Consider the following 72,089-nt stretch of genomic DNA (forward strand, 5'->3'; position numbering starts at 1 on the left):
AGTAAGGAAAGACTCCTTTCTGAAATTGAAGGACTTAATTAGCCTGTCGTATATAACAGAGAATGAGTCTCAAAGAGAGTTTCCAATGGGTTACATCAAGTTCCATTCCCAGTATGCGAAATCAGTAAACACGAATATCTGTATATCAGAAACTTATATTCCAATCCACAATCGATCCAACAAGGCAATTGTCGTCAACTAGATCAATCAGGAATAAGCAATATGTCGTACCTTATCTGTCATATTTTCTTTTCGGTAAAGGGTACACACGACTTTATTTTTACTTATTCAATTCTCTGTCTTGCTAAACACAAATCCTTCTTTTCTTGTATAGACGAAATAAAAATGAGAACTAAGTAGGTTTCGACCCATTAAAGGAGTCAATGGCACGCACACAAAGCAGGAGGAAATCGGTACCCCGCGAGGCTGGCGAAGTCGGCACAAGAAGTAGGCGGAGTAGAGGCAGCAGTTGCGGGCTCAGGTGCGGCTAAATCGCAATCAATATTCCCGTCTGGGGTTGGTGGAGTTGGTAGAAAGCACGGTTGGCGATAAGCTGGTACTAGTTTCATTCTTTCTATTCCAAAATCCAATACCCGGAACTGGTAAATCAAACAATGTAGGCACACGTTGGCACAGTTCTGTAAATAAGAGATGTCTCATCCGGTTGAGCTGTCGCAATCAGTCTTTCTCTTCCTTTCTTAGTAGCAGATCCAACATGACTGTATTAAACCTTAAGCAATCAGGGTTAAGCTAGCTCATTGCCTGAAAGTGGAGCTCGTATTATACACCTTGACCCCCACCTTTTATGAATCCTTCCTCCATATATATTGTTATATAAGATCAGTCCCATAACTGCCTCATTCAGATCGATTCCAGTCGCCGCTACGGTCACATCAATCGTTATGGCTCGGACCCTCTTAGCAGCTGGATCCTTCGGGAAGCCATAGTAGGGATTACGTCAGTACATTCTTAGGCGAGCAGTGGGTTATATCACCCCTATTTTGTTTTTGACCTTCTTTCTTTTTTAGGCATGGGACCAAACCAAGGTTGATCGAAGTTGAACATTCCTATGGAACTCCCCTTCAGACGACTTCTCTGCGCTTGCCCAGCACCTTTCGTTTTATGGACCAGGACCAATTTCACCTCAGACCATGGTCAAGTCATAACTAACTGGATAACGTTCTCTTAAGGACCTGCAAAACTCTCTAATGCGGATGATCAAATGTTGCTTCAGATGTGTATGAGAAGGAAGTGTCTCACAGGACTCTTAGATAGAAACCAGCATAGTCTATGAATTAGCATGAACAATTTATTGAACTTGGTTGCACTCGTAAAGCGAGCGTGAAGAGAGCTGTGAAAGAAGCCCACGGAACGGAGCGGTTATTTTTCCTAACTAGCAAGTGGACAGGCTCAGATGGCGTAGCTGATGTGTCATGCTAGGTATCTTTTATTGGCCAAGTCGGGTGGGATAATCAAGTAAGAAAATAGACCATAAGCCATCCTTTATCTTTTTTTCTAGGAAAGGAACAATAAATAGCTCATAGTTTCCTTGCAACTGCCCTAAGAGTTGTTCTTCTATCATCAGCGAGAGTTTACTTTGTTGTCGATGCAGGCAATAGTAGATAGATTTCTGTACATAGTTGGGCCCAGGCTAAGAAATAAATAATAAATGGATTCCTCCCCCTTTAGCATATGCTTATGTAGCACTCCTATTTTTAATAAGCTTATGGGAAAATACTATAATATGCTTTTCTCCATTCGGAGATTTATATTATGTCTCCTTATTTTTGAAAATAAGTTTTTAAGCAAGTGAGCAAGCCATACCATTCATCCTCCACCTCCTTGTCCATGAAGTCCGTTGACTTTCTTTTTCCGATAAAGGCAGCATATGCCCTAAGAGCCTATTTTTCCACATCAAGAGGAAAGTCCCACACACAACCCCAAAAGAATAAACTGGATGGACCCCTATTCGCGCGCCTATGGACCGATGGTTCCCAACCAGTAACTAGTGCCCCCCTATGGACCACTCCTATGTAACTCCAACAGAAAAGGGAGACAGAATATAAATGGAATATTATGGGCTTGCTCACCCTAAGCAACCGAAGGAAACTCGTATAGAAATACAGGTTTTGCTTCCGCATAAGAAAGGTCGCTACAAAGCTGGCTCACAGCAGTTCTCTCCTCTAGACTGTAAAATCATGGATGGAGCTTGATGCAGCAGCCACTAGATTCCTACCTTTAGTGCTTGCCAATGGATGGTCCTTCTTTCCCTTCCGATACAAAAAACGATTTATTGGCCTTCTCACTAGTGGTCTCAATCCTTGACTCCAGTATGTATCTCATATCAGGTGCCCTACTCCTTTTTATAGATAGATGCGTCTGGAGACTGATAACGCTTGTGATCTCTTTCTTTTTCTATTGGTTAAGGAATGCTAATAATGAAATAACTGATAGAGCTGCTAATGGATTTCATGTCCCTCTTGATCTCCATTCTCATTGGACGTTTTGACTTAGTAGCTATGTGGATTTTCACTCCGATACACATACTTTATTTCTTCTTTCACTACTTCCTTTCGTCTCTCTTCTTCGGGCCTTGTATTGGGAACCATTCTTTTCCCGGTTCCCGTTAGAATAGCATTCCTTCCATTCTGCCAACCAACCATATCTCTTATCCCTAGCTCGGCTCTTTTAGAACCAATTTCCATCTTTCCACTGACAGCTGCGAAGAGCTCCCCTTCACTAGGTATGGTTGTTTTTGGTTCATAATGGTGGTCTAGGAGAACCCGAAACTAGAGCACACACGGGATATGCATTTTTTTCTATGGTTTGTGATTGTTGCAACCACCTGTCTCTTTTTTTTACTTTATCAGATATTTCATAAAACAAACTCTCTATGGATCCCCACCATAGAAGGGCAACAAGATCTAATGGACTCAGTTAGGGCAACAGATGATAATGATTCATCAGGTTTGAACTGACAATATTTATATACTAAGACCTATATTCCATCAAGGAGTCGCAAAACTTCTGTTAGGTTCTTATCTGAGATTCCGTCTATACGGAGCATATGTTGGTTTAGAATTGCTCAGGAATTCATTGATAGTGACTTTTGAAGTTCTAGTTTTTCTAGTCTACTCCTCTTTTTTCTCGATCGAGCCGCTTTCCCTCATTCTACTCGTCCATCCCTCTTCACGAATTTGTACAATCAATGCCACAAAGATAGCAAACTCGATTATCGAATATATAAGGAAAGGGGCGACGGTTTGGCACCAGATATCCGGGGGTGTGAAAAGAGCAGCTGTGAAAAGTGGAAAAACCATCAAAAACGACGATTGCTCGTGAAGGTTTCCACAGAAAGACCCCTTGGTTCTGGCAAACAGATCACAATTACAGGTACCTGGGAGCATACTGATGGAATGAACAAAATACGAACAGTTAACATAATATAGTCATATATCTTAGGTTGTAACTTGATCGTGAGCGAATTTGTTGATGTTGCACCCATGAAGTATGGAAAGTGCCAAACATTGGGAACTACCCGGGGAGGAGTTAGGAGCAGGAACAAGGAGAAGAGAGAACCACTTAAATGGAGGATTCTATTGTATTTCTGCCTTTGTTCCCCATAGCAACTGGGGATCGAAAAGCACCAAATTTGATGACTTATTAAGGGAAAGACGAAGTAAGAGCATGCTATTGAAGACGTTGCAACATATGTTGGGGGGGCTCCGTTGATTATGTACAAACAAAATACGAGTCCAAAGGTAGCGTAATAAAGGGTTTAGCTAATGGAGAAATTGACTCTTCTGGGAACCAGTAACGCGTAAACCATGTCAAACCAAGATCGATCAATATCTGAACGGAACGGATTCGAACTTCTCCTAGAAAAGTTTTCGGTGCGAAATTCAAAAAAATGAGTAATTCAAAGGAAAATGAATTTGAGGCATGCGCCGGACTGAAGATACTAATTCCTTTCTCCGGGACCATTTCTTTGTTTGCGTTAGAGAATCCCGCACCCTGTTTGCAATCAATGCAAATTAACATTTCTCAAGACCCCGAGAAGGCCCTAATAGAAGTGGGACCGTCTCTTCTGAGCTTTGAAGTCCCTTTTCCATTTCCGTAATTCCTTTATGACAAAATCCCCTGCTAATCCCCCAGCATGCAGTTGTCCAACCTGGGTTTTTAGATAGTGGTTGATTGCCCTGGATTCGTAACTACTACCCTCGCCCCCCCCAACATCTTTTTATTACGATTCGCTCATTTTGAAGGTTCGTTCTGCTTTTCGTCTTCAACAAATTCAGAATAATTCTGAATTCCCGTTTTTGCGCTGGGTCAAGCGTGTCCCCCTCCAGAAATACGTAATGGGATTGTCCTGAGCAGGCGGGGCGTCCTGAGCAGGTGGGGGTCCAGAATCAATTCCAAAGTCCAGTGCCAACTTCATGATCAAAATCAACTATCACCTTCTCGGGACTCGACCTGGAACTTCTTGCACTTTAATATGCCTCGTTCAATGAGAAAGCATCTGATCGAAGAGCAGCACTAAAGAAGCACGCTAGACTTCCTACTTTTTGGGTTTTTAAGGTGACCAATGCCTTTCAAAAGTGTGCTTTGGGCCCATCCTTAGTACTTGACGCAGAATGGAGCTAGTTATCCATTTTAAAAAGCGGATTCGGTGGTTAAAGAAGTAGAATTATGCTTAGACTGCTGAAAGAAAGACGAATAAAGACGAATGGAAAGGCCTGTGGACATGACCAAAACAAGGGCTAGTAGCACTTTTCTCAGGAATTGCCCCTGCAGACGGAGGACAAAGGGTTTTCATCTCGCGAAGAATCAGCAGTTGTGTTGTATATTGACTAAGCTAAATACCATTTTCACTACTTTTGGCCACAGGCGAGATAGAGTTTTTTCTTGAAATTGAGTTCAGACCGATTACTCATAGAAAAAGACTACAAAGCAAGGACAAAGCATGGAGAATTCAATACTGACAAGAAGGTATTAGTTAGTGGGTGCAAACGAGCTTTTCCAACCAAGCTAGCGTGTGATTGTGATGAAATACTTTTGGGCGGGGCATTACCGATACTAAGATGAAATTCGAAATGAGAAAGGGCTTCGAGCCTCATGCTTTCCTATTTTATTTGGTTGGGAAATGCAGATAGAAGTCATTGCATCTCTGCTGGAACCTCAATAGAAGCGAGATAAACTCCCTTGACTACAAGTACAGCACATGACATAGATTCCCTCACATCTTAAAAAATCACTAGGGTTGGAAATAACAACACATAGATATTCTCTCTTCTTTCTCAATTCAGGGAGGGCACTATCTTAATTCTTGTGAAAAGGCAGAAGAAAGTGAAAGGGCAGCAGTATTATATGAGTTCTAAAAAGAAGGGAGAAAAAAAGTCATGTATGATAGTGGTAAAAAGCCTTCAATAGAAGGGAATAGCAACCTGACTATAAATTCATAGCTGACTAGCGTACGAACGAGTTGGTCAGGCTATGAATTGATACGTCTCCAACGTATCTATAATTTTTGATTGCTCCATGCTATATTATCTACTGTTTTGGACTATATTGGGCTTTATTTTCCACTTTTATATTATTTTTGGGACTAACCTATTAATCGGAGGCCCAGCCCAGAATTGCTGTTTTTTGCCTATTTCAGTGTTTCAAAGAAACAGAATATCAAACGGAGTCCAAACGGAATGAAACCTTCGGAAACGTGATTTTCTCACCGAACGTGATCCAGGAGACTTGGACCCTACGCCAAGGCATCAGAGAGGCAGTCACGAGGGTGGGGGCACCCCCCCCCCCCAGGGCGCGCCCCCTGCCTCATGGGCCCCTCGGAGCTCCACCGATGTACTCCTTCCTCCTATATATACCTACGTACCCCCAAACGATCAGAATAGGAGCCAAAAACCTAATTCCACCGCCGCAACTTTCTGTATCCACGAGATCCCACCTTGGGGCCTGTTCCGGAGCTCCACCGGAGAGGGCCGTCATCACGGAGGGCTTCTACATCATCATAGCCCCTCCGATGAAGTGTGAGTAGTTTACCTCAGACCTTCAGGTCCATAGTTAGTAGCTAGATGGCTTCTTCTCTCTTTTTGGATCTCAATACAAAGTTCTCCCCCTCTCTTGTGGAGATCTATTCGATGTAATCTTCTTTTTTGCAGTGTGTTTGTTGAGACCGATGAATTGTGGGTTTATGATCAAGTCTATCTATGAATAATATTTGAATCTTCTCTGAATTCTTTTATGTATGATTGGTTATCTTTGCAAGTCTATTCGAATTATCCGTTTGGTTTGGCCAACTAGATTGGTAGTTCTTGCCATGGGAGAAGTGCTTACCTTTGGGTTCGATCTTGCGGTGTCCTTTCCCAGTGACAGAAGGGGCAGCAAGGCACGTATTGTATCGTTGCCATCGAGGATAACAAGATGGGGTTTATTTCATATTGCATGAATTTATCTCTCTACATCATGTCATCTTGCTTAAGGCGTTACTCTATTTTTAGCTTAATACTCTAGATGCATGCTGGATAGCGGTCGATGAGTGGAGTAATAGTAGTAGATGCAGAATCATTTCGGTCTACTTGTCATGGACGTGATGCCTATATACATGATCATGCCTAGATATTCTCATAACTATGCTCAATTCTGTCAATTGCTCAACAGTAATTTGTTCACCCACCGTAGAATATTTATGCTGTTGAGAGAAGCCACTAGTGAAACCTATGGCCCCCGGGTCTATTCTCATCATATCAATCTCCATCACTTTAATCTTGCTTTGCTTTTTTACTTTGCCTTTACTTTTTACTTTGCATCTTTATACCAAAAATACCAAAAATATTATATGTATCAGATCTCACTCTCGTAAGTGACCGTGAAGGGATTGACAACCCCTAATCGTGTTGGTTGCGAGTAGCTATCATTTTGTGCAGGTATGAGGGACTTGAGCATGGCCTCCTACTGGATTGATACCTTGGTTCTCAAAAATTGAGGGAAATACTTACGCTACTCTGCTGCATCATCCCTTCCTCTTCGGGGAAAACCAACGCAAGCTCAAGAGGTAGCATGAATGAAGGCTACTACTCTTCAGGAAGAAGGTACTAATAGCTCGCTCAGAGGTTCAGTCAAGCTCCTCACTCTTGGTCTGGCGGGGCATATTAGATATAGTAGTGGTGTTTTGAAAGCTTCTTATTTTTTTCTAATACTATAGTAGGAGTAGGTTAGGTACAGCTTCTTATACTAGGGATGCTTTTTTGAATCATTGAAAAATCTTTCAATAGTCTTAGTAAGTTTTAGAAAGGAGAATACCAAGGTTGAATCAAAGATAAAAGTCAAGTAGGTCACACCGCCGATGAGTTGTGTAGGAAGGATTGCTTGTCTAGCTCTTGCGGAATTTGGACTTATTATTTTGACTTATGGCTCTGATAAAAACCCTTTTCTAGATTAGGCTTTTAGATCTACGAATTACGAGAGAGATCTCCGAAAGTATAAGCGAGATGCTCTTACACCAGAAAGATAGTATAAGCTAGTTCTCACTAGCTGAGCCCTTACTCCTACTACTCACCAGTCGAGCCCTTACTCCCATCTACTACTTCTTATTAAAGCTGCAAGTGCAGAGGGTAATTTCGCAAGGTAGGAGGAATAGAAAATCCTAACTAAGAAACAATCAATTAGTCCACTAAGTCTGTTAAGTAAGCGTTATACGAAATACTCTGATTCAATGTACGAGTGACTCAATCCCAAAGGTCAATCCAGCCAGCCGATTTTCAACAACAAAGGAGTTCACCATGGAAAGATAAAGTCTAATGACAGACACTGGTAATTCTCTCACTGGGCCAGCCACTAGAATCAGTCAATGAAAAAGCAAGCAAGGAGATATCCTCACTGGACATTTATCCTATTTGTGAAATCCTTTCTATGTTTCTGAGACCCGAAAACCTGTCAAGTAAGTAGGGATTTATTTCTCCCCATCCATGGTTTCTTTTACTTTTTTAAGGCATCCGGCGCATGCATACAACCATTCCTTGTTCTCCTCGGAACGTCAGGTCGGTTGGAAAGAAAGCACGGTGTAGCTGGCATCAGCATCTCTTGTCAGGTTCGCGCGCACAAGGGTGGTGGGTAGGTCTCTTTACGTGTCCCACGAGGCTTTGATCCTTCCATGTATTGGTGCATAGAGATTTGACTGAGCAGTTGTATTTCTTTTATGCACATTTACTTATGTTGATAGAGGGAGTGGGATGAAAAACACATAGTAGGAGATTGCCTACCTACCACGTCTCCTAGGAGACCCAAACCTCGCATACGGGTGGACCGAGTCGGGTGAGTAGGCTGGATTGCTAAGTTCTACCTCCGTTTGATCCTCTACTGGCTCTAGTGGTCATATAAAGGAACACAAGCGGGTAACCACTTAGGGAACTAGGACCCGGTATCTGTTGATTCCACTGGAGTGACTTACTCTCGGAGGGAGCACCGGTTCTTGAATCCGTTAGTAGTACACGTAGGCGCGCGAGCACTACGATATCAGAACTTACCTTTTTATTCCATTTTCATGCTTAAACAACGATTCACCCGTGGGATGATCAGTGGGGTTGATGCCCTGTAATCATACATGGTTGGACTTGTGCGTGCCTTGCTTCTACAATCAGAAGCTGCAGGAGGAACCTTCCATGGAGGACATGCGGTGAGCTCTAGATCCTAGGACTCTGACACAATGCAACACTTCCCATTTTAGGCGGAGCCTGCTTTGGGGCTATGGATACATGACCTTTTTGAGGACAATGTTGCCTTGGAGAATACTCGCTCTTTAACTCAGAGTCGTAGAAGCTAGTGTTGTCTTGCTTGCTCGAAACGTGCTTGAGGAGTGATGTGTCTCGTATCCAAGCGACGTTGCTTCGGAGAGCGACCACCAAGGAGCATCTTGAAGTGGAGTACGACGACTTCTGCTCCAAGGGAGAAAGGTTTGCGCTTGTGAGGCGGCTTTTGCTTGCAGAGTTGCTTTTGAATATGATCCACCCCATTTTCTCAGAAGAGAAGTCAGAACATGTGTTTTTCACGACCCGGGCGATAGAGAGCACTTTCCAATAAGCATTACAGACTCATCACATGGTACTCTCTCTATGCCCAATGGACCTTCCTCTACTGCGCCGGGAAGAAAAGCTGGATCGATGTGTTATAAGCCATCACCGTAGCAGAGAGAAGCTAGATCAATGCTAGTTGTCAGCATAGGTAGTATTTTGGTACCAACATGCCAAGCTAGCAGAATTCTTCACAGGGAAACAACATCTTGAACTTGGAAATGATCGTTTCAACGAAAATTGTGTATTTATGAGAAATGCTATGTTATGTTTTTTCCGCCCGGTAAGTAGATATGAATCGAGGTATTGATCTATTTTGCTACTAGGAGGGGGGTTCGGGTACACACCAGCTCTTTCTCATATAGCTAAAAACAAGTGATTTTGTCTTGTCAAAGTAAAATACTCGGGGCAATCTACTCATATCAAGCGGGATTTAGCGGAGTCCAATTTATCAAAGTTTCATTGTGACCTTTATTCTGGTTAGGGGAAAGCAAGAAAGGGCGAATACGGGAGTTTTATTTTCTTTCTGGGCAACTTTCCCAAGTCGTTCCACAAGAGATAAAAAGGATATAATGGTGATGAAGACAAAGCGCATAGAGCGCATACAGTTACCTTTTCATTTAATGAATTTCGTATAGAGAAGCAAGTTCTCATATCGGATCTGGAGATGCTTTCCTGTTGGTTAGTGGTCCTACCCGTATCGATCCTTCTATTGAGAAGCACCATCCGGAAAATGAATTACCCGCAGCTCGAGCAGAACTACTCCGAAAGTCATCTTAAGTAACTTAGGTCACCTAAAGTCACACTAGTGCCTCCATCCCAAGGAATCTATAAAAGATACCAGAAAGCCCCAAGAAGATATGGATGCGATAAACTCTCTGAGCCAAGAGGTGAAAGTTCCGGTGGTGATGGTGGGCGGGCCAGTCGATCCATACCGATGCTTACGTTCGGCTTTGCTCCTACCTTAGCAATCCGAACTTACTATTCAAGATGGCCTCCTAGCAGGCTGGAGCCACCTACTCAATTTGATCTTCTGAATGGAATGTATCAAGAGCGTTCTTCCTTTGGTCACTCGGGTTAAGGAAACTATTCCTACTGTACTCGAGTCGAAAGCTGTTAGCTCTGCATGCGCAAGGTTCCCGTTCACTTCGTATTACTTCCGGGCTGGCCAAGCTGACCGAACGGAGAAAACACCCGATCCGATAGTGGAAGAAGAGAAACTCAATGCAGCTGCCTGGTCATAGATCTTACCCTATGTATCTCCTGGGAACTTCACACCCACACAATAAAGATATTGGGAATGGAGACTTCGAAGACGAAAGTGATAGTAGCAAGCAGGCTTATCGGCGGGCTAGGGGTCTTTAACTAACACAAGCCTGAGAAGGAAGCGTTCGTGAATATCAATCATTAAGAAAGTTGTCCTTGTTTGTGCGTTGGGTATTACAAAGGATGGAAAGAGAAGGAAGAAGCGTTGGTTAGGGTATAACATGGGTCCCTACCAGGAAGGCCAAATTATGCTGTCTATAATTACATCGGTAGGACTTTTCCCAAAACCTATAACTGGGTGTTATAGCTGAGTGTGTTTGCTTCAACGCTTGGATTTATCCATAGCTGAGGCGAGCAAAACTCCCCTCTTTGTTGTCTCTGGCCATCTCGGGTTAGGTATGCGTTAGACACCAGAAATGGGTTGTATATGAATATGAATTTGGACGCGTGCGGAAACACGTTCGCTCTACTTCAGCCTGGAACCGAGGGGCCGACACAAGACCTATTTCGTTTCGGGGTGGACGTATGGTTCAAACAGTTGAGGGGAAGCCAAGAGAAGATGCTATTGGCAATTAATCAAAGGGTTTTGTTTGATGCGAGTAAGTAAACTTATCGTGAAGATCTGGCCAAGCTATTGTCGGGTGGGACTTTCCTTCAGATGGCCCCATTAAAGTATATTGTCAATAGATCGGCTTATAACTCTTACGACTTGTCGGCGGCGACTGACAGGATGCCCCTGCGAGTGCTATTCCATGTGCTGGAAAACCTCTTTGGCACATCTTTCGTGATCTAGTTAACAACACTTTAGTGACACATATCTTCCATGGCTTAAACCTGCTTATTATACTAGAAACAATGGAATACCTAAAGTTGGATATAGGTGAGGTGGGACTTAAGAATGCCTTGTCTGGAACATCTCTTCAAAGCAAGAATTAGCGTATAGAAAGGAAGCAGCATTTCCTTTCAGCTGCTTTTAAAAAGTCCCCGGGGATATAGCCCACTTCTCATTTCTCAACACCTGCTTCTCTTCTCTTTTCTATCGTAAGTAGTAGAGGGATAGGTACTTATTCCCGGGCAGCGGTATCATTGCTGCTCCCCGCCTAATGCGGATCATTGTGCAATGCTTATGTGAAATCTCAATCCAAAACTGATTCATTTGGTTGGAAAAACCAACGCCGACGTCAAGATCAGTCTCCTTTCCTTTCAAAAGTGAGCGAGCAGAGCTGAAAAAGATGGAGTTACCTGGAGATGAACAAATTTGATTTAATAACACAAATAGTACAAAGTGTCTCTCACGTCCATTCTTTTATTTTTGATTTTTCCCAACCTGCGTTGGATCCGCAGCTTGTGAACCGGCTTTTGGAAGGGGTGGAGGCACCTACCTTGAGAGATAGGGACCTCCTTTTCAAAATGTATGGAATTGCGCCCGAAAATAAACAGGCTTTGCTTTTTGAAATCACAAAAATGGTAGAATCATACATGCAGCGGGCAAAATTGGTTTTGCCACTTGCATACGATGTTACCTGGTTTTGTAACCAGTTTCTGGACGTGGATACTGCCTCGAGTCTAAGGGATACTATCATAGATTTACATTTCAAGGGGCGCGAAAGCTTCACTTGGAACAAGGGCTTTGTTAATTTTTTCACAAAATATGGAGGGCCGAAGACTCCCCGCCGGGTAGTCCTTTAAGTGCTCCGAATCAGCTTTTTTTGGAAAACCCATTGGATCAATTTGCCATTTACGCAATAATTGATCTTCATGTGGGCAACTTTTATTTTACATTTACAAATGCAGTCTTGTATATGCTGCTCACTGTCGTTTTGGCCGTTTTTCTATTTTTTTGTTGTTACAAAAAAGGGAGATGGAAAGTCAGTGCCAAATGCATGGCAATCCTTGGTCGAGCTTATTTATGATTTCGTGCTGAACCTGGTAAACGAACAAATAGGTGGTCTTTCCGGAAATGTGAAACAAAAGTTTTTCCCTCGCATCTCGGTCACTTTTACTTTTGAGTTATTTCGTAATCCCCAGGGTATGATACCCTTTAGCTTCACAGTGACAAGTAATTTTCTCATTACTTTGGCTCTTTCATTTTCCATTTTTATAGGCATTACGATCATTGGATTTCAAAGACATGGGCTTCATTTTTTTAGCTTCTTATTACCTGCAGGAGTCCCACTGCCGTTAGCACCTTTCTTAGTATTCCTTGAGCTAATCTCTTATTGTTTTCGTGCATTAAGCTTAGGAATACGTTTATTTGCTAATATGATGGCCGGTCATAGTTTAGTAAAGATTTTAAGTGGGTTTGCTTGGACTATGCTATTTCTGAATAATATTTTCTATTTCATAGGAGATCTTGGTCCCTTATTTATAGTTCTAGCATTAACCGGTCTGGAATTAGGTGTAGCTATATCACAAGCTCATGTTTCTACGATCTCAATTTGTATTTACTTGAATGATGCTACAAATCTCCATCAAAATGAGTCATTTCATAATTGAATAAAAACGAGGAGCCGAAGATTCTAGGGGGGCTATAGTTGTGCTTTTGCAGCACTGAACATGGTTCCGGGTACTCAAGATATTGCGTTTGTGTTTGGAGAGGTGTAGATTGTAGATTCCAGCCGAGAAGACCAGGAAAAGATAAGGATAAAGAATGTCATATATCTCAGGAGCGAGATAACTTCCCGATGAACAAGTCAGAATTGCCTCAACAAAAATGGATGGAATTGGACCGAAAAAAGCCATTCAGCTTCGTTATCGATTAGGTATCAGTGGGAACATCAAGATGAATGAGTTAACTAAGTATCAGATCGACCAAATTGAACAAATGATAGCTCAAGATCATGTTGTTCATTGGGAATTGAAGAGGGGAGAACGAGCAGACATCGAACGATTAATTTCTATTTCTCGTTATCGTGGAATTCGTCATCAAGATGGATCGCCCTTACGCGGTCAACGAACTCATACTAATGCAAGGACTGCTTGCAAGCAAATTCGGAAATGAAAGAAGGCTACCGAAAGAACAAGCAACGGATTTCGCGGTCATCCCTTGCTAAAGTGCATACGTTTTCTTGCTCCTTGGTACTTGTCTGATCAATCACACTATTTATTAGTTCACTTGATTTTTCGTTCGATGTCTTGAACCGCTTACTAATCACGTATACGTATAGTAGGCCCCCTTCGCCACTCCACGTCTGGCCCGTCTTGGTCTCGCTCACTTCGCCCGCCTATCGTATCAGCTCGGCTTCGTCCGTCAAGCGATAGCTTCTGCCTCTGACGGCTTCACTATCGTTCATGACTAGTAGTAGTTGTCTCTATGTAGTAGTCGGCCATTGTTAAGCTTCGCCAGAAGCGACTAGTCACTTCCCGAATGCCTCTTTCTTGTACTAATTAATGTGTATGGTCTAGTCTTTCCAATGCCTCCTTCCTTGCCGCCAACGCACGCTAGATGGAGAGTAAGCAAGCTACCTTGCTTGCATTGCATTCGTTAAACGGTAGCTTCCGCGCCCTTCCTGCCTGCTTCAATTGATGTGAATGATCGTGTCTTCGACATCAATTTCAGTCTGATTAGATATGTCATTGAAACAAATCTGTTTTGTCTCTGTTTTCTTTTCAGATGATGAGGATGAGCCAGCCGATCCTAACATAATTTTGGAGGAGCCGGACGATGAAGCCTCAAAATCAGATAAAGATGTCTCCGACACGACCAGACTTCTACTAGATTTGTATAGGGGTCAGGAGGGAAAAGATATGTTGTTTTCTATCAGTCCCAAGCGGATACTCCCCAGCTTCCACGGTCCGCTTACCGAGGAAGAGATGCGGGAGGACCCAGGGCCAGAGGAAGTTGGGTTGGGGTATAGAGCCGTAAGCGCGGTGGGGGTGACAGAGGATGTGCTCGTACGGTTCATAGTTGGGTATGATATTCTCGTGGATTGTTGGGAACGTCCTCTATATTCGAAATATGCCTTTCTAGGAGCATTACGATCTGCAGCTCAAATGGTCCCTTATGAAGTCTCTATTGGTCTTATTCTTATTGTGCGCCTTGTGAGCACATTTGGATCCGCGAAGGCAATCGCTCGGATCTTCCCCTAACCCAACCCGGGAACGGACCGGAGGGAACCGCAGCATGAGGAATGTCCGTGTCTCGTCGCAAGGCTCATTTTGAGTTTTGGGTCATAGGGCAGGCAATGCAGTCCGGGGCACAAGGGTCCTGGTACTACCCAGGTGCGAAGAAACCCGGAGGCGACTGCAATGAGCAAAAATGTAACTCACCGGCCTAAACGACGAGCAAACACTCGAACGTGAGAGCAAGGGATCACCCAACGAATGGACGAGCTCCAAGGAGGGAGGAGAGAGGGAGGCAAGAACCATTCTTTCAGAGAAGTGGTGGTCTGAATCCACTCTGACAAAAGAAAATAACAGACTAAGTCGTGTCGTAAGAGGGGCATTCTCAACACGGGACGGGGCCAAGGCCTTCATGTATGGGTGACAGATCGGCCATAGGAGTACTCTGGGATATACACCAGGGCAACTAATGTCGAGCATATGATGATGCCGCCCGTTTTCATTTGGTGAAAGTCCCCGGCAGAGGAAAGGGCTATAGGTGATGGCGCGTTCTGCTTCTTAGGGCAATGAAATCATTCCTATGGGATCATGTGTGGCAGCTGGTATAGATGATGATGAAAGGCGGTCCGCTTGAACCGGGGCCTATTCTCATAATAGGCAGCAAGCAAAGCTAAATAGGAAAGGGGGCGACTGATGACTGCCTTTTTCGTCAGAAATCAAAAAGGATGGAATGTGGAGCTAATATGGCTGGCTACAAGTATAGCCAAAGAAATATGAGACGAGACGAACTGTGAGAGGACGCAGCGGGACTACCAGGGGAAAGCCCGCCCCCGCTAGCTAATAATAGATATCTATTCTCGGTGCGCATATTCGAGATTTAGAATCTCTTTCCGACCAGGCCAGGCCGAATCGGGCCACCACTTGGGATGGGAATGGCTCAGCCCACATGCATCATTTGATGAAAGCACTCCAGTCCAGTCGCCTTCGATCAGTGGCTTGTCAACCACCGGACCGTAGCTCCTCACCAAATTCCCCTGCGTTGGGGCAACACAACACATGACTAGTTCGCTCAAGGACCACACTCTCTCGAGAGCAGGATGCTGACCGAGATGGAGCGCCAACCTAGACTTTCCATGGGCTTGCCTTGCCCCAACATCTAAATAAAGGGCGGGCGCCGAAAAGGAAGCAGTGACGCCTTTTTGACGAAAGCTTAGCTTGATAGGCGCAGCTTACTCACCCTACTCCCTTAGACAATGCAATGCTCTGAACACGAAAGTTTGCAGTTCAGCCCTCTTCTCCCATGCAGAGTCGCAGGCAGCGCCTCGGATAAAAGCACGGACGAGCCACATGCAGGGAAACTTGCACGTGTGGTTCTGGCCGGGGACCCCGGTATACTGTACTAATATGTGTAGGTCCCTGTAATTCGAGTGAGATTGTCATGGCGCAAAAGCAGATATGGTCCGGTATTCCCTTGTTCCCCGTATTGGTTATGTTCCTTATTCCTCGTCTAGCAGAAACTAATCGAGCTCCGTCTGATCTCCCAGAAGCGGAAGCTGAATTAGTTGCAGGCTATAATGTAGAATATGCGCGGGATGCGATCCTTAATAGTTCACTGTTGGCGGAAGCCAATGTCTCGGGGACTCATTCTGACTTAAACAAGGGGTGGGTCTTTACCAACTTCCAAATCCAAGATTTAGGGAAAAAAAAGAGGGGCAGGGCACTCTTCATTCTTCATTCGAAACTCATGAATGTCGGGTCGGAGGTTTTTGCCTTGTTATCAAAAAGGGGAAGTTGGGTAAAGCAAACTCCCTCCTTGGACGAGCACGGGGCTTATTCAAGTAGAACCGGGTTACGCTGCTTGATGCTTCGATCGAAAACAAATCAGTGGGGCCATGCCGGTATGACAGAATATGCATTAGAAAGGTCAATCCCTCCCCCCCTTTTTGATTTTTTTAATGAAAAACTGGGCCAAACTTCTAAAAAGCAGCCTACCCGCTTCCATAGAACAATATCACGGCAACGTAGACCTAAGTGGATTTATTGGATCCTGGGGAACCATCACAAGTACGGCCGGCCTATAGAACGAGAATGTCGTGTCGTCCAGCGGAGCTTAGAAGAAGGTGACTCGGAGCCTAAGGAAGGTGAATCGCGCAGACAGCTGACTCCTTTTCAATAGAAAGGAATAGACAAACCTACCCAGCTAGCTGGTCAATCTCAGTGATCTTATCGGCCGGCAAAGCGGAGACGGACGACCACGGTCCCGACCTTATCAGCACCATAGGTTTACTAATCAATGAAGCTCCTCAACCTACTATCTTTTCTTACAAACTCAACCAAGCCTAACCAAACCCCATGCTCACGACATGTTCTTGATATTGATTGAGTTGGAGGGAGTCAGAGACTACCACGGAATCCTTCCATAGTCACCTCGGTGACATTCGTCACCAAAGCATCACGACAGTTTCCAAGACCCCTCATATAATCTCCAGTGGGGATCAGTTGGAGCACGTAGGAATGCCGACCACTACATAAGCCACGTCTGGCTGAGGCGAGCAGCAAGCGGGGGAGAGTATTTTGAAGTACAAGAACATTGGGGTGGGACACTAGTACTTAAACTAGGGTTGCTTCTTAGCACTAATCTTGCGTTTTTCAGCAGTTAGTTGTAGCGCACCTTCCCTCATTCTCGATTTGGCAGTATTTTCTTATGATGACCTGGTCGACAGAGTATGAAACATCGGTGTAAAAGATTGAGTGGGATGGTTCTAGTAAGGGGCGAACCAAGTGCTTGCGCAAAGAAGTGAATCAATCAGAATGGAGACAGGGAAAGGAATCGAGGCCCGTCCCGGTAGCGATGCCTCTCACACGGATGGGAGTTACTTTTCTTTATCACCGTAAGCGTTACGAAATGGACCCGCATTCCCCTTTGCTTTTCTTTTGCAACTAAGCTTAAAACAAACATAGTAGTCTTTCAAGCCATTAGAAAACTCATTAGTGCTCTGTTGAGTGAATGCCTGTTGAGAAGCTTAGGTCATACATTTCCAGCTAATTAGAATACAACCATGAAGGTGGGGTTCGAATGCCATACAACTATTTATTCTGGTAAGTAGGATTGGAATGTAGTCCCTTTTTATTGGATCCGCCGCTCCGTTAAGTTAAATTCAAAGTAGGTGTGGGTCTAGGTAGAGGAAGTCATAAATCAAGTATCAAGTATTGTTATAAATATCATATATAGTAGTTGCCAAACTCACAAGCATCACACACTTCGATCTACTTTATTGAATAACTTAGCTAGATAGAATCGAGTCAAGCTTTTAAATGAAAGAAGCAATAATGGCATAATTTCTGTCTCAAGACCTCTTGCAGCTACAGCCAATGCAGCACCTCCTTGATCAACATACCACACAGCCCATTACGCCTTGCTCTAGTCGCGGTATAAAGAGAGACTAGAACCTACCGGGGAGCCCTCGGCAGAGTCCCTATCATTGTTGCAACAATTACACACAGAGTTCTGGAATTTCACATTTGTGAGAAGAAAGGGTATGTGTGTTTGAAAGGAGTGGTGCAAGAACATATTCTGAGCCTTAGTCAACACAACTTGTTTCACCTTTTTCCAAGCAGCATTCTTATCAGGACCCTCCTTTATATAAACCACTCGTCGATATATACCTGCCTGTGGCCTCAGATGAATACATCGATAGATAAGAAGGGAAATGCATCATCTAGAAAGGCTTACTGAGGTTTAGGGATGTTTGTGTGATGGATCGTACTCTTACTCACGATGACTTGGCTATTCAATAAAGGACGGAGTCAACGTGAGCCTTAGGGTCCAAAAATATTCCATTGGTGTCAGCTATTAGCGATTATTCAAAGTCGTAATGGTATAAATTATTAGTCAATTCCACTGATTCTTATTTCCCATTCCTTCACTGGCTATAGCGCCTTACCTCTTCTGTGACTTGTCCTGAGATGAGAAGTATCAAAAGTGTCGGGGTTTGGGTTTATGTCATGCTAGACTCACATTTCTCGTTCTTACGCCGGGTCCGCGACCTTACAAGGATACACAAGCTGGTGAAGGTTTCGGAGAAGCAGCAAGCTGTTCGGATTCAAGTTAGCTTTGAGCAGGCCTCGGGCAAGGAAATGCTTTGGATGTGCCAGGAGATAGTCGGCTCAGGGGCTTTTGGGCGGAGCCAAAGTGGTCCACATACGTACCATTTCCATCATCACAAGATCCCCCTTTTCTGTGTGCATAGAGATAAAATGTGATCTTATATTTAGATAAGAGAGATATTTTTCTCAGCGCTTCCCCTTATCGGCTTGATCTTCTTCTGCCCCTCGGTAGAGTGAGTCTACTTAGCGAACTGGCAGGATGCAGAGATTGATTGATCAATATGCATATCGAGCATCTATAGTTATTCTCTCTTCCCAAAAGATATCTCAAGTCGCTTCCAACGTTTTGATGAGTAAGGGAGGGTATTTTCAACAAGATAACTATGGATGACCATCTTCCAATTTCAAATCTATATCTTTCATTGGGTAAGTAAGGGGAATAAGCAAGAACGGTGGAAAGCTTAAGAAAGTGCTCGTTCCTTTGCTGCGAATGGGTGGAATTGGTATCCCCAAAAGGTTGTTCTCTTAAAACATCTGGCAAGGGGGTGTGGAAGAGTTCAAGTCTATCCCTTTGGTTAAGCTACTGTTGTTATACATCTCTACTATTATGGGCCACCACTTACTTAAAGGAAGTCGAGTACACATCTCCTTCAACCTGAAGGGCGAGGACCTGCAACGACGTAACGTTTGAAAGAAAAGTAACCAGCATAGGAGAGTGATCAGAAAGCATACGACTCGAGGGAGGGTTGGCTAATCAAATTAGAATAAAGATTCCGCTCTATATGATAAACGTTTGGTTGACTTTGATATGAAGTGTTGATTGTGTTTTCTATTCGTTTAGACCCCGATAGTGCTTATCGTTGTGACTGAAGGAAGGTTCATTCTATGCAAGATATATGCTAGTTTACAAGCATGAGACCCTCCTTTCGGGCCGGTAGACAGAGGCCTCAGTTCCAACGAAATGGGGAGCAAAAAGAGGTCGTGTCATACCATACAGATGAAATGAATGAAATATATTCCTGTTGTTTCTGTGCCTATTAGTACTTCGCTCTGACCACATCAAGAGGAGTAGTTTGTTTTTCTTTTGTAAAGTGGGCCCAAGGAAATATATAGGAGAACATAGCTTGTTTTGTAGTAAGTAAATTCAAAGGCTCAAATCGTCTATATCAATGCAAGTCTAGCTGGATGGAGTGACTCATGCTTTCAAACCATAAACTAATGCCGCCTCTCGGGAGCGCGTGTTACTATTCCATTCTCTGGAGCACAATCCAACGGAAAAAAAGTATGTTTCCAACCTACACCTTTAGTTGTTCCAGCTCGTGAGGAAGACGACTATGGAATTCAGATTTCCTTTCTCTCGAAGCAAGCCAGTCCTTAATTAATGATAAGGAAGGAAGGAATTGCTCTTAGGCTTGTGAGTCTTTTATCATATGGATGGGTTGTACAACCCTTACATGGTCTCTTGGCATGAAATTGGGTACTTTTTCGTCTATGCCGAGACGGAAGTTATCTGCAAAGAATGCCAACTTACGACCGTCAAAGTGGAAATCGTATCAACCCACTGAAACCGCTCTTTGGAATGGAATGCATAGTATTGTGCATTGGAATGGAAAAGTCGAATAATCAAGACATGGATCTAGTATCAACATGACCCAACTTCCATTCTCATGACCCAACTTATTCAATCACTTCCATTATATTTCTATTGCTACAAATAGACAACAAGAAACATCCCTCGGAATTCCTGTTCAATAGGAAAAAATAGCTCTTCAACCAGAAATAGCAAGCAACATGTTTTTCTTCTCTCTTCTAAGCACACACCCTATCGGGTGATGCCACTGACAAACACCCTAAAGGGGAATGCAACACTTCCTATAACAGAAAAACAATATCTGAAATCTTTAAGCAACTAAAAAGACGTATACTAAAAGATATGTGTTGAAAAGGGATGGTCAATAACAAGATGAACCCAATGCCCAATCTTCCCAATAGTATTCCTTAACTCTTGAATTGATACACTTGTTCATGGCATCTATTCTCTATCTTCACTTTTCACCTTCTCATCCTTAACCTCAGTGATCTGTTACTCCTAGACATCCTTCTGCATACAAAAACAGAAGAAAAAGCATGGGCATAAATCAATAGAATAGTTTAGTTTCAGAAGTCTTTTTTCATTGGTATATCAATCATGGTTTATAGGGAAATAGTTAGAATAGGAAAGCTCTGTTAGTTACTAATGTTTGGGTTTTTGTTTACGGCAATAGTAGGTTTCTTGCTTGTCATATTTAGAATATAAGCATCAGTTACATTTGACGTCAAGCCTTTTATAGAAGAGAAAGGAAGGTTAAGGGAAAGGGCGTAGCATAATATATAAGAAAAACTTGATCTTTTAGGGGAAATTTTTCCAACTAGACCGATAAATGAGAAAAAGTACCAGTCGTACCAAGAACCAAAGGTGCCAGCTTTCATTGATATATATACCGTATCTTTTAGCTGAAAAATCTATGGATAAGAACCGGCTCTGGGAGGAGGGGTGGCACGACAGAGCAATGAAAAGATGGGATCTTTCCTTATCTTCGGTCATGACGCCTTTTCCTTTTGCATGAGAAAGCGCTACAAAACATCCTTCTCGCGGGTTATCTTCTACTCAAGCAAGCTCTCTCCTATTCTTCATCCACCAACTAGCAGGAATGTAGGAGCATAAGAGGGTCATCATCTTCTGAAACGATTGTCTTTCGATCTGCTTTCCAAGAGGTGGTTTCTGACATGACCAGAAAGAGTGGAATTCTAGTTAGGATTGGCATGTCAAGTTGCTTTCTCGGACCCTAACATAAACCACCTTATCCTCACTCAGATTGTTCTTTTGGACCGAGCAGAAGCACGACCTCTATCTGACATTTTCTCTATCCCTTCTAATCTCTCAATGGCATTTCCATCTCTCGATTCAATCAATCAAGTAAGTCTGGATGACGCTTGTCTTTATTTAGTGTTTCCCTGGCTATTCAGCCATTACTTGCATCTCAGGTTCTTTGTAACCTTTTTTAGTGCCATGCACAATGAGGTTTCTGGCATGACCGAATCTTTTGAGAATATCGCTTATTGCGTTAATTTCTTCATCTTGATGTACTCAATCCATTCAAATTCCATAATTCCAATGCTATAATCCCTATATTAAGATGAAATAAGTAAGCATGAGTCCTCTTATTTTTTGTCTTCTATGAAAGAATGTAGCTCACTCTTTCAACCCAGGGCCCCCTCTGGGGAACTGTTTGAGTTTTAGCATCGACCCCATTTCCTTTTGGTATTACGCTTGAATCGCTGCAAAACATTTCGCTTTCTGCGCCACGCTCGTACGTGGTTTACAATCCTAGCCTTTCATCTGACTTTGCCATCGGGCAATTGTTTGTTTTCAACTGGATTGGATTCCGAACCAAGAAAGATAGGCAACTTTCACTTGAAAGAAAGGAGCTTCAGAACTCTTGTATTCCACCGAATAAGAATAAGAATAAGAGCAAGAAGGGGCTATCTTTGTGAAGGGACCGGCACCAGAAAGTAGATCATATGGCCTTTCTTTCGCCAAAATCAAGTAAAGCCCCGGCCCAAGAAATGCAGCAAAGCAAGTCATCTTTGGTTTGGAGCTAAATTCCCGGATGTATAGGCTTGATCGAGTGCCTTACCTGAAATCGGCGATATAAAGTGGGCTCTTTAGCTTGCTCCGATAGAGGTCTCCTTCTCCCTTAGCAGTGAGACCAGTCCCTACCTATTTTCAATCAATCTTTCATACCGTATGCCTTTTCTACGCCTAAAACAAGTTCATGTCTCTCCTCTTTGAAGTCGTACCTTATTGAAAAGTAGTACGCTTTCTTTCATGGTGTTCAGGATCCCATGCTTTGTAGCTCACGCATGGCTTTCTCTAACGAAGCTAATGCCGAAAATTAAAGACCTTAAACGGAAAGACACGGGAGGTGGCGAAAAACGAAAAAAGAGAAAGAGCTTACAAACTTCTCTGAACCCGGTAGCCAGCAGAGCCCTTATTCATGGGTTAGGAACTAGCATTGAACAAAGTTGGTGACAGCCGAAGAAAAAGTGAAAGGGCAAGTAAATAATCTAAACATGCGGGTAAGCAGCAAAAAAAGAATAAAAGTAACGCGCCCTACCTGTTAGTAAAGTAAGGCCTTCAAGAGCCTATCTAACACAGACATACACGCAGATGAGGACACAGAAATAAATGGACGTCGATCCGGTACTGAAATTGCATAGCAAAAAATGCAATATGTTCATACTTAATGAAATGCACATCATCCAATTCATGATTTAAGAACAAGAGAACGAGATATTGACTTTTTTTACATCTGTAACTACATTCTCACATTTCTTTTTTGATCTCATGACTTTTTATGCGATCGGAAAACGAATGAGATCAGAAAGATAGGCGGACGACTTGACCATAAGGTCGGATGTTTTCGTGAGTAGTAAGCAGCGGATCTCCCCTTTTTGGGGGAAAGCTGGTTAAACAAAACTAGGGATAGCTAGCAGGTATTTTCTAAAGGTTCAAAAAGAAGGTATTTCAAAAGGGCTTTGGCAAAGGAGGTTCACCTTGCCTGCTTTCCTTGTCCTCCGTTCATCGATATCCTATACTGGATACCTTTGCCTTTTCCGAGTGGAGGCAGTAGGCTATTCTCGTTCTTAGCTTTATACACCGAAACATGCCATTGCGTAGGCTCGTAGGCGTAATTCATATTCGTATTTGTTATTGGCGTACGTAATTTCCTTACTACGTCTATCGCTCGTAGGAATATCTCTAAATAGGAATCGTAGTCCTCGTATGTACATATTTCGTATTGTGATAAAGCACCTATGCCGCTAGAAATAGTAGTGCCTTAAATAAGGCGTTCCAGGTTCTTTTTCCCCTGGTTTGTATCAGAGCTGGCCACTGATAATAGGAAAAATGAAACATTTGGTGTGTTTTAATTCATTCTCAATCTTGTTTCCCCTTGCGCTCCGAGGGAAATAAAGGGGAAATCACTGATTCGTTTGGAGCTATTTTCTAACTGACTCATTGACATGAGAGATTGGATGCGATGCGCCAGTCACTCGTACTACAGCGGACAAAGGTCACCGGCAAACGACCGTTGCACAATGGAACCTGGTACTACTGTTTGCCCTAAGGGTCGACCCACCTTTTCAGAGAAACAGACACATGACATCACTATATTACACATTTTCGGGATAAGAAAGTGGAGAATGCACTCTTCCCTTTTTTACATTTTAAACTCATGTTCATGGTTTGTTTTATTCCCAATTGTTGCCCGTGTGAAAAGAAAGAAGAGAAGTTGGGCCATGTTTCCCGAGAGAGACTACCTTCTCTCAGGCCAGCAGTCTTATACTTATAGTCGACTTCTCTATGATGATCTGACCTCTTTCCTAGGCTCTGCTTGCTCGTCTACGCTCCGACCAATTCAGTCAAAATCGAAAAAACAATGTTTCCTTGAAAAAGTCTAAGAAGTAGTAGTAGTAGTAGTAGTAGTAGTAGTAGTAGTAGTAGTAGTAGTAGTAGTAGTAGTAGTAGTAGTAGTAGTAGTAGTAGTCAAAAGGTGCACTTTTGCATATATTTCGATTTATAGGGCCCCCTATCTTTGTCTCTATCCACAGAGATACCTATCTATATAGCGAGAGATTTTTCTCAAAATTGATCTAGACTATCCTCTATCCGGATAGATATGTCCCTATGAGCGACTAGGCTGATCTTTTTTATATGTTTTGGCCACGTCCGTTTCTGCTCCGAACAGGAAGGTTTGGATTTTTCAATCTTATGTCGTGAGGGATGTGACCTATGTTAGGTCCATAAGATACCACAGCTTTTAGTGTTCTATGATTCACCTCCAAATAATTAGTAGGTAGTTCGATCCTTTTGATTCTTATCTTCCTAGTAAACGGGGATCCGGAGCAATAGGTCGAATTACTATATAAAGAAGACTTTTCTACAAAAGGACTTATTGTTCGAGTAGGAAGATTTTGGTTTTTCTCCTTCCCTCTTTTCAATAAGAAGAAGTATTTGAAATGAAACAAATTCCTCTTCATTATGTTGTGCTCAACGAAGGAACTGCCTAAGCATACTTTTGCGGATCCAAACTTCTTTGTTCTTTCAAAGTCTTCTTCTTGCATATACGAACGCAACTTTTGCAATTCCTTGGATTTGAGTAGTAAGTGGCATCCCCTCTGAGTTGTGAGTAAGCGGAACCATTCTTTTTTTGTTCTTCTCTAGATTCTGGACGGTAGGAATTTGCCTCTTCTTTTTCCAACTGATATGGCCGATAGGAATTTGCCTATGATTTTTCCAACTGATATGTCGATATAGAAAGATCTCCTTATTTCAAAACCGCGGTTTCTCGCGTCATTTTCTTTAAAAGATATTAGATCACCGTGGGAAACTTTCAAATGAGTAATGGTTACCAGTCCATTATTCAAACAAATCCTTCGATGACTTATCGGCTGCCTTGCTTGAGGAAGAGTGTCACTAAAATGGAGACGAACCGGAATCACGTCCGATCTTGTTCCTTGATTGAGTAAAAAAGGGATATATGAAGTTCTTTCTCTTCCTCTGTGCATCTCCCTTATGGGTAAATCCCCATAATAAAGAGACAACTTTCATGTAGTTTGTGATTTGATGTTACTGTTTAGATTTTCTCTCCGAGAAAGATTTCTTTTAATGGATCTCCTCTTGTTCCTCAATCTTCGAAGAATACGGCGTTGGATTAGAGAAAGTTCTATGTTCCAAACATTTCCTGGAAGTAGACGACACGTTTTAAATCTTAATGCTGGCATGGCATATTTTGTTGAATCGGTTTTTTTTGCCACATCGCGTATAAAGGGAATCGAGCCCAACTCTTCCACGAACCCCCCACGAATGGCCCTCCCTTGATTCAATGAACTATGAGAATTCCTTTTTTCATTTTTTTCTTTTCAGTTCTCATAAGTCCTTGATATACTAGCAGAAACTCAATACTTGACCGATTGCGTCACAGTGCTTAGGTAAAGTGGCAGTGGTTGAAAGCGAGCAGAAACGTCAGTGTTTTCTGTGTGTTACGATAGTAGTGGTGAAATAAAATCCAATTCAAATATCTCAACGTAAAAAGAAAATCGTTTCACTTTGAAAGGAAAGCTAGCTATATGAGATCGAACTTCTTCCATCACTCTATCTACGATATTCATTGCACAGGCCTACGCATCTTATTTCAGGTATTTTTTTTCTTGGTTGAAGGCTCGCCATCACTGAACATACGAACAATCAACCTTTCGTCATTACTCCTTCGTATCTCCCTTTTCTGTTCGCCGGAAGGGAAGAAGGCGCACCTCCACTAAAGCTTTATCATAGTTCCTTCTCTCACCCGTATTTCTGTCTTTTTGGTGGATCTTGCTAGTTACTCTCTTGAAGGTGAAACTAGGCCCACTACGGAAGGACTTAGTTCGCTAGGAATAGGAAACAGAGGCGTTGTTGCTTGTTCTACTAACGCTAGTGCTACTTATCGCTAGGATAGGATACAACTAGATAATTCGTACGTGCATAGGATGCCGAGGGCTGGATAAAGATGAACTCTTGGCCAATGCCTGCTTCCTTGGTATGATACCAGTATTGAGGGAAAGGATATCGATCGGCCGTCGTTCCGTTATTGGATTCGATTAAGAACCATAGCCGTAGTCATAGCCATTAGCAGGGAAGCGAAGTAGGTATTTTAAGCAAGTATTGTCATACCATAATACAATATTTCATGAACTAATGAGGTCGCTACACATGCCATAGTGTAGAACCCAAAGTAGTAGTGTATCACTCTTTCCAAGCCTTTGCAAAAAGTCAAACAGTCGATTTCTATTATAGGGAAGAGTGTTGTTATCTTTCTTTGTATGGCAACAGTTCGTTAAACATCCCACATCAGACGCCTACATTGTTAAAGTCAACTTGCCAGATAATCCTTTTCTATCATTCTAATTAGATATGCGTAACACTTTCAAGGGTGAAGCCAAGACAAATAGGAAGATGATCTAATGATTGCTAGCAGTGAGAATCTAAAAATAGAAGAAGATAGCATTTTTTCCTCCAATAGAAAGAGGGCTAGCTGCGCTTATTTCGACAAGGCTGAACATGAGTTGCTCTCAAAGGACTTGACTTCTGAAATCTCTATTCTACGTTTTTCAACTAATCCACACGATAAAATCCTATCTTTCTCTCACTAACTTCGCCAATTGTCCTTCGCTCTAGATGGTCAATGTCTTCAAACTAGCCATTTGTCCTTGGCTTCTGTTTCAGAGCTGCCTACCTCTTCAGATCAAGGTGAAAAGACAATTCGGGAGCTCAAAGTTATTGTCGCACACATCCATCTATTCTAGGAGATGCATGTCTGCGCTATCCCTTGGATTTAAATTATTATTGATGTATCAGAGGCATTTCAAAGGAACAGAGGGTCCATCTTTGAAGCGAGAAGCCAATAGATAGTATTAGATTTCAATCAAGAATTGCGTACAGTAGAGAGTCTCCCTTTGTTGTGTGGGTGGTTTCAATTCCTTAGGCTTTGTGAGCCATTCTTTCTATCCAGTTATTTCCCTCATCTTGTAAGCCACTGGTCCAATGCAAGTGGACTGGGCACTGAAGCGTAGAGGAGTGGCTATGGTGGTTTCCAGGAGTCGGGGCTGACGGCTTGATGGCCTTCAATGTTTGTTGGGCTGCATGCAGTTGCAAATGCAGGATTGGATCAAGGAGATCTGGATTCCCATGTTTCTGTCTCTACGAGAAAACGGGCGTGTTTTAGCGAGAAAACAAACAGCTTCCTTAAGAAGACATTCCTATATCCGGTGTCCCAAAATAGAGGAAATGCTTATTTCAATAAAAATCAAAGTGCAAGTATATAGGATCTCCTTGCCGAATACCTCGTGTTTACCAACACCCTTCTTCACCAGAACAATAGGGTAGCGAGTATAGAGAAAGCTATCTCAGTAAAAGATAGAAAGCAAAATATCTCCTTCGCCAAGTCCCACTTGTAAAATAGAACAAGAAGGTTTACCAACATCTATATAGAAGGAGAGTAGCAACAAAGTCTCACTGCAGATCAAACAAGAACTTGATGCAAAGCAAAAAATGATTCCAAATCCGAAGCATAAGACCTACCAATGGGCGATGAAAGTCTCCGGTTCAAGCTAGAACCAACTATGCGAAGAAAGTGACTACAGTTTACCGGTCCTGTACAAATTCAAGCTGGGTTGCTTTTGAAAACATTGGCCAGGATACGTAAGGATAAGGCACATAGATATGATCATTATGTTTACAAGTCAGTCACATCTGCAATGCAACAACCTAATTTTCTTGATCAAGGCTAATGTGGTAGGCGCATCAGCTCATAACCTTCTTGTATGGTCTCTAGAGGAGCCTCTATCGCGCTTTAGGTTAGGTACCTTTCGCGTATTTTTCAAGAGCCCTTGCAAACCGTGCTTCAAACGCTTCGTTAAGAACAAGTGGGGACTTTGGATTTGCTCAGTGAAGAGCCGGGACGAAGGGAGGATAAATACTATTACTCACTTGATACTTTCACCTGCTTCCGGTGACAACTATCACTCTCTTATGAATGGGAGGGTGGAGTACCAAGCAAGACATAGGGATTAGCCAGCGAAGTAGGTTTATTTAGTACGAAATATGGGTATTTAGAATTCTTTTCAGTCAGGACAGCCCTATTTAGTAAGTGATGGAGAAGAAGGTAGTGTTGATAGCAGTTCAGAAATAATATCAATCATTTGTGGGGAAACCAAGCCCTATAGCTGTTTTGGTAATCTATTCATTGTAATACCGGACTGATTGCTATGGTTATTCTTGCTGGCTGCCCTCGGTTTTACCGCTAAAGTATGCTATGAGGTTTGGGAGAAGGCTCGGCAAGAACATCTCAATATGATCAATCATCCGAATGTGCTAAAGCAGCACATAAAGTATCTTCTGAAGAGAAAACGTATAGATATCTTGTATAGGATGACTGCTTATTCCCCCTCCCCTTTTAGCATGGATTGGATCAGGCTTCCTTTAGTAAGAAACAACATTCCACAATGGTCCCTTACTAGCTATAAACGGTATAACTCTCCTTTCTTTCTCGAATTTCTCACTTCAATAGGAGTGAAGTGCGTAGATAAGTTCGAAATACCAACCAACTCTCCCCACCAACGAGTGTTGGTTCAGCTTACCACCAGGGCTTATGATCATCGCTTGCGTCGCTATGTCCATGGGTTATTCCATATCCTTGTTTATTCAGGCATAGGCCTCGTGATTTGGTATAAGTTTCTACCTGTCGACGGTACTTTATGGATGACTCCTATCGAAGTATTCATGGATCCATATGCTGTTGTTGAGGGGTACAAGAAAATAAATATTGTTTGGACACTATAGGATATCACCTCAGAAGTGAGAAACTACTATAGGAATGAACATCCCTTCAAGGGAATCTTTTCGTACGAGGCATTAAGTACAGATAATGTCGTGAGTCGAACACGCCTTGCATCCATTGGTATCAGCATCATGATTCGATTCAATACGCTTTCTGGTAATTCCAGGATATTCTATTTGGAATAGATTATCTTCTCGAATATAGAAGTCTGCTCTTTGAGAATATTAGTTAGTAATTTATGTTTTTCTAATGGAGTAATACCCCTTTCCTGCCAATAAGAATTCTATAGTATATCAATTTCTTTCATAAGCATAACTTTATCACAAACTTTTTCCTCCGATATGGGTGTGAATAATCTGTTATAGTATTTATTAACAGCATTATGAAAAATATTTTGTAGATATTTAGTAGTAGGAGAAGATGTAGTAGAGTTGTTCGAATATCTAATCATTTTGGCTTTCTCTTTCCAATTAGTGAGTGAAGCTACCGATTTTTCCATTTCAATCAGGATTGAGAGAGAAATCGGCTTACGTTTGGAAGTGCAAATGGCTACGGATGAGAGGCGCAGAAGAAGGGCTTTATTCGGTGCGCTCTGCTTACTGGGGCTAGGTGCCAAAGCGCTTGCTCTGGATTCCAAATAATAAGAAGAACACAACTCCCTAGTATTGACGAAGATGATGCCAGTGACTCCACCTCTCTCCTACTCCCAAGGAGCCGACAGACTAATAAAGTAGAACTGCTTGCTGATACCGGTAAATCAGGCAGGGAGACCCCATCTCTCCATATCTTTTTTTGCTATGTACTCAAAGGACTTGCTTGTCTTTTGACTCGGGCAAAAACCGCAGGAGTGAATTGACTCGTAATTATACAAACAAATGACCCAGCTAGCCTTCTCCTATCCGGGGAATCATCGGGACATGCTTCACTTAAAGTGATTATACCACATAGTTTAGGAAGCGAAACCATAGTTCGGGTTAGTTCACGCTAGATTATCGAAGCTTGTGACACCTGTTAGAACACATTAGGAAAGCACAAAAGATTTCTATTTGGAGTTCGCTCATTTAGTTGCTCGATCGCTGCCATCCGCATTGGGCTAATTCAAATCCTATGTTCCATGCTCTTGCGGGTTTGCTCCATTTGAACTTGTCCACACTGGCATAATCAGTATCTCCCCGGAACTAAGAGGCATGGATACCCATCTTTATCGATTCAAAGAATGAATAAGTATCAGCGAGGCGGGGAATACGGGCCCGGTAGAGATAGGGATGATCGGCAAGCACTACGAGCGGGGCCGATGTTTCGTGTTGTGGGTGGCCATCGGATTGTTCAGCGTGCCCATGCGGATCCCTACCAATGTCCTAGACTGCAAGTTCGACAAACTTCCGGCTTGGGTCAGGATACAAAGTTACCCGGGATGGGCTTGCCCTCTGGATCACGCTGGGTCCTTGCTTGTTCCAACGCCATGCTAGGAATGTATCACGTGCCCATGCAAACCAAAGGAAAGCAGATACAACTATTACAGATCCTAGTCCTATTTCCCATCAGAACATAAGGGAGTGGGCTTCCTTTGTAACAGCTCTGTTCTGGTCGTCGCTCACCTCACTGGACCAAAGCTTCTGGTCGGAAGCTGGTCGATCGCCTGGTCGGCAACCGGCACAACACCTTTGCCAGTGGGATTTCTGTTGGTTTTCGTACTATGCGCAATGAAAGTTTCCAAAAAAGGAGAGCTCTAAAAACAGTGTTCTACGGGGAGAATGTGATTTTTGTATACTTTGACCCCATACTGGCATGAAATTGATCGGAAAAAGGACCTCAAAAACACCCATTTATTAGGGTAATGTGAAAATTGATGGTTTTCGCCCATACTAGCATGAAACTTTCTCTTTTATTGAGCTCAAAAACAGGCAGAGGGAGATCAGAAAAAGTGTCAAATCCAATAGAACAGAGAACGATGGCCCAAACAGAACAACTTACTTCCTCTATCCGAGTTGGCAATCAATATCAAGATCAGAGCCCGAGAGCAATGAAACAACAAGTCCACCGTCCCTTCACCAGCCAAAGAAAGAGAAGACTAAGCAGCTCAATAGGGTCTCGAGTACGACTATAGTACCAAAGCTTGGTGCTTCTACCAGTCAAGCAATTACCACGGGTGGATATTTAATAGAAAGCCTACTTGAGTAGGTCAAACAGCGGGGATCTCTCAGTTCCAATGGCTGGATCTCAGAATCGCGTAGATGGGTAGAACTAATGGGCAAACGCACCTAAGTTAGAGATTTCAACTACTATGGTAGTGATGGGGTGCCTGTTTACCTAAGTAGGCCTAGTTCTTTCTAAAATGAGCATTCGCATCCGGGGACTTTGATCCAACTTCAGCCGATGGGGAAACGTTAAGGGATGCACCGGTATCTGGACACGTGATGGACCCAGTAGTAAATATTCCTTTGTGGAAGGCTTTGGTTATACCTGGGTGGCAAAGCGAAGTTTCTGGTGGGTAGGTGTCTAAAACAACCCTCTGCAAGGAAGCACACCCGTATCAATTCTTTAATCAGAGACTAGACTAGCATTAGGAAGGACAAAGGAGACAGACAGAATTTACATCAGAAAAAAGGACTTTTTGAAGTTTGAGTGAGGATAATTGTCTTAAATTTCGGAGAATCGGCTAAAAAATGCGGAATTGTCTTCGCCTTTGTAAGTGAAAATGTCCAGTAAAGCCTATCTCGCTTTTAGCCTTCATGGTGAATGGCCGAGCCTTTCTTTGAACCTTGTCAATGATCGAACGAACTTACAGATATGAACTGAGTGCCATTTGATGAGTAAGATCGAACAAGGGAGAGGGATATGGAAATGATGAAGTAATGAAAGAGGAAGTCATTGCTAGTAGTAACGACTTGTCACGATCCATTGGTTCGTATAGAATCCATGTCCTAGGTCTATCAAAAAACATTCTTTTTGCTAAGCGTATATAATAAAATAGAGTGAAAGGGTCCACCCCGAAACCAAGGGGGTACTAACTAACAGCTGAGTCCTCTCCGAACCGCAGGAGATAGTTGCCCATCATACGGCTCACCGAACTTCACTTGCCTGTAAGGGGGGCTCGCTCCGGGCAGGTTCAGATCACTTACTATACACGGCCCTACTGAGGGGTTAGGAGCGTTTTCAAGATGATTCTTTCTTTGTCGAGACGAAAAAGGAACCCATATTTTCGATTGAAAAATGTGAGTCTGTTTTGCCCACTTTATCCACCCCCCCCCCCCCCTCTATCAAATGATCAAAAAGGCATTTCAAATGCTTCTTATTCTCGTGTGTGATCTTATCCATCTCTGCCCCGCTCCATGTGGGCAGAGACCCCTGTAGAGAATGAAGAGGAGCCAAGGATCTTACTCTCAAGAGTGCTTCGATAGGCTCCACTCTCTCCCCTGAATAAGTCAGGCTCCGTTATCCTCGGCTGAGATGGGGATAATGAGTCGACGATTGAAGCCCCCAACGTTCTGCCAGACACGACATGGGTAAGCTCTATAAATGTGTAGAGCCAAGTGTAGTGTGGTGTAGTAGTAGGCACTTCTAGGCCCCTTCCCGGCTACTGGATCACTCCAGTGCTTCGGGTACTACGGACCCTCTGCCATCCATTGCAGCAGAGCCGTTTCATGAGCGGGGGGGCTAAGCGCAGTTCTTTGAATCAAAGGTTTTCATGAAATCGAAATCGATTCTTTTTTAGATATCTGGATAGATGGATGGATCTATCTTTCTATTCAGATATCTTTTGCAATCAGCCCCAAATCCTTGATTTGGCCAGGAAACAAAGCACTGCTTTGGGCCCAGGAAGCGAAGGGAATGAGCTCGGCTGCTTCTCCCCCACACTTCTTTATTTCTCCGTGCCCCTTCCGCATGCGCTTCGCGCGCCATTGGCGCTTTGCTCTCCTCTTATTTCTTCATTGGAGGGTTCGGATGGACTTCGCCGTTCTTTCCCAACGAAAATGGAAAGGGCTGTATCACATCGAGATGTCGATTCGTTTTCCGCCCCAAATGAGATGGGGAATTAGTCACCTCTGTCCCTTCATCTTTTTGAAAAGGAATCGAGGCCCGGCCCGGCTCGCGTCATTCCAACAACCGACGGGGAGCACCTCAGTATACGATCGCCACGCAGTAACTGGGAGTCCTATTACACCTAAGGCCAACTTCCATTCACCAAACCCAGGTTCATCTCGTGTAGTGATTGTGGACTCGTACAAGGATATGGAGTCGCGGTTGATGTTAACAGACTCACCCTGTCTTTCATAGCATGCATTTCCCATCTGTGTTGCAAACTGGTTCGGTAAGCTACGTGTCCGGTGCACGGAAAACTGCCTTCGGTCTTCCAACCTTACTCATGGAAACCTTGGCCGCGCCCAACGACCTATAACGCTAGTCACTACTCCCACTGGAGCTAGGAAGTTAGCCCCACAACCCAAAGCGGCGAAGACCAAATAGAATTTGCTACAAAAGCCGGCTAACGGGGGTATTCCTGCGTATGAGAACATTGTAATGGAGAAGGTCATAGCGAAATAGGATTCGTTTTGGCTAGAGCGCCCAAATCCGCTATATATTTGACACGGGTTTGCGTAATGCTGGAACTATGGCGAATGCATCTATCGTCATTGATGCATAAATAAATATACCAATTAGTAGTGATTGAATTCCTTCTATGGTTCCACATGAGAAACCAGTACGAATATAACCTACATGTCCAATCGAACTATGAGCTAGAGGTCTTTTGACTTTCATTTGGGCCATGGCGGCCAGTGCTCCTAAGATCATAGAAGCAATGCTGCAGAAAAAGAAGATTTGTTGTAATGTACCCCCATAGGAAGCAACAATAGAAACAAGTGAAATATTTGCAGAAATAGAGATTTTAGGCGCAATAGAAAGGAATGCTGTCACCGGGGTGGGGTGAACCCTCATAGATATCAGGTGCCCACATATATAGAGTCAAAAGAGAGATTGAGTCCGAGGGAGAGGGGGGTTTCTTGGGGCTCGAGAGATTGAATAGATAGGGCCCCACAAGTTGTTAATTCGCCTCTGGGGAATTCACACAAAAGGGAAGGACTTATTCTCAACGAAAAAAGTGCTCTCTGAACCGAACGTGAAAGTTGTTTTCCATCAGACGGCTGTTCACGTAACTCCACTCTCGGCTTGGATTATATATCCATTTGGTCCGCTCTCGGCCATTCCACATGCTGCCTAGCAGAGACATGGTTATATGAAGTGGATTCTCTCTTTTGTAGTAGATGATGAACCTGCTGCTCAGTGGGCGGGCGCAGTAGCTACATGGACCCCTTTCTTTATGTTGTTGCCAGCGCTTTCCTAGGCCGAGCCGGAATTCTTTATTAGAACATCGGCAGGCAAAGCCCGAAGGAAGGCTGCTATCCCCTCGGCCTTCTTCCTTTTCGATGAAAAACAAATCGACATCTCAATCTCCAAATGTGTTTTCCTTACCCAGCTAATATCCCCCCCTTCGTCGAGCCTTTCCTTTAGTGGTAAGGGATATGCACCTTATCTGAACGTCGGCAGGCATTCCGGAATTCTCCTTTTTTGGCCTCGGGTGAACATAGGCTCAAACATGATTGGAGGGGTCCTAGCTACGCCATGCGTTCAATAAAAAAAGCAAGCCTCTGGGAAGCTGCAGGGATTACAAAAAGAGGATGCTTTCCTGTGTTGCACTGAAAAAAGGACAAAGGAGAAGACGCTCTTCAACTTTCTTTCTTCCTCCCGCGCCCGCCTAAGCCTGGCCCATGTTAGAGGGGAATATTAGCAAAGCGGAAAAAGACAGAGGGAGGGGGAGCTGCATCTTATTCTCTTCGCGAGAACTTCAGGATCGGAGAAGCATTCGGAAGGGCGAGGCCTTCATTTCGTTGGCACAAGCAGAAACGATCCAATCCATTCGGGGCTTCGTGGAACCCAAGAATGAACTTTGTTTACTTTTTTCATAGATAGATGATATATATAGGAATAATATATACATCCCTTTACTTTAGATGTCTATGTATCTATTTTGGAGTCATCTCCCGATTCTCTTTTTTTCTAATTTGCACTGCTATTTCTCTCTAAATTGCATCAAAGAAAATAGAGAGAGAGAGAGAGAGAGCAGATGGATCCTATCCCCTATAACGAACACTCATTCCTATCTATTGATAGAAAAGAAAGATCTTCGTCACAGACTTTTTCTTTGTTCTTTTTTTTAGATTGGAGGAATTCCTCATATCCAAGGCAGCTCCCCACAAACACCCCACCCATATGACTATGCCCCCTTCTGAATCGACAGTAGATTGGGCTTCATAGCTACTTTCATTCTAAAGACGAATATTAGTCAATAGGCAGGCTTCTTTCAGTAGCAAACATATTCATTTTCACCGGGCTCCGCGCACCTTTGATACTTCTGGAGGGCAAACAGTTTTATAGTGACTTCTTTCTTAGGGTAGGGCGACGAATACTTCCAATTCCGGAAAGGTCATTGGGTCGCCTTTGGAAGCTAAAGCAAAATTTGTAGAAAGCCGGGAGAAAAAGTGAAAGCTTGCTCGAAACGGCCTATACCCTAACCCTCGGAAGCAAAGACGCAAAGCGTCACTTTTTTCAAAAGGAAGGAGTTTTTTCTGACTGAATCCATCCATAAAGCCGCCAAGGAAACGAAGTTCGTTCCCTTTCATCAAGTGGGTAAGGTAGGCAAACGACTTAAGCTTTGCCTTAGACTGACGGAACAAAGTTAAGAAGTAGGCTGAATGGAAAAAGGAAAGGGACAAGGGCGGTCGTCACTTGGTACGAAGGCTGCTGGTTCGGTACGGTACTAAAGGTCCTCGGACTTCCAGGCAGTTTTTCTTTTGGGCTGCTGTGAACCCTTGGATCTCGCCAATACAGCCTCCTATGGTTTTCGTTACCGAGATATCTTTTCTTCCAGGGATTTTTTGGGTAATCAGCTCCCATGCTGCAAACAGTCAAATCTAAACCTTGTCGCCCTTCTTTCCTCGTGGGCAGGAAGCACACCAGCAGCGTGCGTTGCGTGATTCCACTGTGTTTTTTGCACTTGACTGGGTGGACAGTTGACTGGAAGATAACTTCGATTCGCCCGGCCAGCAGGCGGGCGGCGTGCTTATCTTGTGTGACAACACTACAGAGCGAGTAGCTCTTCTAGTCCAAATAAAACAGGAACTCCCATGACTACAAGTACAGCACATGACATAGATTCCCTCACATCTTCCAAAATGTCAGCTACAGGATTCAAACTCACGACCTTCATTCCACCTACGAGCTCGCTAACCACTGGAGCTAACGGCCTTGAACAATTTGTAACGGCCTGAAATACCTAATAAAACTGCCGCAGCGCTATTTGTTGCAGATAACCAAGTATTGTATCGCTTAAATTTTTTGGAAAACAAATCATGATAAGAAAAGGTTCATGGATTTGCAAAAGGTGTCATTTTTGAAGAAAAGTTCATCGATTTTGAAAAAAAGTTCATTCAAATTCAAAAAATTGTTCATGGATTATAAAAAAAATTGAAAAATTGAAAAAAGTTCATCAGTTTGAAAAAAAGTTCATCAAATTTAGAAAAAATTTATTAAATTTGAAAAAAAGTTCATCATATCTGAAAAATGTTCATCAAATTTGAAAAAAAAATCATTAAATCTGAAAAAAGTTCATCAAATTTGAAAAAAAGTTCAGTGATTTTTTTTTAAAAGTTCATCGAATATGAAAAAAGTTCATCGAATTTGGAAAAAATAGTTCATTAAATATGAAAAAAGTTCATCGAATCTGAAAAAGTTCAGCGAATTTGAAAAGAAAGTTCATCGATATGAAGAAAAATTTCACGAATTATAAACAAATCATTGAGCCAGGAAGAAGAAAAGAAAAAAAAGAAAAACATAAACGGAAAAAGAAAAAAGGAAAAAAGGAAAGTTAAACGAAGAAAAGATATAAGAGGATGCTGGTAACAACGTTGTGTATGTTTGCGTGATGGTTTCTGTCGGGTAGCTCGAAGTAGAGGTGCCTAGTTCGATCCCCTGCGGGAACGCTCTTTTTAGCTGTCTAGAATATAGAAAGGGAACAGGGTGAGATGGGCCGGCCCAGCTTGGTTGGCTGCAGGCGCTCGTTTGCAAAATACACATAAACGGGCGCCAAATAGGATTTGCCCGGTTCGCTCGCTAGCTGAAGAAAAACACACTACGTCGCTGGGGTTTTTTCGGGTTGTGCTGCGGTGCTGGTTCAGGAAAAAGTCTGGCCTCCGTTTTTTACATGTTTCAGTATGTTTATGAAACAAATTCATATATTATTAAAAAAAGATCATCGATTTTGATCAAGAATGTTCACAAATCTGAAAAAGTTCATCAATTTTGATAAAGTACATCGGATTTAAAAAAGTTCAACGGATTAAAAAAAAGTTCATCGGAGTGAAAATAGTTCATTGGATTTTAAAAAAAGTTCATCGAATCTAAAAAAAAGTTCATTGGATTTGAAAAAAAGGTTGATCGAATTGAAAACATTTATCAGATTTTAGAAAAAATGTTCGTTGAATTGAAAAAAGTTCATTGGATTTGAAAACAAATCATTGAATTGGAAAAAGTTCATCGATTTTTAAGATAAATTCATCAAAATGGTAAAAAGTTCATTCAATTTCAAGAAAACATCGAGTTTGAAAAAAAGTTCATCAAAATTGAAAAAAATCTTTGAAATTGAAAAAAAATCATCGATTTAAATAAAAATTTCACGAATTAGGTAAAAAATATCGTCTGTTTGTAAACATTTCTCGCATTTTAAGAAAACAAGAAAACATGAAACAAAAAAGAAAGGGAAAAACACAGAAAAAATAGAGGGCATTTTCTGTATGTATAAAAAGATGGAAATGAGGTTTGTGACCACGAGTTAGTGCGGTGGTTCTTGGAGTTAGCTAACCCCAGAGAGATCTGTAGTTCGATTCCTTTCTGCCCACAATTTCCTTTCTATCCTTTTTTGAGTTCCAAAACACGGAGGGAAATGGTAGTGGGCCAAGCCCAGCTAGCACCACTGCAGGCGCCAGTTTGTGGAAACAGCTATAACCAGCGCGTGCAGCTCCAAGCGATTTTTTGTTTTTGTTTTGTTCGCTCTTGTTTTTCATTTTTTTTTGGTTTCTCGTAATGAAATAGTATTTTTTAATGCGAAAAATATGTAATTATATGAATATTTTGAGAACTTGGTTACATTTGTATTACTAAATAAATATTTATAAAACTAATATATGCATGACCGCTTTAAAAAAACCATAAGCATTGCATGAACATTTTTCTGCAATTGCATTAGTTCTTTAAATGTTTATCATGTGTTTGAAAAAGTTCATTGTATATTTATAAAATGTTCATAAGTTCTGAAACATGTTATGAAGAACTTTAAACGAAAAAAACATGAATTAAACATACGTTCACTGTGTATTTATCTGAGCAAATTTTTATTAAAAAATTATTTCTGAAAAATAGATTGGCATTTTAAGAAAAATGTTTACCATGTATTAAAAAAATGTATTCATTATGAATTGAATATTTTTTCCTTGTTTAAAAGTGTCCAAGATGTATTTTACAAAATGTTCACCACATGTGAGAAAATGCTCATGAGTTATAAAATGTGTGCGCCCTTTAAAAATGTTCATGAATTACATAAACGTTGTCAAAATTGAAAAAAAAAATGTGCAAATGTTCATGAAGTTAAGATCATGAAATAAAAAAGTATTAATGCAATTTAAAAGCATGGTCAAAATTTTACAATCATTCTTGAAATAAAAATGTTTAAGGAAAGAGAAAAAAACTAAAAATAGGGGAATTTTAAAGTTGCTATAAAATAATTGTAAAACATCCAAGAATGATAATATAACAGCATGGAACAATAAAATATTATAGATACATTGGAGACGTATCAATCAGTGCGAAAAGGCTAGAGGCCTACTCGGATCTGTCAGATTCAGGACTCCATAGACCCAAAAAGGTTCGAACTCTCGGGCATGTGCGAAGATCTCAACCTCTAGATCCTCAAACTCGTCGCCCTACATCCTAGCCTCGCCAGTTACACACTCAAGCGGGGAAGAAGATGAACATGGCAGTTTACCCAGGTTCGGGCCACCTTGCGGTGTAAAACCTACTCATGCTTTATGGTGGATTGGCCTCACGAGGAGGTTTGAGGATGAACTAGTATAGTGGATGAGTTGCCTACCGAGGGCTCGGGGGGTGAGAATGAGTCGACCCTTTCTACGGTGGTGACTAACCTATATTTGTGGTGGCCTTGGTCCTCTTCCCCAAAACTTAGGCGGGAAGGGATTCCACAACGGACAATTTAAAAGGGGACAAGAGGTACATCTAATCCTGACAAAAGGCAGTCTTCTCCCGCAAAGCTTCTGGTCGTGACGCAGCGGTGGGCTCGGCGATGACTGTTGGGGAATGTAGCATGCAATTTTTCAAAAAAAATCATACGCTCACGCAAGATCTATTTAGGAGATGCATAGCAACGAGAGGGGGAGAGTGTGTCCACGTACCCTCGTAGACCGAAAGCAGAAGCGTTTGACAACGCGGTTGATGTAGTCGAACTTCTTCTCGTTCCGACCAATCAAACACCAAACGTACAATACCTCAGAGTTTTGCACACGTTCGGCTTGATGACGTTACTCGAACTCTTGATCCAGCAAAGTGTCAAGGGAGAGTTCCGTCAGCACGACGGCGTGGTGACGGCGACGGTGAAGTAATCCGCGCAGGGCTTCGCCTAAGCACTACGTGAATATGATCGGAGGCGTAAACTGTGGAGGGGGCGCCGCACACGGCTAACAACTGTTGATGTGTGTTCTAGCGATGCTCCCCTCATATATATAGGTTGGAAGGGAGGAGAGGCAGCCAAGGGGGCGCCCCAAGTAGCAGGAATCCTACTTGGGTGCCTCCCAATTCGGCCTCCCCCTTCCATATTCATCGGGAGGGGGAAGGAAGGAGGAGGGAGGGGGAAGGAAGAGGAGGCCAAATCCCTCCTCTTCCTTTCTCCCTGTAACGCCCACGATGCGGCTATATCTCCCACGTGTCGAAGCACGACTTAGAGGCATAACCGCATTGTAAGCAATGTCACAAGAGAGGTAATCTTCACACAACCCATGTAATGAATAAGGAAAAGAGGTACATAATTGGCTTACACTCACCACGTCACACAATACATGAGTAAAGCATTACATCAAACAGATACAATCAAGGTCCGACTACGGAACCAAAATAAAAGAAGACTACCCCTAATGCTACAGATCCCCGATCGCCCCGACTGGGCTCCACTACTGACCAACTGGAAACAGAAACAACATAACGAACACGGTCTTCAACGAGCTCCTCCTTGAGCGCGGTTGCGTCACCTGCACGGTTTCATCGGCACCTGCAAACTGGTTTTGGAAGTAATCTGTGAGTCACGGGGACTCAGCAATCTCACACCCTCGCGATCAAGACTATTTAAGCTTATGGGTAGGTAAAAGGTATGTGAGGTGGAGCTGCAGCAAGCACTAGCATATATGGTGGCTAACATACGCAAAAGAGAGCGAGAAGAGAAGGCAAAGCACGTCCGAGAATCTATGATCAAGAAGTGATCCAAGACTACTTACGTTCAAGCATAACTCCAACACTGTGTTCACTTCCCGGACTCCGCCGAGAAGAGACCATCACGGCTACACACGCGGTTGATCCATTTTAATTAAGTTAAGTTTCAGATTTTCTACAACCGGACATTAGCAAATTCCCATCTGCCCATAACCGCGGGCACGGCTTTCGAAAGTTCATAACCCTGCAGGGGTGTCCCAACTTAGCCCATCACAAGCTCTCACGGTCAACGAAGGATATTCCTGTTGGGGAACGTAGTAATTTCAAAAAAAATCCTACGCACACGCAAGATCATGGTGATGCATAGCAACGAGAGGGGAGAGTGTGATCTACGTACCGTTGTAGACCGACAGCGGAAGCGTTAGCACAACGCGGTTGATGTAGTCGTACGTCTTCACGGCCCGACTGATCAAGCACCGAAACTACGACACCTCCGAGTTCTAGCACACGTTCAGCTTGATGACGATCCCCGGACTCCGATCCAGCAAAGTGTCAGGGAAGAGTTCCGTCAGCACGACAGCATGGTGACGATCTTGATGTACTACCGTCGCAGGGCTTCGCCTAAGCACCGCTACAATATTATCGAGGACTATGGTGGAAGGGGGCACCGCACATGGCTAAGAATATGATCACGTGGATCAACTTGTGTGTCTAGGGGTGCTCCCTGCCTCCGTATACAAAGGATCAAAGGGGGGGTGCGGCCGGCCAGGAGGAGGGCGCGCCAGGAGGAGTCCTACTCCCACCGGGAGTAGGATTCCCCCCCTTTCCTAGTTGGAATAGGATTCGGGAGGGGGGAAAGAGGAGAGAGAGAAGGAAAAGGGGGGCGCCGCCCCCCTCTCCTTGTCCTATTCGGACTAGGGGGGGAGGGGCACACGGCCCAGCCCTGGCCACCTCTCCTCTCTTCCACTAAAGCCCACCAAGGCCCATATACCTCCCGGGGGGTTCCGGTAACCTCCCGGTACTCCGGAAAAATCCCGATTTCACCCGGAACACTTCCGATATCCAAATATAGGCTTCCAATATATCAATCTTTATGTCTCGACCATTTCGAGACTCCTCGTCATGTCCGTGATCACATCCGGGACTCCGAACAAACTTCGGTACATCAAAATGTATAAACTCATAATATAACTGTCATTGAAACCTTAAGCGTGTGGACCCTACGGGTTCGAGAACAATGTAGACATGACCGAGACACATCTCCGATCAATAAACAATAGCGGAACCTGGATGCTCATATTGGCTCCTACATATTCTACGAAGATCTTTTATCGGTCAGACCGCATAACAACATACGTTGTTCCCTTTGTCATCGGTATGTTACTTGCCCGAGATTCGATCGTCGGTATCTCAATACCTAGTTCAATCTCGTTACCGGCAAGTCTCTTTACTCGTTTCATAATACATCATCTCACAACTAACTCATTAGTTGCAATGCTTGCAAGGCTTATGTGATGTGCATTACCGAGAGGGCCCAGAGATACCTCTCCGACAATCGGAGTGACAAATCCTAATCTCGAAATACGCCAACCCAACATGTACCTTTGGAGACACCTATAGAGCTCCTTTATAATCACCCAGTTACGTTGTGACGTTTGGTAGCACACAAAGTGTTCCTCCGGCAAACGGGAGTTGCATAATCTCATAGTCATAGGAACATGTATAAGTCATGAAGAAAGCAATAGCAACATACTAAACGATCGGGTGCTAAGCTAATGGAATGGGTCAAGTCAATCAGATCATTCACCTAATGATGTGATCCCGTTAATCAAATAACAACTCTTTGTCCATGGTTAGGAAACATAACCATCTTTGATTAACGAGCTAGTCAGGTAGAGGCATACTAGTGACACTCTGTTTGTCTATGTATTCACACATGTATTACGTTTCCGTTTAATACAATTATAGCATGAATAATAAACATTTATCATGATATAAGGAAATAAATAATAACTTTATTATTGCCTCTAGGGCATATTTCCTTCAATTCCTTCTCCCAGGAAGACCCGATCAGACTCGGAATCACGGTTACAAGACATTTCAACAATGGTAAAACAAGACCAGCAAGACCACCCGCTGTGCCGACAAATCCCGATAGGAGCTGCACATATCTCATTCTCAGGGCACACCGGATAAGCTAATCATACAGGAGCCGACGTAACCCAAGTTGCCAAGGGATGGCCCTGCACGGTGCTCTAGTTTGGACCAACACTCAGAGGAGCACTGGCCCGGGGTTTAAATAAAGATGACCCTTGAGTGTGCAGAACCCAAGGGAAAAAGGCTTAGGTGGCAAATGGTAAAACCAAGGTTGGACCTTGCTGGAGGAGTTTTATTCAAGGCAAACTATCAAGGGGTTCGCATTATAACCCAACCACGTAAGGAACGCAAAATCAAGGAACATAACACCGGTATGACAGAAACTAGGGCGGCAAGAGTGGAACAAAACACAAGGCATAAGGCCGAGCCTTCCACCCTTTACCAAGTTTATAGATGCATTAAATAAATAAGAGATATTGTGATATCCCAACGAAATATCCATGTTCCCAACAAGGAACAAACTCCATCTTCACCTGCAACTAGCAACGCTATAAGAGGGGCTGAGCAAAGCGGTAACATTGCCAAACAACGGTTTGCTAGGACAAGGTGGTTTAGAGGTTTGACATGGCAATATGGGAGACATGATAAAGCAAGTGGTAGGTATCGCAGCATAGGCATAGCAATAGAGCGAGCAACTAGCAAGCAAAGATAGAAGTGATTTCGAGGGTATGGTCATCTTGCCTGAGATCCCGCAAGGAAGAAGAAGGAGTCCATGAAGAAGACAAACGGACGAAGTCGAACGGATCCTCACAAGCGCGACGTTAACGGAACTAACCCGAAGAAGCAACACCGGAAAGAAGCAAACAAGATAGTAAACAACCACCACATAAACATGGCATGATGCACATGTTGGGGAACGCAGTAATTTCAAAATTTTCCTACGCACACGCAAGATCATGGTGGTGCATAGAAACGAGAGGGGAGAGTGTTGTCCATGTACCCTCATAGACCGAAAGCAGAAGCGTTAGCACAACGCGGTTGATGTAGTCATACGTCTTCATGATCCAACCGATCCAAGTACCGAATGCACGACACCTACGAGTTCAGCACACGTTCAGCTCGATGACGTCCCGCGAATTCCGATACAGAAGAGCTTCACGGGAGAGTTCTGTCAGCACGACGGCGTGGTGACGGTGATGATGTTGCTACCGACGCAGGGCTTCGCCTAAGCACCGCTACGATATGACCGAGGTGGAATATGGTGGAGGGGGGCACCGCACACGGCTAGGAGAGATCAACTGATCAACTTGTGTGTCTAGAGGTGCCCCCTACCCCCGTATATAAAGGAGCAAGGGGGGAGTCTGGCCGGCCCTCTATGGGCGCGCCAGGAGGAGGAGTCCTCCTCCTAGTAGGAGTAGGACTCCCCTTTCCTACTCCTACTAGGAGGAGGAAAGGAAGGAGGAGAAGGAGAAGGAAGGAGAGGGAGGAATAGGAGGAAAGGGGGGCCGGCCCCCTAGTCTAATTCATTTTGGGCTAGGGGGGCCGCGCGCCCTGCCTCCTCTCTTCCACCACTTGGCCCATGAGGCCCATTACTTCTTCCTCGTATTCCCGTAACTCCCTGGTACCCCCGAAGATACCCGAATCACCCGGAACCTTTCCGATGTCCGAATATAGTCGTCCAATATATCGATCTTTACGTCTCGACCATTTCGAGACTCCTCGTCATGTCCCCGATCTCATCCGGAACTCCGAACTACCTTCGGTACATCAAATCACATAAACTCATAATACAATCGTCACCGAAACTTTAAGCGTGCGGACCCTACGGGTTCGAGAACTATGTAGACATGACCGAGACATGTCTCCGGCCAATAACCAATAGCGGAACCTGGATGCTCATATTGGCTCCCACATATTCTACGAAGATCTTTATCGGTCAAACCGCATAACAACATACGTTGTTCCCTTTGTCATCGGTATGTTACTTGCCCGAGATTCGATCGTCGGTATCTCAATACCTAGTTCAATCTCATTACCGGCAAGTCTCTTTACTCGTTCCGTAATAAATCATCCCACAACTAACTCATTAGTTGCAATGCTTGCAAGGCTTTAAGTGATGTGCATTACCGAGAGGGCCCAGAGATACCTCTCCGACAATCGGAGTGACAAATCCTAATCTCAAAATACGCCAACCCAACAAGTACCTTTGGAGACACCTGTAGAGCACCTTTATAATCACCCAGTTATGTTGTGACGTTTGGTAGTACACAAAGTGTTCCTCTGGTAAACAGGAGTTGCATAATCTCATAGTCATAGGAACATGTATAAGTCATGAAGAAAGCAATAGAAACAAACTAAACGATCAAGTGCTATGCTAACGGAATGGGTCAAATCAATCACATGATTCTCTAATGATGTGACCCCGTTAATCAAATGACAACTCATGTCTATGGCTAGGAAACTTAACCATCTTTGATTCAACGAGCTAGTCAAGTAGAGGCATACTAGTGACACTCTGTTTGTCTATGTATTCACACATGTATTATGTTTCCGGTTAATACAATTATAGCATGAATAATAAACATTTATCATGAAATAAGGAAATAAATAATAACTTTATTATTGCCTCTAGGGCATATTTCCTTTCAGTCTCCCACTTGCACTAGAGTCAATAATCTAGTTCACATCGCCATGTGATTTAACATCAATAGTTCACATCACCATGTGATTAACACCCATAGTTCACATCGTCATGTGACCAACACCCAAAGGGTTTACTAGATTCAATAATCTAGTTCACATCACTATGTGATTAACGCCCAAAGAGTACTAAGGTGTGATCATGTTTTGCTTGTGAGAGAAGTTTAGTCAACGGGTCTGCCACATTCAGATCCGTAAGTATTTTGCAAATTTCTATGTCAACAATGCTCTGCACTAAGCTACTCTAGCTAATTGCTTCCACTTTCAATATGTATCTAGATTGAGACTTTGAGTCATCTGGATCAGTGTCAAAATTTGCATCGCCGTAACCTTTTACGACGAACCTTTTGTCACCTCCATAATCAAGAAACATATCCTTATTCCACTAAGGATAATTTTGACCAATGTCTAGTGATCTACTCCTAGATCACTATTGTACTCCCTTGCCAAACTCAGGGCAGGGTATACAATAGGTCTGGTACACAGCATGGCATACTTTATAGAACCTATGGCTGAGGCATAGGGAATGACTTTCATTTTCTCTCTATCTTCTACCGTGGTCGAGTTTTGAGTCTTACTCAACTTCACACCTTGTAATATAGGCAAGAACTCCTTTTTGACTGTTCCATTTTGAACTACTTCAAAATCTTGTCAAGGTCTGTACTCGTTGAAAAACTTATCAAGCGTCTTGATCTATCTCTATAGATCTTGATGCTCAATATGTAAGCAGCTTCACCGAGGTCTTTCTTTGAAAAACTCCTTTCAAACATTCCTTTATGCTTTTGCAGAATAATTCTACATTATCTCCGATCAACAATATGTCATACACATATACTTTATCAAAAATGTTGTAGTGCTCCCACTCACTTTCTTGTAAATACAGGCTTCGCCTCAAGTCTGTATAAAACTATATGCTTTGATCAACTTATCAAAGCATATATTCCAACTCCGAGATGCTTGCACCAGTCCATAGATGGATCGCTGGAGCTTGCATATTTTGTTAGTACCTTTAGGATTGACAAAACCTTCTGGTTGCATCATATACAACTCTTCTTTAATAAATCCATTAAGGAATGTAGTTTTGTTTATCCATTTGCCAGATTTCATAAAATGCGGCAATTGCTAACATGATTCGGGCAGACTTAAGCATAGATATGAGTGAGAAATTCTCATTGTAGTCAACACCTTGAACTTGTCGAAAACCTTTTTGCGATAATTCTAGCTTTGTAGATAGTAACACTACTATCAGTGTCCGTCTTCCTCTTGAAGATCCATTTAATCTCAATGGCTTGCCGATCATTGGGCAAGTCAATCAAAGTCCATACTTTGTTCTCATACATGGATCTCATCTCAGATTTCATCGCCTCAAGCCATTTCGTGGAATCTGGGCTCATCATCGCTTCCTCATAGTTCATAGGCTCATCATGGTCAAGTAACATGACCTCCAGAACAGGATTACCGTACCACTCTGGTGCGGATCTCACTCTGGTTTACCTACGAGGTTCGGTAGTAACTTGATCTGAAGTTACATGATCATCATCATTAGCTTCCTCACTAATTGGTGTAGTAGTCACAGGAACAGATTGATGTAATGAACTACTTTGCAATAAGGGAGAAGGTACAATTACCTTATCAAGTTCCACTTTCCTCCCACTCACTTCTTTTAAGAGAAACTCCTTGTCTAGAAAGGATCCATTCTCAGCAATGAATATCTTGCCTTCGGATCTGTGATAGAAGGTGTACCCAACATTTTCTTTTGGGTATCCTATGAAGATTTACTTCTCCGATTTGGGTTTGAGCTTATCAGGTTGAAACTTTTTCACATAAGCATTGCAACCTCAAACTTTAAGAAACGACAGCTTAGGTTTCTTGCCAAACCATAGTTCATACGGTGTCGTCTTAATGGATTTAGATGGTGCCCTATTTAACATGAATGTAGCTGTCTCTAATGCATAAACCCAAAACGATAGTGGTAAATCGGTAAGAGACATCATAGATCACACCATATCTAGTAAAGTATGGTTATGACGTTCGGACACACCATTACACTGTGGTGTTCCAGGTGGCGTGAGTAGTGAAACTATTTCACATTGTTTTAACTGAAGGCCAAACTCGTAACTCAAATATTTTACTTCTGCGATCATATCATAGAAATTTTTATTTTTGTTACGATGATTCTCCACTTCACTCTGAAATTCTTTGAACTTTTCAAATGTTTCAGACTTGTGTTTCATTAAGTAGATATACCCATATATGCTCAAATCATCTGTGAAGGTCAGAAAATAACGATACTTGCCGTGAGCCTTAACATTCATCAGACTGCATACATCAGTTATGTATTATTTCCAATAAGTCAGTTGCTCGCTCCATTGTTCCGGAGAACGGAGTCTTAGTCATCTTGCCCATGAGGCATGGTTTGCAAGCATCAAGTGATTCCACAAGTCCATCAGTATGGAGTTTCTTCATGCGCTTTACACCAATATGACCTAAACGGCAATGCCACAAATAAGCTGCACTATCATTATTAACTTTGCATCTTTTGGCTTCAATATTATGAATATGTGTATCACTATGATCGAGATCCAACGAACCATTTTCATTGGGTGTGTAACCATATAATGTTTTATTAATGTAAACAGAACAACAATTTATTCTCTTACTTAAATGAATAACCGTAGTGCAATAAACATGATCAAATCATATTCATGCTCAACGCAAACACCAAATAACACTTATTTAGGTTCAACACTAATCCCGAAAGTATAGGGAGTGTGCGATGATGATCATATTAATCTTGGAACCACTTCCAACACACATCGTCACTTCACCCTTAACTAGTCTCTGTTCATTCTGCAACTCTCGTTTCGAGTTACTACTCTTAGCAACTGAACCAGTATCAAATACCGAGGGGTTGCTATGAACACTAGTAAAATACACATCAATAATCTGTATATCAAATATACCTTTGTTCACTTTGCCATCCTTCTTATCCGCCAAATACTTGGGGCAGTTCCGCTTCTAGTGACCAGTCCCTTTGCAGTAGAAGCACTCAGTCTCAGGCTTAGGCCCAGACTTGGGCTTCTTCACTTGAGCAGCAACTTGCTTGCCATTCTTCTTGAAGTTCCCTTTCTTCCCTTTGCCCTTTTTGAAACTAGTGGTCTTTGTCAACCATCAACACTTGATGCTTTTCTTGATTTCTACCTTCGTCGATTTCAGCATCACGAAGAGCTTGGGAATTACTTTTGTCATCCCTTGCATATTATAGTTCATCACTAAGTTCTAGTAACTCGGTGATAGTGACTAGACAACTTTGTCAATTACTCTCTTATCTGGAAGATTAACTCCCACTTGATTCAAGCAATTGTAGTACTCAGACAATCTGAGCACATGCTCATCAGTTGAGCTATTCTCCTCCATCTTGTAGGCAAAGTACTGTCAGAGGTCTCATACCTCTCGACACGGGCATGAGTATGAAATACCAATTTCAACTCTTGGAACATCTTATATGCTCCATGGCATTCAAAACATCTTTGAAGCCCCGATTCTAAGCCGTTAAGCATGGTGCACTAAACTATCAAGTAGTCATCATATTGAGTTAGCCAAACGTTCATAACGTCTGCATCTGCTCCTGCAATAGGTCAGTCACCTAGCGGTGCATCAAGGACATAATTATTCTGTGCAGCAATGAGGATAAACCTCAGATCACGGATCCAATCCGCATCCTTGCTACTAACATCTTTCAACTTAGTTTTCTCTGGGAACGTATCAAAAATAAAACAGGGGATCTAAACGCGAGCTTTTGATCTACAACATAGATATGCTAATACTACCAGGACTAAGTTCATGATAAATTTAAGTTCAATTAATCATATTACTTAAGAACTCCCACTTAGAAAGACATCCCTCTAATCTTCTAAGTGATCACGTGATCCAAATCAACTAAACCATAACCGATCATCACGTGAAATGGAGTAGTTTTCAATGGTGAACATCACTATGTTGATCATATCTACTATATGATTCACGCTCGACCTTTCGGTCTCAGTGTTCCGAGGCCATATCTGCATATGCTAGGCTCGTCAAGTTTAACCTGAGTATTCTGCGTGTGCAAAACTGGCTTGCACCCGTTGTAGATGGACGTAGAGCTTATCACACCCGATCATCACGTGGTGTTTGGGCACGACGAACTTTGGCAATGGTGCATACTCAGGGAGAACACTTTTTATCTTGAAATTTAGTGAGAGATCATCTTATAAAGCTATCCTCGAACTAAGCAAAATAAGATGCATAAAAGATAAACATCACATGCAATCAAAATATGTGACATGATATGGCCATCATCATCTTGTGCCTTTGATCTCCATCTCCAAAGCATCGTCATGATTTCCATCGTCACCAGCATGACACCATGATCTCCATCATCTTGATCTATATCAATGTGTCATCACATGGTCGTCTCGCCAACTATTGCTCTTGCAACCATTGCTATCGCATAGCGATAAAGTAAAGCAATTATTTGGCGCTTGCATCTTATGCAATAGAGAGATAACCATAAGGCTTTTGCCAGTTGCCGATAACTTCAACAAAACATGATAATCTCATACAACAACTTATATCTCATCACGTCTTGACCATATCACATCACAACATGCCCTGCAAAAACAAGTTAGACGTCCTCTACTTTGTTGTTGCAAGTTTTACGTGGCTGCTACGGGCTGAGCAAGAACCGTTCTTACCTACGCATCAAAACCACAACGATAGTTTGTCAAGTTGGTGCTGTTTTAACCTTCGCAAGGACCGGGCGTAGCCACACTCGGTTCAACTAAAGTTGGAGAAACTGACACCCGCTAGTCATCTGTGTGCATAGCACGACGGTAAAACCAGTCTCGCGTAAGCGTACGTGTAATGTCGGTCCGGGCCGCTTCATCCAACAATACCGCCGAACCAAAGTGTGACATGCTGGTAAGCAGTATGACTTATATCGCCCACAACTCACTTGTGTTCTACTCGTGCATATTACATCAACGCATAAAACCTGGCTCGGATGCCACTGTTGGGGAACGTAGTAATTTCAAAATTTTCCTACGCACACGCAAGATCATGGTGATGCATAGCAACGAGAGGGGAGAGTGTTGTCCACGTACCCTCATAGACCGAAAGCGGAAGCGTTAGCACAATGTGGTTGATGTAGTCGTACGTGTTCACGATCCGACCGATCCAAGTACCGAACGCACGGCACCTCCGAGTTCAGCACACGTTCAGCTCGATGACGTCCCGCGAACTCTGATCCAGCAGAGCGTCACAGGAGAGTTCAGTCAGCACGACGACGTGGTGACGGTGATGATGTTGCTACCGATGTAGGGCTTCGCCTAAGCACCGCTACGATATGATCGAGGTGGAATATGGTGGAGGGGGGCACCGCACACGGCTGGGAGAGATCAATTGATCAACTTGTGTGTCTAGAGGTGCCCCCTTGCCCCCGTATATAAAGGAGCAAGGGGGAAGGCCGGCCGGCCCTCTATGGGCGCGCCAGGAGGAGGAGTCCTCCTCCTAGTAGGAGTAGGATCCCCTTTCCTACTCCTACTAGGAGGAGGAAAGGAAGGAGGAGAAGGAGAAGGAAGGAGAGGGAGGAAAAGGAGGAAAGGGGGGCCGGCCCCCAAGTCCTGCTCGGTTTGGGCTAGGGGGGCCGCACGCCCTGCCTCCTCTCTTCCACCACTTGGCCCATGAGGCCCATTACTTCTTCCTAGTATTCCCGTAACTCCCCGGTACCCCCGAAAATACCCGAATCACTCGGAACCTTTCCGATGTCCGAATATAGTCGTCCAATATATCGATCTTTACGTCTCGACGATTTCAAGACTCCTCGTCATGTCCCCGGTCTCATCCGGGACTCCGAACTACCTTTGGTACATCAAATCACATAAACTCATAATACAATCGTCACCGAAATTTTAAGCGTGCGGACCCTACGGGTTCGAGAACTATGTAGACATGATCGAGACACGTCTCCAGCCAATAACCAATAGCGAAACCTGGATGCTCATATTGGCTCCCACATATTCTACGAAGATCTTTATCGGTCAAACCGCATAACAACATACGTTGTTCCCTTTGTCATCGGTATGTTACTTGCTCGAGATTCGATCGTCGGTATCTCAATACCTAGTTCAATCTCGTTACCAGCAAGTCTCTTTACTCGTTCCGTAATACATCATCCCGCAACTAACTCATTAGTTGCAATGCTTGCAAGGCTTTAAGTGATGTGCATTACCGAGAGGGCCCAGAGATACCTCTCCGATAATCGGAGTGACAAATCCTAATCTCAAAATACTCCAACCCAACAAGTACCTTTGGAGACACCTGTAGAGCACCTTTATAATCACCCAGTTATGTTGTGACGTTTGGTAGCACACAAAGTGTTCCTCCGGTAAACGGGAGTTGCATAATCTCATAGTCATAGGAACATGTATAAGTCATGAAGAAAGCAATAGCAACAAACTAAACGATCAAGTGCTATGCTAACGGAATGGGTCAAATCAATCACATCATTCTCTAATGATGTGACACCGTTAATCAAATGACAACTCATGTCTATGGCTAGGAAACTTAACCATCTTTGATTCAACGAGCTAGTCAAGTAGACGCATACTAGTGACACTCTACTTGTCTATGTATTCACACATGTATTATGTTTCCGTTTAATACAATTCTAGCATGAATAATAAACATTTATCATGAAATAAGGAAATAAATAATAACTTTATTATTGCCTCTAGGGCATATTTCCTTTCAGCACAATCAAGTATGATGCATGTCCGGTTTAAATATGCATGGCATGGCAAAGTGCACAAACAAAACTACAAGTTAAGTGAAGCCCAATATGCCACGGGTTGCATATTGACGGAACACCACATCAATTATTTAGTTCACTCCTAGTTATGTACTCAACAATATTAAATGTTGATTAACATGACAAGAGGAGAAGCATAACAAAACTACACCATCTAAACAATTTAAATGGGGCCGGATATAACAAACAACAAATCCGGTAAATCCCCATATGCATTTAGCAAATTGGTGCAACAACAAAGTTAAACATTTAAATGTTATTATCATGATGCGGATGACATGAAAAAGTTTATGCAATGTTTATTAAAAGTTGACAAGAGCATGATATGAAGCATTTTGTCATCGTGGCGGAAACGAAAGGGGTGCCACGACAACGAATCCGAAAATGATGCCACGACAACATATCGTTTCCGGTATCTTATGGAGATACCGGTACAAAAGGAAAAGTGACGGGAGCGTGACATGCGATAGAAGGTGGGGTGATCCCGGTAACCGGGTTCCCACGGGTCGACGACGGTGACAAGGCAAAAGAGGGGCAACGTGCACCGACAATTCGAGCACGGAGCAAGAACGAGCATCTCATACATCAGAAGCATTCGTTCCTGGGCGGTCGTCTCGGGGTTATACCTTCGAAGCGTGCGTTATCAAAGCGGTTCGAGTCAAGCGGTGTAGTCGTTCACGATCTTCGTGGGAAGTAGTGGTACTCGGCGATGGTAGAGGAAGTAGTTGTTCACGGTTCGTTGTGGGAAGTAGTCGTTCTCGTGGCGATGGTAGTCGTTCACGTTCTTAGTCTCACAAGTCTCTGTAGATGTTCACGGGCACGGCGAGAAACTTGACGTCCAGGAGTCTTCGAGGGTCGACGGTAGTGGTACTTGGCAAAATGCACGTCGACGGTAGTTGTTCTCGTATCATCGTGGTACTTGGCGATTTCGGAGACGGCGGAAGACGAACTTGGCGGTCCTCGTTGACCTAGTACTTGGCGTGTCCAAAACGTAGCAGCACAAATGTCTCGGTCGGAAGCACTCGTTCGGGCGTCGTTGGTCTTGCGGGTCGTGGTACTTGGCGGTCTTTCCTGTTCGGTGGTCTTCCTTGGCGGTTCAGGGCGCGGTGTAGGGACTTGGCACGATGCAGGGGCGACGGCCACGGGACTTGCAGCGGCATCGGCGGGAACTTGGCGCGGCGGCATGGGCGCGATGCAGGGCTATAGGCCGACGCTGCTGGCGACCTGGGGACGCCGGGACCCAAAGCAAAGGAGCAGGTGCTTCTTCGACGACGCAGCGGTGCAGAGAACGGAAGGAGAAGCACGGGTACGAGGTGAAGCGGGTCGTCCTCCTCGTCCTAGACATGACGAGGCAGGGGAGGTCTTGCTGCTGGGCTCCAACGAAGCAGGGCGCTGACGAGGAGGCAAATATGGCGCTACGGTGACCTGGTGGTCTTGGACGGCGGCAACGCACAGGAGAAGGAGGAGGGCAGCAGCGGGCAACGACGACCATGGCCTCAGCAGCAGGGGGGTGGCCATGGCGGGGCTTGGCTGCTCATGAAGGACGGCGAGCGCCGGTGCTCCTGCTCTGCTGTTGCGGGCATGGGAACAAGGAGGTGGAGCTCAAGCGCTGTGGCCCGAGAGAGAGAGAGAGAGAGAGAGAGGCTGCAGGGGAGAGGTGAGCAGCACGCGAGATCGAGAGGAGAGGGAGGTCGGGGCCTGGAGGGATCGAGGGAGAGAAGTGGGATCGAGGGAGATGGGGGAGTCGGGCTCCCTGGTAGCGCGAGGGGAGAGGAGAGGGAGGAGGGGATCAGGAGAGAGGTAGCGATCGGCTAGGGTTAGAGCAGTTAGGTGGGTCGGTGCTAGATGGGCCTATAGGCCGGCTGGAGTAGGGAGGCCCAAGTGGGTTTTGGTACTGCGCGGAGAGAAACTGGGCCTCAGCTAGAACTCTCCTCCTCTGTTGTCTCTACTTATCCGTTTATAAGAAAAAAATAGAACTTGCATAAATGCACAGAGAGGTAGCAAAGTAATTAGGGAGAGACAAAAATAGTTCTGGAGTCCTTGGAATATGGTCAATTAAAGAAAAGTGGTGTGAGGAATTTTATAGACCATAAATTTAAACAGGTTCGAATTTAATCCAAACATGCCTGAATTTATAACCTAACCAAACCAAACCCAAATGGGCTTAAATTTTATAGGATGGCCCTACATAATAGATATGATTTATGGGCACAAGATGAACATTAATGGATAAAGTAAAATTGCAACTCAGTTGCAATTTAACTTAAAAGATCAAAACAGAAGGGTAGGAGGATGAGTCGGGTAAGGAAAGAGTTGAAGTGTGTTATGGGTGATTCCAAGTTAATGGAATATTTTAATATAGCTCCCTAAATATTAGGAGGATATGTTATAAAGAGAATCACCATGTGAATTCCCTCGGTTTAAATGGATTAGAAATCCATGCAATTTATTTAGTTGAGTTTTAAAACGGGTTTCATGATGACATGATGCAATGCACATGATACAAGGATGAATGCAACGAACCAAACAAAACATATGACGAATCTCGGAAAACAAGGAAGGCATCTGGAGCGCCGGTCTTGGGGCGTCACAACACTCCACCACTATGAGAGGATCTCGTCCCGAGAACTAGGATGGCACCGGAGAGAAAATAGAAGAGGAAGAGGAGAGGTAAACTAAGTTGCTTCTTTGTACAAACGAGTGAAGCCAAAGAACCTTGCGAGCTTGAACAAATTTAAAGAAGGAATACAACGAAGATGAACAAAGTTGAAAATACTCCGTTAGGAAAGAGGAACAAGGAACATTACTAGAACCTTGTAGGTTGAAAGACATAAGAAAAGGATTGTAATGGACAAGAAGTACATGCAAGCACTCCAGTAGAAACGAGATGTACAAGGAACGATAAGGATCAATTACGACAACACTCCGGTTAAACAAGATAGAGAAGGAATAAGAATGATATAAATTGGACAGCACTCCGACTGTAAATGAAAGGAATTGAACATGATCTTGACAAAACAAGATGATGGGTCGAAGAGAGCAACATCACAATGTCTCCGGAAGAAAGAAAGAATGGAATGGAATGAACGGAGGGAAACAAGATCTTGGGAGAGCAAGCTTACAACAAATGCTAGAACGGAGTTGTTGGATTATCAACAACGAAAAAAGATAAGCTTGATATGGGTTTATTGAATACATCTCAAAATTATTAGGTGAAGTTCTGCCACTAACGAAAATAATAGATTTGGGTTGATATGAACAAGGGGACGAGAAAACTATTTCACCGGGAGGATAGATGAAGAACTTGGGTCATTTATTAGCACCCTAAATAGCAACAATCCTTAGGGAAGGCTTTAGGTGAAATATAACCCATGATAAACTTCAATGAAGAGATTGATGGGTAGAGAAGAGCTCATGCTCGAAGAAATAGATGGGTTTAACTACCTCATTCTTGACAACTGATGAGACATGACACACGAAGGGATATTGTCAAGAATGACATAACACCATCCCAAAAGATGAGATATGAAAGAATTGCACTTCAGAATGCAAGATGAAGAATGCATGAGCTCCTTTGAAAAGAATCTCGATGAACACTTCAAAAAGGAATTAAATCCTTGATGAGCCATCATGTATAGCCTCCATGAAGAACTCCGGTAATAAAGAATGATCAAACGAAAGGACAAAATTGAAAAGAACTCCGGGAGAAGCCTTGCAATGATTAGATGAAGCTTCACGATGACATAATTGAGAGAGCTTGGAACTCCGGGAAAGAAAAGATGACACAATTGAAAACCGAGAACTTGATGAGCCTCCAGAATACAAAATTGAATTCAACTCGATGAAACAAGAATAAGAATTACATTATGCTTATCCTTCATCAATTAAATTGATGGCACACAATGGATTTGGCATACTACTTATTCTCATAGAAAGGATTAAGATAGATATAGCGTCAACTTGGAAAGGTCTTCTACGAACCGCCGGTAGGATTGGAAAGAACGAATGAATTGATATACTAAACAAGGAAGAGAACTCCTGAATGGACCACCGTAAGAACTGAAAATGAAAGAAGAAAAGATAACGAAACACCGGGAAGAATTAGAGAACGAATTAAGATACTTGAGGGAATTTAGATACATGAGAATGAAGAGATCACGAGCTGAAAAGAGGATATTTGAATGAAGCACCAGTAAGTTTGAAGAACGAGAGCTGAGAGCTGAGAATGAATAATTCTGAGATGATGGGGTTCAGAGAATCCCACTGAAAAGACTCCTGAAATGCTCCGGATGGGTGCCAATAATTCTCACAATCAAAAACAATTATGAGAGGATGGCATCAAGCTAGAATCACGAATCTTTGAAGAGAATGGAGCAAGATTGAGAGAAAAATCTTCTTCGGTCTTCAAAAATTCTGGAATGACGACGAGAGCACCACCAAGAATCGTTGAGATACTCCGGGATGAATATTAGAAAAGTTGAACCGACGATGAAAATAATTTGAAAGATCTTGGAGAAAGACATTTTTCTGATGATAACTCATTCTTACGACAAACTTGAAAAAGAATTTGAGAAGCTCCGGGAAAATTAGGAGAGTCAGGTAAGATCCCGGGAAAAGACCTGTGGGTTAGGGCCCACTCAAAAAAACACCGTAGAAAGATTACTTGAACAGAGAGATTCCACCAGTTGAATCAAATGGCTTGAATGAGATAACAACCTCGAGATAGGTTTGAACGGATCTTGAATGAAAAGACGAGCCTTCTGAGATATCTTCAGCACTCCAGAACAATTGAATAATGAGAAGTGGATTATTAAGAAGTGCACTGGCATGGGAAAGCATTTGAAACGAGGAAAAGGATGTGATCAACAAAGCTTGAATTCAATTCATCGGAGAAGAAAAAAAACGAAGAATGATGAACTTGAAGCTCCGTTAGCATCTTTGTGAGAATCACCGGATAAGAACATTGGCGGAAAGAAAGGGATGGAGAGGGTTCCCATAAATAAAAGGATACTTGAATAAGAAATCTGAGGCCTTGAAGAAAAAGGGTGGGAGGGCGGGAAAAACAAAGGCAGCCTGGGACGAATGAAATGAGCACCATTGATAAACTTAGAATTGATCTTGCGGATGTTGAAATGATCGGATCCACTTGAAGAGAAACACGCCGGTTGACAAGGATTGACCTGACAATCTCGATTATCATGAAGGATTAGTATTCACATAGGAGTATGAGAACACCACTTAGGAAAGGTATGGAATCAACAGTTGACTTCGAAGCAACTCGAATACCACAATTCAAAACAAAACAAAGGATTGGCTTGCAGAAAAAAGCCGGAACAAACATATGATAGAGATTTCGTCCAAAGTTTTCATGGTGGGGCCCACACGGGCTCGATCGTACAACACCGTCATGTACAAGGCAGTGCACATGACATACGAAGTGTCCCCGAGTCAGCATAGCCAAGGACTCTTTAAGACATAACGAGACCACTTAAAACCAACCGTGGATAGGCGGACCACTAGACGTCGAACCCCAATTTCATATCATACATCTGTCGAAAAGATATCCTAGGAGCTACTTGAGTTCCCACTTATAAACTCCCGAAATTTTTTGGTTATGCAATCAGGTGTTGGGGATACAGGGGAAGCATAATATCTCACCCAAAACAAGCAAATCCTACATCCAGCTGTATCCATCCTTCAACACATAACCAAGAAACCTTCAGAAATCATTTACCTCAACCTTCGAAAAGCATCCGTTATACGAGTTATGGCAATACTCCCGAACTCCCGCCCCAGTACTAGGTGGCGTCGAGGTTATCTCACCAACAACTGCATAAAAGAGATTTTCGATGTCGTCGAGCTCAGGTATTCCAGAACTGCAACGATAAAATTGTGACGACAACACCTCGGAGCTCAACTCCCCGGGACACTGCCACAACCCCTAAATGTCAGGAGGCACCAAGAACAATGTTCTCGTCACAAAACCATCGGAACGATTCCAAGATACCCGCGTGATCCTAATTTTTTTTCATGAAATTTGAGGAGAGAAGAGTCAAAATTCTATTTCAGGAGGCCTCACCAGAGCGACGAAGGGACTGAGGAGTAAAAAGAATCCTACTCTCCGATATATATAATCCTAATAGACTCAAAACATTTTTCTAGACTCAACAATGCCAGCGATTCGATCAAGCAGGGGGCTCCTAAGTCGGGGAAGGCTTTGATTACCAACTTGTAACGCCCACGATGCGGCTATATCTCCCATGTGTCGAAGCACGACTTAGAGGCATAACCGCATTGTAAGCAATGTCACAAGAGAGGTAATCTTCACACAACCCATGTAATGAATAAGGAAAAGAGGTACATAGTTGGCTTACACTCGCCACATCACACAATACATGAGTAAAGCATTACATCAAACAGATACAATCAAGGTCCGACTACGGAACCAAAATAAAAGAAGACTACCCCTAATGCTACAGATCCCCGATCGCCCCGACTGGGCTCTACTACTGACCAATTGGAAACGGAAACAACATAACGTACACGGTCTTCAACGAGCTCCTCCTTGAGCGCGGTTGCATCACCTGCACGGTTTCATCGGCACCTGCAAACTGGTTTTGGAAGTAATCTGTGAGTCACGGGGACTCAGCAATCTCACACCCTCGCGATCAAGACTATTTAAGCTTATGGGTAGGTAAAAGGTATGTGAGGTGGAGCTGCAGCAAGCACTAGCATATATGGTGGCTAACATATGCAAAAGAGAGCGAGAAGAGAAGGCAAAGCACGTTCGAAAATCGATGATCAAGAAGTGATCCAAGACTACTTACGTTCAAGCATAACTCCAACATCGTGTTCACTTCCCGAACTCCGCCGAGAAGAGACCATCACGGCTACACACGCGGTTGATCCATTTTAATTAAGTTAAGTTTCAGGTTCTCTACAACCGGACATTAACAAATTCTCATTTGCCCATAACCGCGGGCACGGCTTTCGAAAGTTCATAACCCTACAGGGGTGTCCCAACTTAGCCCATCACAAGCTCTCACGGTCAACGAAGGATATTCCTTCTCCCAGGAAGACCCGATCAGACTCGGAATCCCGGTTACAAGACATTTCGACAATGGCAAAACAAGACCAGCAAGACCACCCGCTGTGCCGAAAAATCCCGATAGGAGCTGCACATATCTCGTTCTGAGGGCACACCGGATAAGCTAAGCGTACAGGAGCCGACGTAATCCAAGTTGCCAAGGGATGGCCTTGCACGGTGCTCTAGTTTGGACCAACACTCATAGGATCACTTGCCCGGGGGTTTAAATAAAGATGACCCTTGAGTCTGCAGAACCCAAGGGAAAAAGGCTTAGGTGGCAAATGGTAAAACCAAGGTTGGGCCTTGCTGGAGGAGTTTTATTCAAGGCGAACTGTCAAGGCGTTCCCATTATAACCCAACCGCGTAAGGAACACAAAATCAAGGAACATAACACCGGTATGACGGAAACTAGGGCGGCAAGAGTGGAACAAAACACCAGGCATAAGGCCGAGCCTTGCACCCTTTACCAAGTGTATAGATGCATTAAATAAATAAGAGATATTGTGATATCCCAACAAAATATCCATGTTCCCAACAAGGAACAAACTCCACCTTCACCTGCAACTAGCAACGCTATAAGAGGGGCTGAGCACAGCGGTAACATAGCCAAACAACGGTTTGCTAGGACAAGGTGGGTTAGAGGTTTGACATGGCAATATGGGAGGCATGATAAAGCAAGTGGTAGGTATCGCATCATAGGCATAGCAATAGAGCGAGCAACTAGCAAGCAAAGATAGAAGTGATTTCGAGGGTATGGTCATCTTGCCTGAGATCCTGCAAGGAATAAGAACGAGTCCATGAAGAAGACAAACGGACGAAGTCGAATGGATCCTCACAAGCGCGATGTTAACGGAACTAACCCGAAGAAGCAACACCGGAAAGAAGCAAACAACATAGTAAACAACCACCACATAAACATGGCATGATGCACAATCAAGTATGATGCATGTCCGGTTTAAATATGCATGGCATGGCAAAAGTGCACACACAAAACTACAAGTTAAGTGGAGCCCAACATGCAACGGGTTGCATATTGACGGAACACCACATCAATTATTTAGTTCACTCCCGGTTATGTACTCAACAATATTAAATGTTGATTAACATGACAAGAGGAGAAGCATAACAAAACTACACCATCTAAATAATTTAAATGGGGCCGGATATAACAAACAACAAATCCGGTAAATCCCCATATGCATTTAGCAAATTGGTGCAACAACAAAGTTAAACATTTAAATGTTATTATCATGATGCGGATGACATGAACAAGTTTATGCAATGTTTATTAAAAGTTGACAAGAGCATGATATGAAGCATTTTGTCATCGTGGCGGAAACGAAATGGGTGCGACAACAACGAATCCGAAAATGATGCCACGGAAACATATCGTTTCCGGTATCTTATGGAGATACCGGTACAAAAGGAAAAGTGACGGGAGCGTGACATGCGATAGAAGGTGGGGTGATCCCGGTAACCGGGTTCCCACGGGTCGACGACGGTGACAAGGCAAAAGAGGGGCAACGTGCACCGACAATTCGAGCACGGATCAAGCACGACCATCTCATACATCACAAGCATTCATTCCCGGGCGGTCGTCTCGGGGTTATACCTTCGAAGCGTGCGTTATTGGAGCGGTTCGGGTCAAGCGGCGTAGTCGTTCACGATCGTCGTGGGAAGTAGTGGTACTCGGTGATGGTAGAGGAAGTAGTTGTTCACGGTTCATTGTGGGAAGTAGTCGTTCTCGTGGCGACAGTAGTCGTTCACGTTCTTAGTCTCACAAGTCTCCGTAGATGTTCAGGGGCAGGCGAGAAACTTGACGTCCACGGAGTCTTCGAGGGTCGACGGTAGTGGTGCTTGGCAAAATGCACGTCGACGGTAGTTGTTCTCGTATCGTCATGGTACTTGGCGATTTCGGAGATGGCGGAAGACGAACTTGGCGGTCCTCGTTGACCTAGTACTTGACGTGTCCAAAACGTAGCAGCACAAATGTCTCGGTCGGAAGCACTCGTTCGGGCGTCGTTGGTCTTGCGGGTCGTGGTACTTGGCGGTCTTTCCTGTTCGGTGGTCTTCCTTGGCGGTTCAGGGCGCGGTGCAGGGACTTGGCGCGATGCAGGGGCGACGGCCACGGGACTTGCAGCGGCATCGGCGGGAACTTGGCGCGGCGGCATGGGCGCGATGCAGGGCTATAGGCCGACGCTGCTGGCGACCTGGGGACGCCGGGACCCAAAGCAGAGGAGCGAGTGCTTCTCCGGCGACGCATCGGTGCAGAGAACGGAAGGAGAAGCACGGGCAGGAGGTGAAGCGGGTCGTCCTCCTCATCTTAGACATGACGAGGCAGGGAAGGTCTTGGCGCTGGGCTCCAGCGAAGCAGGGCGCTGACGAGGAGGAAAATATGGCGCTGCAGTGACCTGGTGGTCTTAGACGGCGGCAACGCACAGGAGAAGGGGGAGGGCAGCAGCGGGCAATGGCGACCATGGCCTCAACAGCAGGGGGTGCGGCCATGGCGGGGCTTGGCTGCTCGTGAAGGACGGCGAGCGCCGGTGCTCCTTCTCTGCTGTTGCGGGCATGGGAACGAGGAGGTGGAGCTCGAGCGCCGTGGCCCGAGAGAGAGAGAGGCTGCAGGGGAGAGGTGAGCAGCGCGCGAGATCGAGAGGAGAGGGAGGTCGGGGCCTGGAGGGATCAAGGGAGAGAAGTGGGATCGAGGGAGATGGGGGAGTCGGGCTCCCTGGCGGCGCGAGGGGAGAGGAGAGGGAGGAGGGGATCGGGAGAGAGAGGTAGCGATCGGCTAGGGTTAGAGCAGTTAGGTGGGTCGATGCTGGATGGGCCTATAGGCCGGCTAGAGTGGGGAGGCCCAAGTGGGTTGTGGTACTGTGCGGAGAGAAACTGGGCCTCAGCTAGAACTCTCCTCCTCTGTTGTCTCTACTTATCCGTTTATAAGAAGAAGAAAAATAGAACTTGCATAAATGCACAAAGAGGTAGCAAAGTAATTAGGGAGAGACAAAAATAGTTCTGGAGTCCTTGGAATATGGTCAATTAAAGAAAAGTGGTATGAGGACTTTTACAAACCATAAATTTAAACATGTTCGAATTTAATCCAAAAATGCCTGAATTTATAACCTAACCAAACTGAACCCAAATGGGCTTAAATTTTATAGGATGGCCCTACATAATAAATATGATTTATGGGCACAAGATGAACATTAATGGAGAAAGTAAAATTGCAGCTCAATTGCAATTTAACTTAAAAGGTCAAAACGGAAGGGTAGGAGGATGAATCGGGTAAGGAAAGAGTTGAAGTGTAGTGCAATTGTGTTATGGGTGATTCCAAGTTAATGGAATATTTTAATATAGCTCCCTAAATATTAGGAGGATATGTTATAAAGAGAATCACCATGTGAATTCCCTCGGTTTAAATGGATCAGAAATCCATGCAATTTATTTAGTTTAGTTTTAAAACGGGTTTCATGATGACATGATGCAATGCACGTGATGCAAGGATGAATGCAACGAACCAAACAAAACACACGACGAATCTCAGAAAACAAGGAAGGCATATGGAGCGCCGGTCTCGGGGCGTCACACTCCCTTCTCCTCTTTCCTTCCCCTTTATTTTCGCCTACATGGGGCGCCCCGGCCACTTAGGGGCTGGTCTGCCCCCCTCTTGGCCCATCAAGGCCCATGTAGTTGTCAGGGGGATGCCCGGAACCCCTTCCGGTGACCCGATATGCACCCGGTACCCCAGAACACTTCCGGTGTCCGAATACCATCGTCCAGTATATGAATATATAACTCTCGACCATTTTGAGACTCCTCGTCATGTCCGTAATCTCATCCGGGACTCCGAACAACATTCGGTCACCAAATCACATAACTCATATAATACAAAATCGTCATCGAACTTTAAGCGTGCGGATCCTACGGGTCCGAGAACTATGTAGACATGACCGAGACACCTCTCCAGTCAATAACCAACAACGAACCTGGATGCTCATATTGGTTCCTACATATTCTACGAAGATCTTTATCGGTCATACCGTAATGACAACATACGTTATTCCCTTTGTCATCGGTATGTTACTTGCCCGAGATTCGATCGTTGGTATCTTCATACCTAGTTCAATCTCGTTACCGGCAAGTCTCTTTACTCGTCCCGTAATACATCATGCCATAACTAACTCATTAGGCACATTGCTTGCAAGGCTTATCATGATGTGTATTACCGAGAGGGCCCAGAGATACCTCTCCGATACTCGGAGTGACAAATCCTAATCTCGGTCTATGCCAACCCAACAAACACCTTTGGAGATACCTGTAGAGCATCTTTATAATCACCCAGTTACGTTGTGACGTTTGATAGCACACAAGGTATTCCTCCGGTATCTGGGAGTTGCATAATCTCATAGTCAAAGGAATATGCATATGACATGAAGAAAGCAATAGCAATAAACCTAACGATCATTATGCTAAGCTAACGGATGGGTCTTGTCCAGCACATCATTCTCCCAATGATGTGATCCCGTTCATCAAATGACAACACATGTCCATGGTTAGGAAACTTAACCATCTTTGATTTACAAGCTAGTCTAGTAGAGGCTTACTAGGGACACGGTGTTTTGTCTATGTATCCACACATGTATCAAGTTTCTGGTTAATACAATTCTAGCATGAATAATAAACATTTATCATGGTATAAGGAAATATAAAATAACAACTTTATTATTGCCTCTAGGGCATATTTCCTCAATGACATCCGTCCTGCCGAGTTCGTGGTCTTGGTCTTGTTGCACCAGAATAGAAACCTTTAGGGATTCCTTGGGAACCCGCGTCTGTCCTTGCTCCCTTAGCACCGAAAGGGAAACTGTCTCCTCTGCGCCCGCTGGCGCCCGCCTGGCTCTGGTCGTCATGGCTCACGTCACCGCAGCCTCATGAGGCTGGGCACTTGCATAGGAATCTCCGCTCTTTGGGAGACAACCTAGGGAGGCCGCTTCCTCTGGAGCTCTTGGTGTCGTCCGCCTCGCGAGGCCAGGGCCCCCGCGAGGGTCTTGTCTTGGTGGTCTTGCAGATGGGTCGTACCAAGCCGTCGAGGGAGCCACGCCGTGGGCCACACGCAGGCAAGTCTGGGTACCCTGGTTCCCAGAACGCCGACGGGGTCACATATCCAAACCATTAATGTCTTGGGAGCGCGCGGTAACAAGCAAAGACTCACGATCACGTGACCCCGTCGCCCCGTCTCGTGCACTTATGGCAAGTGCCCAGAATGCCCCACCGTGCCACGTAATTATCTCGCGGGTACCCTCCAGGTCAACATGACTACACATCAACTCGAGGGTACACTCATGGTCAACCCGACTTCACATTTCTCTCGTGGGTACCGCTCGGGATCGACCTGACTTCATCATGGTTCTGGGGTAAAGTCAAAGTAACCGTGTGCCCAAAACAGTAAGGGGGGGACCCGAGGAATCACCCTTGATGGACTCCCACTTGATGTAACCGTCAAGGTGGACTTGGAGGAATCACCCACGATGGTCCACACTTGAGGGGTTGCACAACAGAGTCATTATCGGTAGTGGTGAAAGAGGAATCACCCTCGATGACCACAACGATTAGCTACAATACAGAGTTAACATCACAAGTGTTATACGAGGTATCACCCTCGGCAGTCGATAGTTGCTCTGCAGTGTCGTACAACTAAGGGGGTGTGATGTGATGTGTCGGGCACTGGACGTCGATCACGTTGATCAAGTCATTAAACATAAGGCGGGGGCAACTAGGACAAGGTGAGAGGTCACTGGTGGATCACTAACCAACCTATGCTAAGCAGTTTAGGATAAGCAAGTAAGGTACAAAGCAGGTTACAAAAAATCAGGTTATGCATCAGAATAGGAGCAATCAAATACAATATCAAAATCTAATGTACCATGAGAGAGAATGGAACTGGGCGATATAGGAATGATCAAGGGGGTTTTTCTTGCCTGGTTGCTGTGTAGACGAAAGGAATCTTCGAAAGCATAGCCGTAGTCGAACACCAAAGCATCAACGGTCTCGGGGTCTACCGGAGAGAAAGGACGGGGAAGAAACAATAAATAACAAGCATACAAAGCAACATAAAGCATGACATGACCATAAGCTATGCTAAGGGTGACCTAACGCAGGGCTACGCATTACCGACGAAGCGGGAATATATTCGGGAATATATTCCCAAAGTCTGGCATTTTCAGACAGATGAATCGGAGGGGGGAAGATCCATATTCACTTTGTTAGAGGCCTGTGGCAGGTATGCAGAGAGCAAATTCGGATCCGTCCTATTTTTCTGATCATTTTTCATATATAAATTATGTTCATCTTGACTTACGATTTATTTTTTATTAATATTCAAAGTTTCAAATCATTTTCTGAAATTCTAGAATTTATTTATTTTTTAAAAAAGGAAAGGCTAGGTGCACCCGGTCCAGTGTACAAGAGGCTAACAGTAGGCCCGTTGACTGCCTAGTCAGCAGTCAACATTGACCCGTTGACTGATGAACGATTCCCGAGGGTCCCGCACGTCAGTGACTGGGAGCCCAGTCAGCACTGTTGACTGGTCAACTGGGTCCATTGGGACCAGTGGCAATGACTATTTATTTAACCTATGTCTAATTAGTTTTAAACCAGTTAATTTAGTCGAGTGGGACCTAGTGGTCAGTGGGGGAGGTTAAGCTAACCACGTACTTAAGTTAACCGCCCGGGCCCACAAGACAGCGGGCCGGGTTCAAACGCGTGCTCGCGCCGACGTTGCTCCGGCAACCACAGGGGATGGCGGCGCGCTTGGAACCGGCTGTTCCGGTGACCAAATGGATGGCCCCGGGCGCCAAACGAACGAGCGTCGAGCGCCGCTCCTACCTACGCTAGCGGCGAGCGCAGGGGGTGGCCGGAGCGACGGTTGAGGCAATGGCCGACCGGCGACCGGAGCACGGGGTGGCTCCCTCCGGCGACCACTTGGTTGACCGAGAGGTCCTACGCGATGCAGGCGATGCGAGGCAGCCAAGGGCACTACGGGCGCGTGTAGATGAGGTCGGTATCGACGACTAGCAACGACGGTTAAGCGGCGGCAGCGGCGGTGCTCTACGGGAGCTAGCCTACGAGACACGGGAAAGAACAAGGGGAGGTCAAGGAAGAGCCGAGGCTCACAGCGAAGCTCGGGGAGGGCTCTACGAGGCCGGGGACGCGGAGGTGGAGGCGGATCGAGCGGTGGATGACGACGGCCGGAGGTTGAAGAAGGGTTCGATGCCGGCGATGTAGAGGGCCCGGGGTCAAACCAGTGGGCGTAGGCGGAGTAGCGGTCGATGGCGGATCTATCAAACAAGCTCACAGGGCACGGCGTGGGAGATGGGCGCGAGGGCGAGGTCGGGCATGGCGACGGCAGTGGTGGCGCTCACGGGGGGGAGAAGAAAGCGAGAGAATGAAGGGGGATCCGGGGCGCTAGGGTTCGTCAGCGCGGGTCTGGGCGCCCTTGTATCTCGCCGGGGAGCGCCGGATGGCCGGCGCGTGGCCATCCGCAGGATGGACGCGGCGCGCTCGTCCATGGGGCTCGGGTGAATAGAGGATGAAGAAAGGTGGGGAGGTGGGCTGGGGTCGACTGGGCGGGATGTACTATGCATTTGGGCCCATGTGCACAGTGGAGTTTTTTTTATTTCTGTTTAGCATTTAATTTAAACAGCAAAAGTGGTTTTGTAAAATAAGAGACTTGGCCCATAATTTACAATATAAATTAAGGCACTGCCATAAAAAGGTTTTGAGGCAAGATAATTTCATTTAAATTTTATATAAATGAAATCAGGTTAATGGGGCTGTTATGGGCACTGTTTTAAATCCTAGGGGTATTTTTGGAGATTTAAAAATGTTGGTTTTATTTTTATAATAACTTCGGGAATTTTTTCAATATTATGAACATTTTATTTTTACTGTTAGAAGAAATAATTTATTTGTCCTTATTTTAAATTTGAAATTGGCTTTGATTGTTTACCAGGTGGCAATTTGGCTTAGCTAACTTGATGACATGGCACCATTAGGGGGAATGTCTGTAGCATGACACTGGGGGTGTTACAGGTAACTCTAATCCCTTTGCCGGACTTGAGCCCTCCGCCACCGACGTCTGCAACCTCGACATCCACACCCGTGTCCCCATCAAACCGGATCAATACAACTCCTCGTACTACACGTGGAAGACCTACTTCAACCTTGTCTTTCGCGGGTACTACCTCCTCGAGCACGTCGACAGTTTCGTCGATAGCACCGTCATGGCGGGTGACCCGGAGTGGTCTGCCATTGAGGCCACCCTCATCCACTAGTTCTACCTCACCGTCTCGGCGGACATCTTCCACACGATCGTCTCCGAGGATGACGATGCTTGTCCCGTGTGGACCAAGATCAAAGTCCTCTCACTAACAACAAGCTCCAACGCCTCATTTTTTGCAACAAGAATTTTTTGGTTGCCATCAAGATGACTCCTCCATTGATGACTATTGCATGCGCCTCAAGAGGCTTGCTGACGAGCTTCGCGACATTGGTGCCAAGGAATCCGATGATCTTATGCTCAACACCCTCACCGTCGACCTTAATGAAGACTTTGGCAACGCGGCCTCCAACCTCACCTTGCTGTCGGACACTACCTTTCACACCGTCATCGCATACTTGCGCCTGGAGGAACGACGGATGAAGACGATCAAGGCTCGGGTGCATCACACCACCCTCGCCGCCGGGACCTCTCGCAGGATGCCTGCACCAGCCCCGCCCCAGCAGCGGCCTCCCGCCCTGCCGGTGTTCTTCCCCCTGCCGCCCATGCCACCCACGTCACAGCAGCAGTAGCAGGGCGGCGGTCGCCGCAGAAGATGTCGCGGGGGCGTCAGTCCCACACAACAGCAACAACAGCCGGGGTATGGTAGGGCAGCAACGCCAACTCCTGTCCTACCCGCCCTGGACCACCGGCCACCCCGTGGACCGACATGGTTCACGCCTACACCATGCCGGTCCCATGAGCCCCTGCTCCGGGTCTCCTCGGACCCCGCCCCGCCGGCCCACAGGCTTACCTGGCGATGCCCTACCAGGCGGGTGCCGGTGGCTACCCGTCGCTGCTCCCGACTCCACCGGTGGTAGGTGGCTACCCGCAACCGCACGCACTGGATCCACCCCATGGAGGCCACGGCCTTCCACCAACGCTGTAAAATCTAGCACTCCTCACTGCGCTGCACTCGGTGCCGTCACCCAACACCTACAGTGGCGGCGGAGACAGGTATATGGACACGGGGGCTATTGCACACATGACAGCTCATCCCGGTAACCTAACCTCCTCCTCTACAGTTAACACCTCCACCCACAGCACCCTTGTTGACGGTTCTTCCTTGCCTATCACTCATGTTGGTCATAGTTTCTTTCCGTCTAATTCCATGCGAATCACTATGTCTAACATTCTTGTTTCTCCTGATCTAGTCAAAAATCTTGTCTCTGTTCGTCGTCTTGCTTGTGAAAATCCCATTACCGTTGAATTTAATGGTGTTGGTTTTTTCTGTGAAGGACGCATGTACCCGGATGGTTCTTCACCGATGTGACAGCCTAGACGAGCTGTACCCGGTGCACTCCGGCGCCGCCTCCACCACCGTCCCTCCAATCGCCCTCTCCACCGGCGTTGACCTTTGACATCCACGTTTGGATCACCCCAACTCCGCCGTCCTTTGTCAGATTCTTAGGAGTTTTTCTTTTTCATGTAATAAGCTCAACAAGCACAACTCTCATGCTTGTCGTCTTGGCAAGCATGTTCGTCTTCCCTTTAGTGCGTCCACAACTATTTCCACTTTTCTGTTTCAGTTACTACATAGTGATGTATGGACATCTCCAGTTGTGAGCAATACAGGCTATACTTATTATCTTGTGCTACTTGATGATTTTCCCACTTCGTGTGGACCTTTCCTCTTCACCACAAATCCGACACCATAGCTACATTCATGGCATTTTATTCATATGTCACCACACAGTTTGCTCGCCTAATGCTCGCCCTTCAGACTGACAACGGAAAAGAGTTTGTCAATGCGGTAATTCGCCAGCTTATCGCCTTTCATGGCACTACCTTTCGCCTCACATGCCCCTACAGTTCACAGCAGAATGGTCGCGCCAAACACATCCTCCGCATTCTTAATGACTGTGTCCTTACACTATTGTTTCACTCCAATGTACCCCCTCGGTTCTGGCCAGATGCTCTCGCCACCGCCACTCTTCTCCTTAATATTCGGCTGTGTCATCCTCACTGGAACTACAACCCTCACCATCTTCTCTTTGGCACTCCTCCATCCAACGATGGTCTTCGCACCTTTGGTTGTCTCTGTTATCCTAGTATAGCCTCCACCACACCCCACAAGCTAGCACCTCATTCCGTAGCTTGTATTTTCCTAGGATATCCCTCTAACACCAAAGGTTACCGGTGTTATGATCATGTCTCTCACGGTGTGTAGCAAGTGTACTTTGATGAGCATGTATTTCCTTTTCACCAGGTACAACCATCTGCAGCGGATTCCTTACCACTTCTAGACGTCCCTCCGGCATGGCATGAGTCTCAAGCACGGCATTCCCCTGCCACCTCCGTCGGCAGGCCACCCTCCCCGCCACGCACCCCTATGGGCATGGCTTCCTCCGCCGCCCCTCTGGTGTGGCCGACTCTGGCGCCCTGGACCCCTCGGGCGCGGACCCTTTGGGTGAGGCCTCCTCACGCATGGTTACCACCGCCGACCCGGCTACGGCGGACTCGACCCCATCCTTGTCCGTCGCCCCCTTGGTGACCGCTCTGTCATCCACTAGCATGATGACCCAGGCTTGCACAGGTATACACTGTCCCAGCACAGGTTACACCTCTGATGAGTATGTTTGTATCGCGTCGGCTCCACTGTCTTCACCGTCACCCATCCCTTCTTCGCTCGTGCATCCCTTCGTGATCCACATTGGCTCGCTGCGATGCGTGAGGAGTTCGATGCATTGCAGCGCAACTACACGTGGCATCTTGTTCCGCGGCCTCCCCATGCTAACATCATCAGTGGCAAGTGGGTGTTCCGCCACAAGACCCGTCCTGACGGTTCTCTCGAGCGCTAAAAGGCTCGCTAGGTGGTCTGTGGCTTTCGATAGTGCGCGGGCATGGACTTCACCGACACCTTCGCTCCGGTTGTCAAACCGGGTACGATCCGCATAATGCTCTAGTTGGCAGCCTCTCATGCATGGCCTGTGCATCAGTTGGACGTGTCCAACGCCTTCCTGCACGATCATCTCACCGAGCGGGTGTTTTGTGAGCAGCCCACTGGCTTCATTGACGCTGAGCATTCTAATCATGTGTGCTTGCTATCCCACTCTCTTTACGGGTAAAGCAGGCACCTCGGGCGTGGTACCAGTGTAAGGCGGTATTTCTCCAGCAGCTCGGGTTTCACACCACTCGCTCTAACGCTTCTCTCTTCGTCTACCATCAGGGTGCCATTACTGCATATCTGCTGCTCTATGTTAACGACATCATTGTGACGGCATCCTCTCCTGAGCTCCTTCGGCAGCTCACGGCTTGTCTCCGTGATGAGTTTGCCCTCAAGGATTTGGGAGCTCTGCATTACTTCCTTTGCATTGAGGTTGTTTGCCGTGCCGATGGGTTCTTTTTGCATCAGCAGAAGTATGCTCACGAGTTGCTCGAGCGCACTAGTATGCTTAACCGCAATTCCGCCCCATGCCCGTTGACACCAAGGCGAAGGTCTCTGCCTTGGAGGGATCTCCTGCACCTGAGGCCATGTTCTACCGCTCCATTGTTGGTGCCCTGAAGTATCTGAGGCTCACCCGCCCGGACCTGCAGTATTGATACGTCTCCAAAGTGTCTATGAACTTTTTATTGTTCCATGCTGTTATATTATCATTCTTGGGTGTTCTACAATCATTTTATAGCAACTTTATATCATTTCTTGGGAGTAACCTATTGACATAGTGCCCAGTGCCAGTTGCTGCTTTTTGCTTGTTTTTTACTTTGCGGAATATCCCTATCAAACGGAGTCCAAACGCAGCAAAACTTTTTGGAGATTTTTTTAGACCAAAAGACAACTTGGGAGCCAAGGAAGCACCTGGGGGAGGCCCGTGGCCCACAAGACACCAGGGCCCTGATGGGTTGTGGGGCCCACGAGGGTCTTCTCCATCGTCTCTCAGCTCTATAAATACCCAAATATTCTAGAAATCCTAGGGGAGTTGACGAAACACAATTCCAGCTGCCGCAAGTTCCAGAACCACGAGATCAAATCTAGAGCCCTATTTCGGCACTCCGCCGGAGGGGAACACGATCATAGAGGGGTTCATCATCCTCATTGGCCCCTCTCTGATGATGCGTGAGTAGTTCACCATAGACCTATGATCCATAGGCAGTCGCTAGATGGCTTATTCTCTCTTTTTGATTCTCAATACAATGGTCTCTTGGAAATCTATTTGATGTAATGACTTTTTGCGGTATGTTTGTTCGGATCCGATGAAGTTTGAGTTTATGATCAGATCTATATCCATGAATATTATTTGAGTCTTCTTTGATCTCTTACATGCATGATTATTTATAGCCTCGTATTTCTTCTTTGAATCTTTGGATTAGTTAGGCCAACTAGATTGATTTTTCTTGCAATGGGAAGACGTGCTTTGTGATGGGTTCGATCTTGCGGTGTCCTCACCTATTGACAGGAGGAGTAGCGAGGCACGCATGTATCATTGCTATTAAGGATAAAAAGATGGGGTCTGTTCCTATATGAATAGGTCTTGTCTACATCATGTCATCGTTATTATTGCATTACTCCATTTCTCCATGAACTTAATACACTAGATGCATGCTGGATAGCGGTCGATGGGTG

General features: G+C 44.5%; 3 pseudogenes; 1 reads left to right on the top strand and 2 right to left on the bottom strand.

Annotated features, from left to right (window-relative positions):
• Positions 1 to 11,576: 11,576 nt before the first annotated feature.
• Positions 11,577 to 12,855, top strand: LOC125541667 (annotated as a pseudogene).
• Positions 12,856 to 24,248: 11,393 nt separating this feature from the next.
• On the bottom strand, positions 24,249 to 25,349 carry LOC125541668 (annotated as a pseudogene).
• Positions 25,350 to 33,247: 7,898 nt separating this feature from the next.
• Positions 33,248 to 33,887, bottom strand: LOC125541670 (annotated as a pseudogene).
• Positions 33,888 to 72,089: the final 38,202 nt, after the last annotated feature.

This window comes from Triticum urartu, chromosome 2 (assembly GCF_003073215.2).
Source record: "Triticum urartu cultivar G1812 chromosome 2, Tu2.1, whole genome shotgun sequence".
In the NCBI taxonomy this organism is placed as follows: domain Eukaryota; kingdom Viridiplantae; phylum Streptophyta; class Magnoliopsida; order Poales; family Poaceae; genus Triticum; species Triticum urartu.